Source organism: Myxocyprinus asiaticus, chromosome 45 (assembly GCF_019703515.2).
Source record: "Myxocyprinus asiaticus isolate MX2 ecotype Aquarium Trade chromosome 45, UBuf_Myxa_2, whole genome shotgun sequence".
Taxonomy (NCBI): Eukaryota; Metazoa; Chordata; class Actinopteri; order Cypriniformes; family Catostomidae; genus Myxocyprinus; species Myxocyprinus asiaticus.
The window spans coordinates 1086145-1158233 of record NC_059388.1 but is presented as its reverse complement, the minus strand read 5'-3'; the positions used below and the strand labels follow the sequence as shown (position 1 = coordinate 1158233).

Genomic DNA, 72089 nt, shown 5'->3' with positions numbered 1-72089 from the left:
GTGTATGAAGGGTAGTCTTACTCTAACATTCTCAGAGATCAATCACAAATAGGTCACTGGTCTTGAGACCCCTGTTATCCTGAATTTAAGTAACAAAGTGCTTTATAAAAGCAATTATGTGACCTCACACAATAAGGTCTTATTATCAGTGGCGACAAAAATAGAACAAATGTAAACAGTTTCTGTAGCTAAATAAACAATTGATGGTAAATAGCCTACAGCAAACAGACTTTACATATCCATACTGTTTTAATTTGAGCTGAAACTCAGAACCCTTGTCAAATAGAGCAGTGGTTTAAGTTTTAATTTCATAACCGTCTACAATTGCCTTGATTCTCTTTCCTTCTTTTCTTGCTTTTTCAATCACAGGCCATAAGAGATTCCATGTAGCTCTATCTTTCGTCGTGAGATCTTCTTTGAAGTACATCTTGTTTTTCTCGAGGACGTCGTTTCCCTTGGCTCCTTTCCATGTGAGGTCCCGCGCTGTTCTGGAGGCGAATCTTATTATCACTGGCCTTGGTTTCTTTCCCTTGCTGTTGTCTGTGCTGGGTCTTCCAATGCGATGTGCAATATCCACATTACTTGCTACGAAGTTACGTTCTTCCTCGGCAACCACCGCTTTGCAGATCTCCATCACCCGAGTCTTAACGTTGTCCTCAGTGAACTCGTTCAGCCCCTCCAAACGAAGATTCCATCTGCGACAGTACCGATCTTGATCGTTTATTCTGTCCTCCAATTCAGAAACCCACCTCAAAGTCATTTCATTTTTGTTTTTAGAACCTCGTTCTCCTTCCGAATGTTGAATATTTCAGAATGCACCACTTCCATTGCTTCTTTCAACAGTTGACGTTATGTCATCCGTTTCATCACCTCGTGCGTGTTTTCTTCGGAGGGGGTGCTTTGGATGGTGAGATCTGATTTTTGTTTATTTGAAAAGCTACTACACACAAAAAGACATTGATCAATAAATAAGTTAGAGTTGTCAAAACTGGAAGGGGAACACAAAGGGCATTTGACACCCCTGTCATCTAAAAGTTGACTTAAATAATATATTCTTATCAAACCAGATGCGAATAAAAAGAGATTTGTTTTTATATCTTATATTCTTATTATTCCAGAAGAAATAACTATGTGGAGAAAAGTTATGGTTATATTTAAGGGACCAACATAATAATGCTTGTTAATGAAAACTGCCTAAAGCTAAGGGCTTTCACAACAGTAAAAGATATTTGGTCAGAAAATAAATAAATAAATAATTAGATAACAGATGAAAACTGCTTAATATTTATTGTGGATAGTAAAAAATATGTCAAAAATATATATTTTCCTAATATTTATTTAAACTTTTTTTTTTTTGGTGATCTTGGCAAAGGAGCAAGCTAACTTAAATATATAAAATTTTATGCTATTAGTTCTGTCTCAGAGCTGTAAGCATTTTATATTTTTTGTTTTCTTATTCCCTCATTTTTTTTTTCATTTATGTATTCAAGCATTTATTTATTTATTCAATTATTTATTTAAGCATGAATTTGTTTATCTAACTTTTTAATTATTAAATATTTGTACATTATTATTTAATGTATGAGAAATTAAGATGCCCATTTTGTATCCGTTATATTAAATGTGATAATATATATATAAATTTGCATATTTACAAACAAATAAATTGTGTTATTAATAGCCTATGCACCATATCAGTAAAGACGAACTGCCTCTTATGGCCATTGTTCAGAAATGAAAAGCAGTCATAACACTTTCAAGCCGAAATATTGCAGAACCTTGATGGATTCGACTGCAGATACCCTCCGACTAGTCACATACTGTAGAATAGATATGATCTATTTGGGTGACGCATTTAGGCAAGATTCTTTTTGCTGCATGCCAAATGTCAGACATCTGATTGCCATGGCAACAGCAGAGAGCTGCATGGTTGCCACAAGACGACACAGCAGACTGACTTAGCAGATTTGAATAAAACAACATTCATATCTCCTCTTTATACTGCTTTATATCTACCTTCCTTTTACATTCTGTGTGTCTTAAAATTAGACATCTAATTTGATTCAGCAAACATCATTCACCCTTCACCATGGTCAGGTCTGAGTGTTTTTTTTTTTTAGGCAAATTGCCCCTTCAATTTGCCTCAAGCTCCCCCAGAAACTTCTGATGCCCCCATCCTGACTGATGAATGACTGATCGATTCAGGACTGACAGTGAATTGATCAATGTCACCCCCCTAAACATATAAGTGCCCACCAAAGATCACATCCAAGTACTGGCCCTGCCCTCCAATATGAATACATTCATCTTCTGTGAACAAACAAAATGTAACTTATAAAAATAAAAAATACTACATATATTATAAATAAACATTGTAATAATTATGTCACATTTAGGGGGTATGGGGGGTCTAGACAAACTGTCATTGTTGGCTTGACGAAGTCTTGCCGGATAGTTTACAACAGTTTAAAGGTTATAGAGGCCTCTTATAGTTTGAATACTTGGGAAGTTTAAAGGGAGATTTTAAGTTTTAAGAGCATTTAATGTAACTTGCCACAGTGTTCTAAGTGTTTACTAGCAGTTGCAAAGATGATGTGGCTGATTGCTAGGGCATTTCTAAGTTGTTATGGTGTTTTGTTTGGTTGCTAGGACAGTATTAAGGCCCCGATATACTTCTGGAGAAGTCCTTCTTTGTTATTCGTTCAGGGATAAAAAGAAATTCTGAATAGCCGTGCAACAGTATACTGTTTACGAACATTCAGACACCCACCACACTGCTGTGGGTGGTGTTTAGAGGAGCATTTAAATATGAGGATGTTTCATGTAAAACCTAAACTAAAGTGGCATTAAAATGTGGTATCAATGACTTTTTGTTTCATTTTATGAGTAGAATTCACACTAGATCAGTAAAAGAAACTATTTTAACCACTTGATGATGATTTAAAGTAATATATGCAGTAGAAAATGTTTAATTTGTCTTGTTTACATTCTGAATTCATGATGCTAATGTTCTAACACGCTATATATGGCCATAATATGCGCAGATTACAATCTGTTACTGTCATTTATGATGACACTGATACTACTGCAAAGATGGGTGTATAAAAGAGTAATAATGGGCAAAATACAGACAAAAGAATGATGATAAGAGAGGCATATCTTACTTTGGGCAGGTGTGTGAATGGCATTCGCTGCAGATGGCGCATGAGTGAATGGGCACTTGAGAGTATTTGAGTAGATTTAATTCCTTTTGTAGACTAATTAAACAAAACAAAAAAATTGCATGAAATGGTCTTTGCATGCTGGTGTGTTCATGCTGAATACTGACTAAAAAAATTTACACAAAGTAGTTGGTGGAGCTTCAGGTCACAACTACCGATGACATTGACCAATGGCAGCAAGGTGTTTAGCAGCCGGTTAGAAGTTTTCCTAAAAGTTTGACCAGGCGAGCTGTTCCGAACCACCAAAATGAATGCAAAAACACCATCTTTTTGGCCAGATTTCATTCTAAATGACGTCATACCTGTTCGCTGTTCAATTTTGTATGAAGTATATCTGGGCCTCTAGGTTGTTACTATGGTGTTCTGGATGGCTAGAACTTTGCTAGGCAGTTGTTATTGGACGTTTTCAAACAATATTTTTGCACCCTTCAAGGGCACTTCGGGAAGGGGACACCACTCAAAGGGTCGTTCCAAACAAAAGACATGAGAAGGGCATAGGGATGATCACTTTCAACTGGAATTCAGCCATTGTGTCCAGGGGTGCATTTCCCAAAACTGTCGTTAGCCAACTATGGTCGCAAGTTCCATTGTTACCAACATAGTTCAACGATTTGGTATTTCCCGAAACCATAGTTCCAACGAACATTCGCAAACTGCGTCGCAAAGTTGTGTAGTTGTAACTACAGCTCTCCATCTGTGGTTAGAAGCATAGTTCCCCTTCTGTCACTGTGTTGTGTCGATGTAGTGACACTAGGGGTCGATCTTGAGAGCCCGAGACACCTTCAGATCTTTGAGAAAAGGCCAATGAGAATTGCAGAGTAGAATTTGCATGCCACTCCCCCCGACATACGGGTATAAAAGGGAGGCTGGAATGCGGATACATTCAGATTTTTTCTTCGGAGCCGAGCGGTTGTATTTCAGTGAGCTGAATACTACTACTGATCCATTCACCTCTTCAGAAGCGTGTGCTGTTGGATATACGCCGCATTCCAGCGGCTTTCTCTCCACTCTGCACTCCACTGCAGACTACGCCCCTGGGCGCTTCGACAGCATTTTAAAAGAGTTTATTTCCTCTAAAGAGTATATTTCCTCTATTAGAGCAGGCACAGTGACGTTGAACATCTTTTTAAAGACGCGTCTTTTTAAAGATGCCCTTCCGTCTCTGTGCAGTTCCTGGATGCGGTCGTTACCTCTCCGCCTCTGACGGTCAAGATCACTGCCTCACGTGCCTGGGCCAAAATCACATTGAGGAAGCGTTTGTGGATGGTTCATGTTCTCATTGCGAGAACATGACCATGGCAATGTTGCTGTCGCGGCTTTCCTTCTTTCGAGGGAAAGCCACTTCAGCTGTCCCCCCCGCTGGTCCTTCTACCTACGGGTATGAGGCCACCCTGGTTGACGCTGACGGCGATTCGGGGGCTTCAATGGGTACGGTTCCACCGGGAAATCACCCACGGACTGCCCACTCCCCGGTATGCTCGTTTGCACCCGTCCAGTTCTGGGATGAGTCAGGCAGCTAGCCTCAGTGCCAGCCTAATGTCTCTTTCGGAGCTCGTGAGCCAGATGAGATGGCGATCGCTGCATCGGAGAGCGCCTTGGTGATGTTGGACGCCGAGGACTCGACCGGGCTGCCGCCTTCGGGTGTGGCAGCCCAGTCTGAGGCCGATGCGGAGCTGACCGCCATGCTTTCCCGGGCTGCCGCGAGTGTTGGGCTTGAGTGGAACCCTCCACCCGCCCCTGAGCACTCGTGGCTTGACGACTAGTTTCTGGGTTCTGCACACCGCTCGCGGCCACGCCCCCCCCTCCAGCCCCCTTCTTCCCGGAAGTGCACAACGAGCTGATGTGATTGTGGAGGGCACCTTTCTCTGCCCGAACCCAATCCTTCAGTTCATCCGCTCTCACTACCCTTGACGGTGGGGTGGCCAAGGGTTATGCCGCGATACCCCAGGTTGATAAGGCGATTGCGGCACACCTGTGCCCGCTGAGCGCCACCACCTGGCGGTGTCGCCCGGCACTCCCTTCCCGAGCCTGTAGGATGATGTCGTCTCTGGTGACTAAAGACTAAAGCGCTGCCGGTCAGGCTGCCTCTGCCCTGCACACCATGGCCCTCTTACAGGTCCATCAGGCCAAGGCTTTGAAAGAGCTACATGAGGGTAGTTCTGATCCCGTTGTGCTACAAGAGCTGCGCTCGGCGACCGATCTCGCCCTCCGTGTGACTAAGGTCACAGCGTGCACACTCGGGCAGACAATGGCCACACTTGTGGTCCAGGTGTGCCACCTGTGGCCGAACCTGGTCGAGATGAGGGACGCGGACAAGGCGCGGTTCCTTAACGCACCCATCTCCCAGGTCGGCCTCTTCGGCATCACCGTTGAGGACTTCGCCCAGCAGTTCTCAGCGGTGAAGCAACAGACAGAGGCCATTCAGCACATCTTGCCCCGACGCGGCTCAAGAGTGCGCACCCCGTTTGTTTGCTGAGGGCGTCCCCCTGCGGCGACACAATCTCAACCGGCTCCGCCTCAGCCCGAGCCCAGCCCTCGGCCCCGGCGTAGAGTCCCCCACAGGAGAGGGATACCCCCTGCTTCTTGGCTGGCCACGAAGACCCCAGGAGGGCTGCCAAGCGCCCCTGAGATGGGACACCCGAGGATTGAGACGTCTGCGGGAACTCCAGAGCTGGTAGCCAGACCACTCCATCCCCCGGTGGAGGGCCGGGAGGAAAATCTTTTGTTCCCTTTTTCTGTTCGCCACACCCCATACGGGCTGCGGTACCCACAATGTCAAAAAAAGAGCAGTTTCCTCACTCCTTGGGACATACTGCCAGTGCTCACGGACCCATCCCCATGGCTACCGGACACCGAGCGCCTGTAGCCTGGGCCTCACGAACGTGGCTCCCCGCCTTCGTGTGCCCCGCTGCATCACACAAACTCAGTCGCCGGCCCGCCTTACCTTGCTCCGCGCGCCCGGCGTAAGTGCTTCGAGGGTCCCCTCAGCACGGCTGCCTCGGGTCGGAGCACCACTCCCAGGAACATCAGATGCGATCCTTCCGTTAGTGCCCCTTGCCCAGAGTTTGGATGCTTGGCTATCGCTTTCCAACCCATCGTGCTGGCTGGCCAGAACCATCCGACTCGGTTATGTGATTCAATTCGCCAGGCGCCCGCCTCGGTTCCACGGCGTTCTCTTCACATCAGTGAAGGACGAGAGTGCTGCCATCCTGCGGGCGGAGATCGCGGTCCTCCTACAGAAGGGTGCGATAGAGCCTGTCCCTCCAGCCGAGGTGAGACAGGGGTTTTACAGCCCTTACTTCATCGTTCCCAAGAAGGGCGGTGGGTTGCGGCCAATCTTGGACCTGTGAGTTCTGAACCGGGCCTTGCACAGACTCCCGTTCAAGATGCTGATGAAAAAGCACATTTTAAGGTGCGTCCGGCATCAAGATTGGTTCTTTCATGTCTCGATTTTACCTCAACACAGACCCTTCCTACGGTTCGCGTTCGACGGTCAGGTATATCAGTACATGGTCCTCCCCTTCGGCTTGTCCCTGTCCCCTCGCATCTTCACGAAGGTCGCAGAGGCAGCCCCATTAAGGGAAGTGGGCATTCGCATACTCAATTACCTCGATGACTGGCTGATTATAGCGCACTCTCGAGAGTTACTGTGTGCACACAGGGACCTGGTGCTAACTCACCTCAGCTGTTTAGGGCTTCTGGTCAACTGCCTCACATGCGAGCATGCGCAGTTGGTGCTGAACTGCCTGAACTTATCCAGGCGGGAAATATCAGTCCCACTGAAGTACTTTCAGAGGCTCCAGGGGCATATGGCATCCTCAGCGGTGGTCACGCCACTCGGGTTGATGCATATGAGACTGCTACAGCACTGGCTCCAGACCCGAGTGCCAAGGTACGCATGGCGCCGCGGCACACATCGCGTGGCTCTCACGCCTGCCTGCCGCCGCCTTTTCAGCACTTGGACAGACCTTGCGTTCCTGCAGGCCGGAGTCCCCAAACAGCAAGTGTCCAGGCGCATCGTGGTTACGACGGATGCCTCCAAGACAGGCTGGGGTGCCATGTGCAATGGGCACGCAGCCGCTGGCTCCTGGACAGGACCTCGCCTGCTTTGGCACATCAACTGCCTCGAGTTGCTGGCAGTACAGCTCACCCTGCGGAGGCTATTGCTGTTGATCCAGGGCAAGCACATGTTGGTCCGGACGGACAACACGATGACAGTGGCTTATATAAGCCACCAAGGTGGTTTACACTCTCGTTGCATATCGCAACTCGCCCGTCACCTGCTCCTCTGGAGTCAGCGGCGACTCAGGTCGCTGCGGGCCACTCATATCCCTGGCAACCTCAATGCCACAGCAGATGCTCTGTCGTGGCAGATGATGCTCAGGGGAGAGTGGAGACTCCACCCCCAGGTGGTCCAGCTGATTTGGAGTCGATTCAGCAAGGCACAGGTAGACCTGTTCGCCTCCCGGGAATCCTCCCACTGCCCGCTCTGGTATGCCCTGACGGGAGCTCCCCTCAGTGAGCCTGAGGTCTCACGAGGAGCAGGTCATTCTCGTGGCTCCGTATTGGCCCACCCAGACCTGGTTCTCGGACCTCACGCCCCTCGCAACAGCACCTCCCTGGCAAATTCGCCTGAGGAAGGACCTTCTTTCTCAGGGACAGGGTACCCTCTGGCACCCACGCCCAGACTTCTGGAATCTCCATGTCTGGTCCCTGGACGGGACGTGGAAGACCTAACTGGTCTACCACCCGCAGTGGTTAACACGATCACTCAGGCCAGAGCTCCTTCTACAAGGCAGCTGTATTCCCTGAAGTGGCGTATCTTCGCTAAGTGGTGTTCTTCCCGTAGCGAAGACCCCCAGAGGTGCGCAGTCAGGTCAGTGGTTTCCTTCCTGCAAGAGAAGTTGGACGGGCAGCTGTCCCCCTCCACTCTCAAGGTCTATGTAGCTGCTATAGCAGCACACCACGACGCTGTTGAGGGTAAGTCTCTCGATAAGCATGACCTGATCATCAGGTTTCTGAGAGGCGCCAGGAGGTTTAACCCTCCTAGGCTGCGCCTCTTTCCCTCATGGGACCTCTCCGTGGTCCTTTTAGGCCTTTCGAGCCCCTAGAGTCAGTCGAGTTAAAGGCCGTCTCATTGAAGACCGCCCTCCTGACTGCACTTACTTCCATCAAGAGGGTCGGGGACCTGCAAGTGTTCTCTGTCAGCGAAGAGTGCCTAGAGTTCGGTCTGGAAGACTCTCACGTGATCCTGAGACCCCGACCGGGCTATGTGCCCAAGGTTCCCGTGACCCCTTTTAGGGATCAGGTGGTGAGCCTGCAAGCACTGCCCCCGGAGGAGGCAGACCCAGCCTTATCGATGCTGTGTCCAGTGCGTGCTTTGCACATCTACTTGGATCGCACACAGAGCTTTAGACACTCTGAGCAGCTCTTTGTCTGCTTCAGTGGACAGCGGAAAGGGAACGCTGTCTCCGAACAGAGGCTTGCCCATTGGATCGTGGACGCCATCGCTTTGGCCTACCAGACCCAGTCCGTGCCCGCCCCCTTGTGGGTTCGAGCACACTCCACAAGGAGTGTGGCATCCTTGTGGGCACTGGCCAATGGCACCTCTCTAGCAGACATCTGTAGAGCAGTGGGCTGGGCAACACCCAATGCCTTCGCGAGATTTTAAAATCTCCGGGTTGAGCGGTTTCGTCCCGTGTTCTTTCAGGTACGAACAGGTAAGTTTCTTTATGCGGGGCAGCTGGCCAGGTGTACCGCTTGTGTATAGCGCCTTTTCCCTCCACGAGGTGAAGCCGTGCGTATCTTCCGCGGTACGGTCTCCCTTTTTCGGTAGACCTGCGTCTCCCTTGGCAGAGCACTCTCTGCCCCGGTCGCTGCGTTTGTAGAGCTCCTCCCCAATGAAGGGCAGGACCTACCGCCGCACCTCTTCCATGTGCGGCCTTAGGCCCATATGACGTATTCGCGACTTTTTTACCCTCCCCTTCAGGGCAGGGTGTGGCCTCTGCGGGGTCTTTTCCCCCTGAAAGAATAGGAACGGAAAAGAACACCTTCCCCGGCGCATTTTATAAGCATTTAAAGGCCCCGGCCAAATCTAATTTTCTGTGGAGAGAAAAACGTAGAGAGAAAAGGCCGCGGCTGCTCCCATACTAGATGCGTCTCCTTTCCCCCTTCAGGGTTGTTGGGAATTACATGACGTTTTGGGGCGTCTGGGGAGGCTACGTGCAGTCCGAGTGCATCTGTTCCTATGCTCACATGAGCTTGCCTACACCTGCATCGGCAGTTCACGTATCACAGTTCAGCCATTGTGGCATTTCGTATAGGGACCCCTAGTGTCACTACATAGACACAACGTCGAGTGAGTGACAGAAGGGGAACATCTCGGTTACTGTCGTAACTTCCGTTCCCTGATGGAGGGAAACGAAATGTTGTGTCCCTCTTGCCACAGGCTGAACTACACTGCTGTAATGGTCGGGACCTTGTCTCGGATCCTCAGTAAACCTGAATGAATCCGCATTCCAGCCTCCCTTTTATACCCATATGTCGGGGGAGTGGCTTGCAAATTCTACTCGGCAATTCTTATTGGCCTTTTCTCAAAGATCTGAAAGTGTCTCGGGCTCTCAAGATCGACCTCTAGTGTCACTACATCAACACAACGTCTCGTTCCTTCCATCAGGTAACGGAGGTTACGACAGTAACCGAGACGTTCCTTGTTAGTTTGCGATGTTGCGATGTTGACATCATTGATTTTGCTGCGGCTGGGGTGTGTTCTGTTCAGACTTATCACCCATATGCCCTATTCCTTTCGAAGACGTCACCATCCACTCTGAGAGCTTTGAAAGGCTTGAAGTTGTGGTGCTCAAATATCAAGTAATTTTGTAAGTTATTTTTATTGGAAATTCTGTTTGAAACGCTCTTCCAGCATGACTGTCACAATTGTTTTCCCTTTGAAGTGCCCTCCGAAGGCATTAATTATGCCGTTTGGAATGCAGGATTGGCTTTGTTTCCACGCGAGTCATTTTATTATTCACAAGTGAATATCTTTGTTACAACATTTTCCAAAGAGAAATTTCACATATGGCAATATATGTAAAACACAGTATGCATGTTAGTGATTTTCACTGTAAAAAGTTATCTGTACTGTACATATATTCAACATATCTGAGTGTAGTGTCAGAAAAGTGCTATGTAAGTGTAAAATTCATTCATTCACATTTTAAAATATTACACTTTCATATATGTAAAACATTGTTTCCCAAATCACAGTATAATTTATATAGCCAATATGCCCAAATAAATGAACAATAATTGCAGAAATATATATGTATGGCCATATATCTGATTTCTGTATGGGATTACATGTCTGTGTAAGTGGTTTTTGGTTTATTGTGTCATGTTCACAGAAGTAGAATATAATAGAATATGGAATATTCTCAATAAGCTTTGTTATAGAAAACAAATACTTCTTGTTTGCAGCAGTCTTTCAAATAATGTTTGCAGGGGAACAAAACATAGACCAAGGTAGGCAGTTACACAAATATTTATTAACATAAGTTATGTCAGTCAGATGAAATAATAGAAAATACAGTAACCAAACTGTATTTAAAAAAAAAAATCATCATCGGCAACATCATCTTTGTCATCATCAGCACCAGCACAAACCCCCTCTTCCTCCTCAGGAAGTTGAACATTTTCCATGACTGCAATGTTGTTGAGAATTGCAGTAACCACTACAACAGCACAGGTTTTGGAGCAGTTCAACTTCAGGCCGCCACTAGACTTGCTGATGCAGCAAAAACGTTGTTTCCACACTCCTATAGCCCTATATATCTCTACTACAGAGCGTGTCCTTTCATGGGCCTGACTGAACCTTTCCTCTGCAATGGTGGCTGGATGCTGCACAGGTGTCAAGAGGTATGGGTGAAGAGGATGTCCACTGTCTCCAAGCATCCAGCTGTCACCAGATTGCTGAATTGGCCCATTTAAAAAAGTCATGTATGCTTCCAGGCCATTTTGCCACAATGTCAGTGAAGACCCCCAGGTGTTCGCACAATACTTGAACATTAATGGCTGGATATCCCTTCCTGCAAATGCACAAGGCCTCATTCACCACAGGACTTGCCACTGGGATAAGGGTGCCATCGATGATGGCAATCACTCTGGGGATGTTGGCAACATTATGGAACTGTTGATTGGCCAGCTGGATTTCTTTTTTTTTTTCTTTTTTTTTTCTCCCAATACCCAATGTGCTTTTAAGTCCTCGTGGTTGAGTAGTGATTCGCTTCAGTCCGGGTGGTGGAGGACGAATCCCAGTTGCCTCCGTGTCTGAGATCGTCAACCCGCGCATCTTATCAGGTGGCTTGTTGTGCGCGTTGCCACGGAGACATAGTGCGTGTGGAGGTTTCACGCCATCCACCGTGGCAACCACGCTCAACTCACCATGCACCCCACCGAGAACGAACCACATTATAGCGATCATGAGGAGGTTACCCCATGTGACTCTACCCTCCCTAGCAACCGGGCCAATTTTGTTGCTTAGGAGACCTGGCTGGAGTCACTCAGCATGCCCTGGGAATCGAACTAGTGAACTAGCAAACTCCAGGGGTGGTAGCCAGCATCTTTTACCACTGAGCTACCCAGGCCCCCGGCCAGTTGGATTTCTTGAGGAGGAAGTCAGCATGGTGTTCATAAGCTGTAACAGCAAAGGTATTACTACTGTCGCAGCCTTGCTGACCTAAGTCTTGCTGAGCCACAGGCCATCACTAACCACCTCCATAAAACTTCCCACAGCATAATAACACATTGCAGCTAAGAACTGCACTGCTAGACTTAAGGCATAGTTTCTTCTTGTGGCCCTCTTAAGGATCTTGGTCCTTGGAAGCCGGAATATTCTTATGATGTCATCATCAGATAGAGAGACAAGCGGGGTGAACATTGTCCTTTTGTAAGCATTTATTTACACTGCCTGAGTTTGCATCAGAATACTTTGTTAAACCACCATTGTTGAGCATTTGAAACATGCATAAATACTGTTTTTATTAGGAGAGTCATTAGTACCTGAGGGATGGATAGAAACACCTTGGTGGCTAATAATCATTCTAAATTAACTAGCTAAACATGAGTGATTCATCAATGATTTGCGACAGTATTAGGGCACAGTTTAATTTGATTATCACGTTTCTCATACTGTAATTCTATTCATCTGTTAATGGGTTTTTGGTTTTAAAATAGGCTTTTTGCTGTTTTCTATTGGTTTCATGCTGTGGCTTGGGAGAAATGAGAAGTAAGCCTCTCTTGAGAATTGTCTGAGGATTTAAATAAAGGATATATATATATATATATATACACTACCGGTCAAAAGTTTAGGGTCACTTACTCATTCTTTATTATAAATGTTTTTCTTCACATTTAGAATAATAGTAAAGTCATCAAAACTATGGAATAACATAAATGGAACTACTTTTGGATTTTGTGACTAAACAAAATCCAAAATAAATCAAAACTGTGTTATATTTGAGCATCTTCAAAGTAGCCACCCTTTGTCTAGAATTTGCAGACATGTACTCTTGACATTTTCTCAAGCAACTTCTTGAGGTATCACCCTGGGATGCTTTTTAAACAATATTGAAGGAGTTCCCATCTATGTTGGGCACTTATTGGCTGCTTTTCTTTATTATTCGGTCCAAGTCATCAATTTCAAAAGCTTTTCAAACTTTGAAGCATACGCCTTCAGAACAAAAGGTTTTTAAGATCATGAGAAACATTTCAGGCAAGTGTTTCAAAACTTTTGAATGGTAATGTACATATAAAAGTATTATATTGTGTATTGAGAAAATCTTTATTTACTTGACTGTTGTGTATGTGATGGTGGGTCATCACCACTGCAAAACAATAAAGGTTTGTATTTAATTCTATATGATTCATAATCATACTTATTTAATTTATTAATGACATTATTCTGGTAATGAAGGGATGACAGGGATTTATGCTAGACATGATTCACAGAATAATTGCTTACATTTTGATCTGACATGCTACTGTGATGCATCAAGTCACAAGTATCACCTATTATGTGTTCATTTCCACATCTTAAACTACTGGATGAATGCCATGTTGCAAAACACGTTTAAAAATGAAAATGAGTATTTTTGGTCATCAAATGGGATATTATATTTTGTATTTTAATTCAGATTGTGAAGTGTTTTAACTTCTCTGTCACTGAAAAGCAAGTTGAAAATCGTATGTTTCTTGCCATGCAGCACCACACAGCTTCACCAGAGCCCCATTTGCCAGACCCAGCCAGTCTCTTTCACTCCATATATATTTAATTCTATATCTCTCATTGTGTCAAGAATAAAAGTGGCATTCTTATTGGTTTTTTAAAAGTGTGCATGTGTATGTGCTCAAGTGTGGTAAAGTGAGGTAAGAGGGAAACCCCACTATTGCAGCTCAATGCTGCGACATGTCGCAATGAAAACAAAACACACCAGCAACAGAGGAAATATGAAAATAAAGCGAAACAACGGAGAACAGAAAATAACAGAAGTAGCCTTAGATGCCATGTTCGTTATTAACAGCAGTGTCGAGGGGAAATGACATTGCTGTGGAGCTGCTTACTGACCGAACCGCTTGTATACTGTAGTAAAGAGTACTCCACTTACAAAGTGCATATAAACGTAAATGTCTATTTCGTGTCTCAAGCAGTTTTTTCACAATAAACGGCTTTCTGTCCATGTAAATGAGCTGTTATAATTTGATTTCCATTCGATCTCTGCAGAAGTTATTACTCCACCCCCTGAGTAACGTCATTAACGACAGCTCGACATTATTGAACCAATGTGATTCGAACGATGGATGTGCGACATAGTTACTAGGGTTTCGGGAAACAGTCGTAACTATCTAGTTAGTTTCTCTAACGATGCGTTGTACTATGTTGGTTAAGCAGTGAGTTACATCATTGAATGGAAAACGCACCCCAGAATGGTTGCTAGGCCATTACTAGGGAGTTGCTAGGTGGCTGCTACACTGTAAACACTAATGTTGTCTTAATTAAACATTACTTGAAATGTCAGGTTTTCATAAGTCAAATATCTATGTTCTTTCGACAAATTTTTCTGAAAACTCCATAGACTTAAGATTTTAAGTGTTAACGCAAACTATTAAATACAAATTATTTTAATAATTTTATGATGTTAAAATAATACGGGGGCATTTAAATAATTGTTACTGAGAATTCATTGAGGTTTTAGCGCTTTTGTAGTATTATTTTTGTTGTTTTGTTGCAAATAGTTGTTTCAGTGATGTCCCCTTTGGTCAAGTTGGACCCAGTTAACACTATCTCAGTTCTCCATGTGCATGTGCAACTGAAGTACAGGTGTCTATGCATTTCTGTGGTGAAATAAGTTTATTTAATGACTGACCTACAATCAGTTATAATCTTCTTTATTTGAGCTGTGTTATTAATTCCATTTGAGTCCATTCAATCAAAATTCTTAAGTTGAAACAACAACATTTAATTAGCAAATCTGAGTTAAGTCTACTTGCTGCTAGTAACCTTATTTAAATAGCTAAGGTAATTCTATATGAACTTTAGTTGAGTGAACTTAATTGCACAAGTGTTTGAGATGCAATTCAATTGAGTAAAGTCAACTTATTAGGGTTTTCAGTGTAGGGTGTTGCTAGATAGACTCTGAATATTCCACCAATATAAATTTGTATACTTGAAAATTGTTAGTACAATAGACCTTTTTCACACTCCAGGTTTTGGAACACGGAAGTTAATGTTTGCAGGGCAAACTTCGACTGTGGTGAATGGGAGTGCATGGGAGATCACAGCAAATTTTATTTTCACTTACCCATTTGTTCCAAGACCAAAAGAAAAAATCCACTATTACACTTGAATTACTTTCCAGAAGAGGAAAAAAATATATAGCGGTGGATTAAGACAGCATAGCGGAAGAAGATGCCAAATTTACTGTCACTCTCTCAGCAGCTGCAACAGAAACCCCCTCACAGCTGTGGTAATTCATTTTTAAAACTAATTCCAGGGTAATATAACACAAAGAATAACGTTATAAACTTACACTCAATATTTAAAAAATGTATAATATAATTTTTTTTTTTAGATTTACGCTGGTAAACAAGGCAGAAACGCAGCATCACAGTCTGTGAAAAAAGGTCTATTAGTCAGAAAAGAAATATATAATAATGTTTAAAAAAAATTATAACTCAAAATTGTACAGTAAAAGTTCATTTTATAATAACATTCAGACAGTAAGGAGACCTTAATATATATATATATATATATATATATATATATATATATATATATATATTTAAGATCAGTTTGAAAAACAGAAGATTATAAATCAAACAAATCTGTTTGTCTTAGCAAACATATTCAGGATAAAACATTCAAAACATATTCCAGAATTTTCTGATAAGATACACAAACACATGTAATACTGTCACACATATACAAACATCACACACAACTAACTCAACTATAATAATAATTGTTTATCAGCTATTATTATGCAGCAATATTAGTGACAGAAAGCAATCAACTCGAGTATAATAATATTAATAATTGTTATTTTTTATTATTGTTAGGCAATAGTATTAAGATTTAGAAGGAATTATTATGTTAAAATTCAGTGTGTTTTGAACGAATAATGTATTTGTTCGATTGTAAGAATGATCTACAGTATTTTGTATATTGCAGTGTTGCCTAAGCTTTGTATATGCTCATGAAAAAAACGCTTATCAATTTTTCATCTTATGTTTTTCTCCTCCCACTCATTCTTTCTTCTGAGAATTAGTGGTTCGCGAACCAATCGTCCTTTTGAACCGATTCTTCTGATTCATGCGAACCTGTTCGCAGAGCGTTTGTGAATCACTAGACTGTCTTTTATTAAGGACTGTTTGTGAGGTGGTTTAAATCATAGACAACGCAATATTGGTCAAAGTCTGTAGAACTGAATATAATCTTTTTTACTCTTTACTTTTTTTGGAAACATATGGAACAGCACAAAAAATAAGAAGCAAAATGTAACAGCAGACATTTTGTGCTGTTCTTATTTTGCGAGTAGTGTTTGACTAACCCGCTTACCACTTTTACAACATGGGCTACGACTCATTTTCTGGTATGGACCATTGGACCTTCAACACAGCGAAACATCACGTGTGAACCGTGTTTTTTTTTTTTTTTTTTTTTTTTTTTTTGCAATCGGTTCATTGAAATGACTCGTTCAAACGAATCGATTCCCTAAAATTGAATCTCCTCAGCGCTAGTGCGAGACATCAGGGTGTGTGATCCTCCTCAGATGCAGACTTATTGAATTAAAACAGCCGTCATTTCAGTGCCTCGACCACATTAGACCCTTGACATATCTTTATAAAGCTATGTCGTTTTTAATATAACGAGTCGAATCGTTTCATCATGTTTGGGAGAACGGCTTTTGTCTTTATTTCTTCATTGCTTGCATTACACATCACAGGTGAGGCTGACAGACATAATATCGTGGATGTTTGTTTTTCATACCTGCTATATGACCAGTATTGTGAACGTTTCATATATATCCTACATGCACAAACAGCGTATCTCCTTGTTTTGTTCTTGCAATGTGTGCGTTTTTATGGCAAATGCATGTATGTTTAGTAATTACATATGGGCAATCATTTGACATTAAGAGTAAAAATGAAACCCAAATAAATCAAATGAATGAAATTAAACAATGTTGCCTTGATGCTGTCATGGAAAGGAGTGAAACATTCATTCTGTAGCAAAGGGTGATTGAACATGTACTGTAATGACCTGTGTTTACATGTAAATACAGTATTTACATAACAAGCGATGAAAAGCTTGCGCAGTATTCAAAAACAATATATTATAAAAACGGATAATTGCCATACTGGATGCTAATTAGTCAATACACTTCATGAATATGGTTAATAAAGGGTGTATAACTATGTAGTAACTGTTTCAGCGGTTTCATTAGGCAATAAGGCACCAGATTGTACAACATAAGGTTGCACTATGTGATATCAGATCTAACAACACCCTTTTGCCATTTTTTTGTTCGTAAAGAAACCTAAAAGTGTGCTTGATGTGGTTGCGTCTAAATGAACTGGGTTTTATTCAAGTCAAAAATATTATTTGCCATCTCTGAATCAGCCTGAATACATGTTACACCAATTAAACCAAACATTTTGAGGGTGAGATCTGGTAAAATGGCTCCTTAAGGTAACATTTGCAGCTTACCACTTTGTATTGTGTACATGTGCGTTATAAAACAGAACACTGAACTGTGTTTGTCTCTCTTTCAGGCGGTATCTCTGCAGATAATGAAGTTTATCAGATACCGCACAGGCTCATGTCTAATGGACTGACCGCCGCTGGTGTCCGCGTCCAGGACAAGGCTGTAAAATTGAATGGGGAAGTGATTCATGGACAGACCCGGGCACGAATCGCCAAGCTGATGCCTGCAGCTTTTCTAGAGTCCCACTTCCAAAGAGCTCAGTGGAGAAAGTCAGACGTTAACTTCCTGCCCAGAACTGACCATGTGGAGAACAAGCCCAAATCTGCCCATCGCACAGTCACAATGGTGAGTGCCTATTGTACACCTGTCACAATAACAGGGAATTGCTATGAAAGTGCTAGGGTGTTCCAGGTGGTTCAAGGTGTTCTACCCTCAAGTATCTACAGTATATTCTGGTCTTTAGATATGACTCTAGTCCCTCGCTCAATGTAAGTCCATGGGAATTTATAGCGGCCACAAGGCAAATTAACAGCACACCTCTCCTCAACAAGACACATTATTTTAGGTTATCGTTCATGTCTGTAGCATAGACAAGTTGAACATTTGTCAACTGTCTGTACATATCAAATGAGATGAAGTATTTGTGAATGTGTGGAATGAACTCGCGTACACTCACAGTCAGTTACACTAATGCACCTGATGCAGACCGCTGGAGACTTCCTCACACTCACGAGGTGTCCAAAAAAATCAATCACAGCTCTTACATGTCAGCACACTGCCTGTGAGATTTATTTACTTTAATGCCAGTGAAGCTTAATACGGGATGTTTTGTGCACAAAGGTCATTGCAATTAAAGCAGGTTTGACAAGTGCATTAGCATATGTTCAGTTCAGAAGTGTTTTCTGTGACTGACATTACATTTTCACAATAATTAGACATATTTTGATTGTGTTGTTTACATATAATCTATTTACAGTATTTACATATTTACTTCATATTTATATATATATATATATATATATATATATATATATATATATATACTGTATATATATATTTTTTTAATCTAGTTTAACACTACATGGCCAAAAAAGTATCCTTTGGGAGTTTTTAAGCGCACATGGATGTTTTGCACCTTTTTGTGCCTCTCTCAGTTCTCTGTCTGTGAGATTTAGCAAGAATGATTGAATTTATGATGTGAGAGAGGTTTCTCCTCTTTCAGGATGAGGCTGCAGCTCCACCTCCTACCAGTAGAGGGCATCATTTTTTCAGACTGTTGAGTCACTCCTTGTAATTATTATTCGGTCCCACCAGGATTTTTCTGATTATTGTGGGCTTTTCTAAAAAATTCAGAGTGTATTCTGAAATCAGCGCAGTAAGAAAAAAAAAATTATGTTCACAAAATGATCATTTTATTACACTATATTTGGGTGGTTACTAGAGGTGTAATGGTTCACTCATCTCACATTTCGGTTCGTTTCATGATACTGAACTCATGATTCTTTAAACTAAGCCTGAATCAAGAAAAGTTAAGATTGAAAGTCTTTTAATATTATTATTACTTTATAGACATACGTAAAACAGTTTCTTTAAAAATGTAGATAAAAGTACTGTTCTTAAAAGTGCTAAATGATCCATCAGAGATGTACTAGGACTACAAATCAGCACAGAACAGGGCAATGGTGACACCAAATGGAAATATTAGCTAATAATTCTGCTTATTTTATATACATATGCTGCTTTCACACTGTCACTGATTACAAATATTTTAAATATTTTAAATTAAAAAATGTATTTTCTAAAATAGTATTGCCTCTGATTACATCTACATATCCTTTTAAAAAATACATATTTAATGGAAATGCATGCTTATCCAGTTAAAGAAGGATTTACTGATGAAATCAAATCAGACATGACATTTGACATTAGGATTATATTCCCCCATAGCATTATTATACATAATATTCAGCATTATACATAGTAGATTAATATGGCACTCTCATTAAACCTTTGTAAACTTTAATATTCTCTCGCACTGTCAGAGCAGATCAGTCTCACGCTTCAAACAGACATTCTATCCCTCACGGTGAAAAGGTGTGTCTCTCTTCCACTGTTGGTCTCTTACAAACAGACTCACTCTCAAAGGTTATGCACAGCAAAATCATAACAATAACATGTTTATCATTTGTTAACCTACTTCCTCATGTTAACAAAAGATATAAAACATAGTTTACTCAAAAAAGTTGGTTTTAATACAAGAAGACAAGGACCTAAATGATTCTATCAGTCATCGAACTTCTTTTTCTGGACAACACCATCTTGTAGATGCTATTGCTTCTTTCTTCATCAGCAGAGTTTGAGACCTATGTATCGCTTGGCCAAGTGGCTCAAAACAGGAAGCCCCTCCTGGATGCCATCCCAAAATACATCTAAATCAACTACTCCACTCTCTGAAACTCTGAGAGCTGCTGGAACAATGGAGGTGAAGTAAGCATCGAGCTCATCTATGGGAACAGCACTGATGCCTAGGATATCTTTGTACTGTAATTGGAAACACTTTTATCCATCAGGGCGATGTGATGAAGATCAAGCAACCTGACCTCTTACAAGAAATTTAAAGCAGGCTGGCCATCTGACATGTACAGTTTGTCCTCTGTGTTGCTATATGCCTCTTCAACTGTGTGGAGTATTTGTGTTTTGATTGCAAAGGTCAGGTCAAACTTTTCAAAGTAATTGGAACAAGCATCATTTATTTGGAGATCCTCCAGGTAGTTGAAAACATTTGTGGACACTGGGTGCCTATTTTGGAAGATGTCTAGAAGCTGGAGAATTACCTTGCACTTGTCTGCCACAATGTTTATTTAGATTTGCAAGGACTGAGCAGCCTCTGCATTCTGAAGCATTTCATGGAGTCTCTCCACAGACTGTGGTGCAGTTCTGCAACATATTTGTGAAAAACGTAGACAGAATATGTGGTTATACAGTATCTTGAACATAAACATTAAACCACAATGGGGTTTTAAAATGTATTGAATCTATTATGATCTAATGAGGTGTGTCTCTGTGTTTAAGGACAGTGTGCATTTAGTCTCATACTGTAAAGTGTGTGCAGTGATGTGGTTTCAAGAAGCAATATTATAGTTGCAAAATGTCTGCAACTCTTGTATTTGTAATCAAATCAAATCAAATCCCTTTATTGTCACTCAACCATAAACACAAGTGCAACTGTGGGTGAAAGTCTTGGGTGCGGTTCCAAGCAACATAGCAGTATGACAATTACAATAAACATCTGATTTACACATAACACAGTTTACACATCTTGTTACATAACACAATATACAATATACACCTGATAATATACAATATACAGTATACACAAAATAAGAAGACTGTATACAATAAAAATACACTGTAACCACCCCCCCCCCCCATGTAATCAGTGGAAATAAATATGAAGTGTTGTGTTGACATTCAGCTGTCAGTTGATAGTCAGTTGCCAGTGTGTTATTAAGTGAAGTATGAAAAGTATAAAAAGAGTCCAGTCTGAGGCTAATAAAATACAGTGCTGATTTATGTATTGTGAGTGATCAAGAGTTCAAAAGTCTGATTGCTTGGGGGAAGAAGCTGTCATGAAGTCAGCTGGTGCGGGTCCTGATGAATCAGCTAGTGATACTGCATTTCCATTTCAAGAAATTCTTTGTGCAATCCAAAGTGTTCTGAGACTTATCCTTCTCCAACGGTGGCAAAAGGATTTTCAGCACACATCTGCCCCTCTATATTTGGAGTCTCATCAAAAATTACAGCAACACGCTTTCCTGCAAGACGTGTCTTTAGTGATTCCTTTTACCTAGCATAGACAGTTCCCAAGTACTTCTCCTGGAGCTGGTGAGCACCAGGTATGACACCTCCATTGATAACCCTTTCTTTCGAAAACATCCTCAAGACAGAATGATCACTTTTCAAGAGTGGGATATTGACAGCTTTGCAGATGGAGACCCATTTTTCACAAATCTATTGGACAAAATAAATGGTAAATTCAGGTAAGGCTATCAAATTAAAATTCAAAATTTGAATATTCGTCGAATTTAAGACAGAAATGCACATTCGAATGCTAAAACTGTGCATTCTAATTTTGGATGTGTGCCAAGCACTGATGATGACTTCAGATTGATCACATTCTTGAACTAAAAAAGGCTAGACACAGCACAACAAATACAGTTTAACAGAAAACACAAAGGTGTCTGAAGATGCTTTTTAAAGTTCTTTTTAATTAAGCAAAGCATCTAAAATACAGCTCTCCTGCACGAGACGCTGAATAAAAAAAAAATGAAGCAAAACAAAGATGTTCGTCTAGCTTGCGTTTACATAGAAAAACAAATGAATGGTTGCAAAAGCGTTCAGTATGAAGAGCCCCTTACAGTTGGTGGAGGTCTTTGGCCGTTGCGTCTTGCTCTCTTATAAGTGTTTCTCAGATTAAACAATGAGTTTTGTAAACGCTTTGTCAGGAAAGATGTTCAGCTTGGAAATGTGTGTATCGAGATCCTCGCGTTTGGTTCCATTCTGTTATGTTTTGTCTGATTGAACAGCCCCTGGTCTGGGCTCATAGTCTGAGCCGCTTCACCACTGAGTTCAGCTGAATACCACTGCTATCTGGGAATATTGCTACTCTACATACAACTGTACTGAATAAAAAAAACAATGTGGTATTTCGCTATTATTATGAAGCTTGAGTCTGGGATAGTATACTGTACTGAGGGGTTATAGTGGGGGTTAAATGTTGATTCAGTGTTTACATGTTTTTGTTTTTCTTTGTTAAATGTATGAATCAATAAAATATGTTAATCGGAAAAAGAAAGCAAGATTACAGTTAATAGTGGAAGGCAAATTGTAGCTTCCATGGCTCTGTTTTTTTAAGCATCCATGTGCTAAAGCTTAAAAGTGTGAGGGCTATGCTGTGTTTGAACAGGCGAGCAGACAGCCTTCAGAAGGAAAGACCCAAACACATTTGAAAATTAATGTGTGAGTGTGTTGAGTGCATGCTTTCTGCAATGCAGTCCCCATTCGTGGCCAATTCTGGGTTGCTGCGTTTTCAGTGTCCACTGGGGGTGATAGTGAGGACCTTCTAATTAATAAATCAGATAAAGAAATCTGGCTGATCTAACCATTCACAGATTTGACGAATGCTAGAAACTGTGATTAACCTATTAGGAGAGGAGTTTGGACAAGGCATTGAGTGTTTTTTGCCTTGGCTACAATGCAAAAAAGTATCTGGAGTAGAGATTCTTTGCTTATGCTAAAAGAATAAACAATAAAATCTTGGAAAGACACCTATAGAGAAGCAGTAAAGAAATCTGTATACAATCCTGGGTAAAGAATGGAAGTAACTCTTATAGACACCTGCTGAAGGTAATATTGTTGATACCCCTGTGGGAGAAGCAGAAAGATAACTGCAGACATTTCTTTAAAGAAAGCAAATTAGGCATGTTAAGATGCACCTTAAACCAGTGGAACGTTAATGAAATCGCAAATCAGTCAAATACGTGACAACCATGGGGACTATGAGCCAAGGCATCCTGTGGATCATGGCAGCTGGAAAGGGGGCTGCACTTGCACTGGTAGAAAGACACTTAGTACTGCTTAGGCTCTGACAAAAAGGATGGTGCAGCCACCATAGTGACCACTGGGTCAAAACGAAGAAATGAAATGGAGGCTTAGTTTACAAATATGGAGAAATATAGTCTTCATCTACTTACACAACTACAGGGTTTACTGTGTCACGGTAATTTGATTAAAACTAGTAAAAATAGTCAAATTAAGCTTATGCCAACTCATTTCTTTGATTTGAGATTAGTATGTACAGTAATCCTGGAGAGGGTAAAACCTGGCACCTGCAGACGCCTTTGGGATGGAGCAAAAAACACATGTGAGGGAGAGCTGTGACAAAACCTGTATACAATCCTGTAGATAGAATGGAACAAACTCTTATAGACACCTGCAGAAAGCAAACATACTTGTAGAAACCACTATATAACTGCAAGCATATTAGTCTTAAGATGCTCCTCCGTGTGGCACTGCTGCGGCAGCTGAGTAGTTCAGCATAGTAAAGGAGCTCCTGCATAAGCAGCCTTGCCCCCTCCAGGTACCTGGTCCTTCGACCCAGAAGAGCCAACACAACTCAGGCCTTGAACCTCCCCATAGTTCCTGCTGGCAGAGAGAAGCCAGCTCAGCCCTTCATCCTGCCTCAACCCCTGCTGGCACAGGGAAGCCAGCTCAGACCTTGGACCTTGCCTTAGCCCCTGCTGGATAGGGCTGAAACGATTTGTCGACGTTATTGACAACATCGACAAAAAAAAAATTGTCGACAAAAATTGTAGTTGTCGAATAGTCGTTTGGCCTCATTTAACGTAATATGAGATCACATTAAACTCTAATGATGATGCGTGAGAGCCGCACTGCAGCTCGCGCCTGACTGAGGAGAGGAAGAATTACACAGCTCACAGTCCAGATGCACTCCAAACTTTCACTTCTTCAGGTGATGTTGATCGCAAAGTATGAGGGAATTATAATGCAAAAATACAAAATAGGTAAATACAGAAACACTCTCCTTGAATAATAAGTTGAGCTGTAGCTGCCGCTCCACTGAAGCAAAACTTGTGTGTCGAGCGTCTTTAAAAGAAACACCCGGCATTACATCTTAATCCTCTGGGGTCTGAGGGTGTTTTAGGCCCTGGAGAAATTTTGACATGCCTTGACTTTTGTGCTTTTTTCAGTTGCTTAAAAACATTAATGGCTAAAGACTGATAACAATGTATTCAGCACAAACTAGGCTATAATAATATGTGAGCAACATGTATGTACATGTTTGTATTTTTGAGAAAATAACATTTATGTGTGGTTTTTGAAAAAAAACAAACATTTAAGTCACTGAAATAAGGCCATATATCACATACTAAACATTTGTTCACAAGACTTTTGAGAACTGGATCTTGTAGCCTAGAGTTTTTGCTACAAAATGATGTGAAAACCATCCTGAGCACTCATTCATACAAAACAATATAGTCATTTAAGTTTTGTAAGACACTTTTAGTGTTAGAAAGGCCATATGCGAGGAGGTGTGGATGATCATGAATACTGATGTGATTCACACCTGAGGAGACAGAGACCCCTCCCCTACCTTTTCTGTTTGAATATATTGTAAAATGCAATTTATTCCTGCGATCAAAGCTGAATTTTCAGCTTCATTACTGCAGCCTTCAGTGTCACATGATCCTTCAGAAATAATTCTAATATGCTGATTTGCTGCTCAAGAAACATTTATTATTATTATCAATGTTGAAAACAGTTGTGTTAAATTGTTTTCAGGATTCTTTGAAGAATGGACAGTTCAAAAGAACAGCATTTATCTGAAATAGAAAGCTTTTGTAACATTATAAATGTCTTAACTGTCACTTTTGTGTCAATATAATGCATCCTTGCTGAATAAAAGTATTAATTTATTTCCAAAAACAAAAAACAAAACAAAACAAAATTACTTACTGACCCAAACTTTTGAACGATAGTGTATAATGTTACAAAAGCTTTCTATTTCAGATAAATGCTGTTATTTTGAACTTTCTATTTATCAAAGAATCCTGAAAACATTTGTACACAACTGTTTTCAACATTGATAATAATAATAAATGTTTCTTGAGCAGCAAATCAGCATATTAGAATGATTTCTGAAGGATCGTGTGACACTGAAGACTACAGTAATGATGCTGAAAATTCAGCTTTACATCACAGAAATAAATTGCATTTTAAAATATATTCATTTGAGAGCACAAGCTTCATTGATGATAATGAGGCAGCATAAACCCTAGTTAAAATATAATCTAAACATTCATATTATTTTTATATCATATTACATATCATATTTATATCATACAGCATACAATTTAAATACCTGCTTTAGCCGAAACAACATTTAAATGTAACTAAAACTTGCCTATTAGGACATATTTCAAATATCAATACTCTGAATCCTGGCTGGCAAGTCTGGAAATAGTCCAACTAGTAAAATATGTCCATGTTTATATAAAATAGCATGTCAACTGATATGTAAGTAAAACTAAATGACTTACTCATCCGGAATTGTATCCTCGGCTGGATCAAATCGCTCTTCAAAATGTAAACGTTCATCATCGGAGTCCCGCTCTACTTCTGAGGAAAATGTGAACTCTTCATCACTATCCAGGAGCTTCCTCACCTGTATAGCGTGCCATCTTCCAAATGTGCAGGAAAGTGAATGAATCTGATGATGAACTTGATGTTTTTTTAAGGCACTGTTGGGGGCGTTTACCATTTGTATTGATCGCCTCAGCACATTACCGTATGAATAGCGCACTCTGCTGGTGGGTGGGATCACATTAGCGATAATGAGCTGAGCCAGAAGAAACTGTACATCGCTTTGTTTCATACAGATTACATTGCAGGAGAATATTTGTTTTAAATTTGAATTGTTTTATTTAAAAGTACACATTTTAAACTTTCTTTAGACATACGTTTCATGTTTGTGTGATAAGTATTCACGGAGTTTCAGTTCATTTTTGTGACGTGTTTCAGAAAGATGCTGCAGAGACAGAGACGGCTGAAAGCGCACCCTGTTTATTTTCTTTATTTTACAAAAGCACAAGGTTTTGTTGTTATTGTGAGTGTACACAAATAAACGTAGACCCTTTATAGTTTCTAATGATGTCTTACACTTATCTGTATGCCCAAATATGATGGAGTATTTTAAGTTGTTTCTGCTGTCATGAGGAAAAACTCAAGCAGGACGCACCGGCGCGTCCGTCGACCCCAGAAGTTTAAAATGCAATTATATTTAATGCATTATGGTTTTATTAAAGTTCAAATAATACGGAAGCAGATCATGTAAATAAACATAAACTCCGAAAACGGTCATTTCTCTGTGCATTCAGCGCCTCTTCTATGAGTTGTGTGAATGTCCCGATGTAAGGGGGAGAGATTGAAACCGCACCGGCTGATGCACACTCTGTCACGGGACGCTCATCCCTCGAGCGCACACGCTTAATGCAGCTAGATTATAACATGAAGACTCGTGACTTATTGCATCATAATATATGTGTCACTGTGCATTTCTTTTTGTGAAGAAAATTGGCAATTCGTAGCTTTATTAATAAGAGAGAGTTTGTTTTTTGTGAGTTAAAAATGGATTGAAATGAAAAAAAAAAGAAAGAGGATAGTCTTCGCCCCATTATACACGGCAACAAAATGAATTTTTGATTTGTTTTTGTTTTGGCTTGTTTTCCAAAATAAATATCTAAAACAACATACATTTACTTTAGCAGCTATACTGCAGAATAAATAAATATTATCTGAAAATGTTGAATATAAATGTGAAAGTCTCTTCAAGTAATGTTATCTAAAGACTATAGGAATGTCAAAAGTGCCAGTACTTCGATACCAAGTTAACACTAAATATTTAATAAAGATGTAACAATACCAGTTTTTCTGCAGTAAAGATAGTACAGAGTACCTACTGACTCTATTTGGTACCCGCTAGCTGTTTAACAAAGTTGTTTGATGCTTATTTTAGCATGTGCTCTGTTTTATTTCTTTTATACCAAAATGCTCCTTCTTTCATGTCCAAGCCGGTGCTCAACTAGAAGAACTGAGAAACGATCAGATGAAGAGCGCCCGCGCCTCAGACATATCTCACAGTGAATTCGGAAATAGTAGGTTGATTTTTCTTTAGCTAAAATCAGTCTGTTCTTACCAAATTCAAAACACTGCCCCCAGTGGCCAAAGCTTTAAGTTTTGTTGGGCAATGGGCATGTGTGAGCTCAGTTTGACACCTACCTAAACCTCACCATCAGTGGAGTAAAAATGTAATTTTAGAAGGAAAAATGCAATCTCCGAATTGCGTTCATCACGGATTATGCGAACACGAATACTTCCTGGTTTTTAAAGCAAGATCTGAACCCGTGTCTTCGACGCTGCTGATGCAACGCACGTCAGGTCGTACCACAGGAGTAGGTAAACACAGTGTAGCCGATGCAAAAATAGGAGATTGTGCTTGTTAGTGAGTTTGCATAATGTGGCTTATCCTAGGGTACCGGAACTCTCGGTAACTATATGCAGACTTCCCATATTGCGCGCCTCACTTGAATGCGGTCACATGGCTGCGCAAATGAACTGTCAAATTTGCTTCATAGTCAAAATGGCCATCAGATGCAAACACAGTTGAGTGATTGCAAACAGTTGGAACAAAAACAACCAGATGTGTGTCAAAATATAAGATCTGAGCATGTGACCTTGCACTGGCTGTCTATTATGTTGTTACTATTAATCAAACAACAAAATTGAAAAGTAAACCACTCAATGTTCTTAATTTATTTATTTGTTTTTTTTTCATTACTGTTCTTAGTTTACTTAACACTTAGTACTTTATTTTTTATAACTAATAATTGCTTAAGAAAACCTAAAGCAATGTTTATTTAATTGAGAAACACTTGAAAGAAACATGCTATTCAGTTTATTATTTTCATTGATATTTAACATTTGAAATAGTCTTAAGGAGTGTGTTCAATAGCATATTATCTTTGGTACCTTGAGGTACCTCACTACCTAAGTTCAATTTATTAATTCATTCTATATTCATTTTTGCCATATATTATGGTCTTTTCTCCTTTAGATTTGCATCAGTGTGGTGTTGATTTTGCACTAAGCTATTTGTATGAAAATGTTGTAATGTGTTTGTTTTGTTTATCTTTGTGATTCAGGAATAAAGGTGAATTTTGAATGTGTAATTCTGACTGCCATTTTAACAGTTTCTGAAGCACCAACCCATTTTTAAACCAAAGTGTTTAAGAGTAAAGACAAGAACTTTGACTTCTCTCCTGTTAGACAGGATCAATATTTTACAGTTTGATTATTTTTTGTTTTTAAATTTGCCAATTTATGATCACAAAGGCTTAAAAACTCTTAATTCATAATACATCAATATCTTTCACTATTTTTTATGTTTTTAGGAAGAAAAGGATGACATTGAGTTGTATGTGTCTTCTGTGGGGGCATCGGAACCCGTAGCCCATGAGGAAATGATCAGATTGCTCAAGATCAACACCCTGCACCACAGCTCTGGACCGCTCGCCACCACAGAGGCATCCACAGAGGTTTGTGTGTGTGTGTGTGTGTGTGTGTGTGTGTGTGTGTGTTATGGACCAGTGAAAAGTGGATTTGTAAGCTGTTTTAACAGCCCTAAAATGAAGTTACAGCAAAGTTCCTTTTAAAGTTCCACTCAGTGGCCATCATGGGAATGCTCCCGGGCAGCTATTTTCTATGGATACTAGCGGCATGATAGTACAGTTCCTATCTACTTAAATGGGAAAGACCGAAATCTCCAAAGCTGTTGGTCAAGATTATGATCAAAGAACATATTTCAAATCAGCAGTAAAATCTGACAGCAGTGGTATCATAAATTGTGCTTCTTTAGCTCAGATCACAGTTATAAATGCTATTTTTCAGGCTGGTCCAGCTAATGAGCATGCACATTCTTGAGTTGACTGACAGACGATGTCTATAACTAAAAGGTGATTAGCATTTTTACTTGTAAGGCAGGACTTACTTTTCTACATCCGCCATATTGGGTGCTCCAATTTCTCCCATTCATATTAATACCAGTGCTCCTTCTCAGGCTAAATAGTGCCTGGATACAGTCAACTGGTGTGTATGTAACAGACTAGGACTGTATGTAGGAACAAAATGCCTATAAACATTGACAAATGTAATGATAGTCATTCTTCGATTTTTTGAGACCTCATAAACTTATCACTAAATACACAATATTTTGCCTTTACAGGCAACATAATAATGATACGTTTGCATAGTGAACATTCAAAAATGTTCATGGGCATCCCGCATGACATTTTACATGTATAAAATTTTAGTACAAATATAATTGTAGTGAAATGTTGCTGTTTATTACTATGTATTGTTATGCTGGGGTATATAAATGAAAATGATAAAAAATCTTTAAAAAAAATTAAAGATAAAAACTGTGTAAACTGTGTAAAACTAACTTTTTAAGCACTTATAGACCAAATGCATAAATATCGAGACATTTTTCAGTGTTGCACCCTTAGTTAGAGGATAGATCTATATTTTAATTTATGGCAGATTCACATTTTTGATAGGTTTTTTTAGAAAATACTCACAGTATAACATTGAGGCATTGATTGTTTCATTAAAATGCCTTCAAAGTAAGGTTCAAGAGTAGCTCTCTATTTAAAATGTACTTCTATTTTAATTTCCAATGTAATGCTTTACTCGTGTTTTAGAGGTACACTTTCAATACACAGGATGTTCAGTTCTCAGTTGGAGAGACAATCTGATCAATAATCATATAAATGTCTATAATGCACAACATTCATAAAATAATCAAATTAATAATAATTTCAGAAAAAATTGTAACTAATGTTATGCATAAATGTTTGCTCATAATCTTTCATAATTATAATTGTAATCTGTTGTAACACTTAACCTATTCATGATAACACAATGCATTATAACATATTTTAAAACACAAAATTACACATGAAATTGTGTATTGATCATGTGTTGTAATGCATTATACTCTTTAAAAGCGTAATCACAAATAGAGTAAGTATTATAGTCATAGGTGTTAATGTTGCACTTGAACTATTGTGTCCCCACCATTTCATTAGTGTGTGTTATAATGAGTGACGATCATGCGCTGGAAATCATTTTTAATGCTGGAAGTTCATTGTGGTTGTTGTCAGTTGTGGAAAACAATAGTGGCCGTGTTCTCTCCATACTGTAAAAGGTGAAATGGGCAGTTGTTATCTTAAGGAGCTACTGTATTTCCACCTGATCTGAACTTTAAAAATTACTTTCATTGATGTAACTCAAAATGGTCAGTTTGATTTAAGCATATAAAATATTACTATTAGGGCTGTCGATTTAACGTGTTAATTCAGTGCGATTAATTATAAAAAAAAATAATGCATTAAAAAATTTTGCAATTCAAGCTTGAAGTACCACCAGTTTTCTACAGGGGGCAGTAAGCGCAACTTCAGCTGTAGAGGCAACGCGCAGCTTATACAAAGAACCCTTCAGCAGAGAGCACAACACGAGGACACATTCTTGCATTCAAAACACAGCTTGATGGAGCGCAAATCTGAACTTAGGGATCTCAAGATGTGTTTTTATAAGTACTAAACTTCATTTAACTTGACACAGCGACCTAAAAATGTTATGTTTATCATGCGATGCAACCAAAGTGAGACTGATTGGTTATGTTCAATAATACTCAAACCAGCCAATCATGCCATGGTCCAAATCACTGAGATCACATTTATTCCCCATTATGATGGTTGATGTGAACATTAACTAAAGCTCCTGACCTGTATCTGCATGATTTTATGCACTGCACTGCTGCCACACGATTGGCTGATTAGATAATCACATGGATGATTGTTGGTGCCAGATGGGCTGGTTTAAGTATTTCTGTAACTGCTGATCTCCAGGGATTTTCACACACAACAGTCTCTAGAATTGACTCAGAATGGTGTCAAAAACAAAAAACATCCAGTGAGCGGCAGTTCTGTGGATAGAAACGCCTTGTTGATGAGAGAGGTCAACAGAGAATGGCCAGACTGGTTCAAACTGCCAAAGTCTACGGTAACTCAGATAACCACTCTGTACAATTGTGGTGAGAAGAATATCATCTCTGAATGCTGTTCTGAGATGTGGGTTAGCGCTGTTTTGGTGGCACGAGGGGTCCTATACAATATTAGGCAGGTGGTTTTAATGTTGTGGCTGATTGGTGTATATAATTTTATTTAAATTGAACTATTTATAATTATTTCCTCATTGTATATTGAATTATTGTTATTTGAGAGGCTTTCTCAGCAAATATTTATATATGTGATTAATTGCGATTCATTTGATTAATTAATCGGCACACTATGTGGTTCATTCGATAACATATTTAATCGATTGACAGCCCTAATTACTATATAAATCACTGTGTAATGAGAACTTAGTTTTATGTATATCATGTTAAGTGACACCCATGATTATAATGTATTATGTATTATGAAACTGTTGTTTCAAATATTTACAGGAACACATAATGATTATAAATTAATTTTTAATCCATAATAATTCATAATGCCTTATAAAACACTTTATGATAATTGTAAGAACTGGGTTCATAGACAGTGTTACCATGTTTTTAGAAGTCCTTGTACTTTAACTTTACTTGTTACCGTAAAAATGCAATAGCACAATTTATGCATGCCGCAGTGCAAATTGGGAACCCATACGCCAACCTAGTACTGTTAACATCATACTTTTAACAGTTAGTATAAATATAAAGATGTTAAGGTAACAAATTATAGGTATATGATTGTTAAGGGGTCATAAAGTGGTTCATTAATGACTAACCAGTCATTTACAAATCCATTAGAAATCACTGATATGCAGTTATACCAACCTGCATAAAAAGGGTAACTTTCATGCAACACATGCCATATAGGCATCATTTTTACTCACATGTTATAAATGCTTAATAAATACACTTATTCAAACTTATATGAATCAAAAACATAAATGCCTTATTTTTCATGATTTATATCACAATGTAGTTAAAATAGATTAATTTAGTGAGAGTTCACTTTGTGTTTATATTAATTACTGTAATGTCTTCTCTGACTTGTGTTGTCACTTTCCTTGTCACATTGATATCCAAAGATTGGTTATACTCTGAGTGCTGTCCCTATTTACCTACTACTAGATAGCTCCTCTGCAAAAACACTTTTTGACTCTTCATATTCATTCACAGCATATATAATATAATAAAGCCTTATGACCAATTAAACCAGACTGAACTTTATGTAAAGTTTTCTAATGTTGGCTTCTTGTTAATAAATGTATCACATATGTCTGCTTTAAATTAAGATACAGGATAAGATAGAGGTTAAGATATAGGCTACTAATGTTGAATAAGTGTTATTAAGCATTTATAACATGTGAGGTTAAATATCTCACTATTTGCCATCTCTTTAGAGACGCTTCAGCTGTCACAGAAAACAAAGGGAAAAGCATATGAATATAATTCATGTTTTAAATGTATTTTACATAAATAATATTATTTTAGAAATGTGTAACCCAATGAATTTAAAAGTAATTAACTTCATTGAAAGTCAGTAACTTTAATCTGATTACACAAATTTAAAATGTAATGTTACACTACTTTTCCCCCACTAAAAGTAATTAGATTACAGTAACTAACTGCTTTGTAATCAGATTACATCCAACACTTTATAATGTATTTGTAAATGAATTATGTGTCCATTATGATATAAATTAGCCCCTTTATGTTCCCTTAACAACATCAATGTAAAGTTATACCAAGGTTACTGTAATGCAGACACAAATAATCATTGTGATGCTACATCACAGTAATTTCCTGGCCCTGTTCACTGTGGAGTCAGTATTCAGTTGCCATTTTATTGTAATTAAAGATTGTCATTTTATTGTAATCGAAATCGGGGATATGACATAGTGCGATTATCAAACCGCAAGGGCTGCGATTTAATTAAATAAATAAAAAGTCTGCACGTGCTGCTCATTGTATGCGTGCAGCTCTTATATCTGTACCTTATTTACACATACTCAAAGCACGCGTGAGGCTAATGAGCTGAGCATGTAAAATTGTCAGCACTCAAGATTCACTAATTGCACATTTACGTAATTCATAGAGCTGTTAGAATTAACGCAATAACGCATGCGATTATTTAAAAAAGTTCAATGCGTTAATTTTTCTTTATCACACATTTTAATTACTACACAAGCCATTTTGTCCTCATGTGGAATTGAAAGCGCTGTTGACACCCTGACGCGAATCATGAATGCAGCTTTGCGATTGCTGTAAGAGGGAGACAGCCACAGTCTACCGGCAGATTAATATTGTGGAGGATGAGAGTTTAAGAGATAAAGCCCTTTGCAATGAATATGCAACCTATGGGGAGACTAGTTATTTCAATCAGTCAAACTCCCACTTAGGCTTTGGGAAAAGTTTAACTTTACTTGAATTGGTGATATATTAGTGCTATCTTTATACTGTGGACGGCTTTGTTTGGAAACATTATATTGTTACATTTTGTTTTCTTTCCTAAGATGAAAAAAATGCATTTTGACAGGAAAAGAAATATATATAGTATCAAATTTCAGCACTTTCAAAATCTGCAATTAATACAATCAACTACAAAAAATTATGCAATTAATTGCGATTAAACATCTTAATCGACTGACAGCATATAAAGGGTTAAGGCTTAAGGTTATCCAAAACACATAACAATGCCTTTCTTGAACAATATTTCTATTGGCAGTAGAGCATCTTTGCCCATGAAGTAATTTTGGACAGAAGAAACACTTACTAGGTATTTTAAAAGATGAATAATCAAATCACCTTTCAAATCGCAATCGTAATATACTTCAAAATAATTGCAATAGGTTTTTTTGTCCAAATCGTTCAGCCCTAGTAGCCAGCATTATACTGTAAATTCACAATATCACAGTGTTCACAGTGTGTGTGTGTGTGCAATTTTAGAGGTGGAGTCAGGTCTATTAGGCTCAATGTCAGTGTGTTCCTTAAGGTCGCACTTGTTGATCCTTGCATCACTTATACTGAACCACAGCGGAAGCTGATTTTGTGTGTTAATGCACGACAGGGCTCTCACGAGCACAACGGGTCGGACGAGGCTTGACATAGTTGAATCTTTACAGTCTTTAAAATGATATTCTGCTCCATCTGTCTTTCTGCAGAAGAGTATTCTTAAAAACCACCATGAGAAGAACAACATCTGGGGCAAAGATGGATTCTATGTGCTGGTTATCTGCCTCATAATATTCCTCACCATTTTCACCTGTTTAATGGTACGTATTTCTTACAGTATTCCACATACTGTTTCATTTCCATGAGATATGACGTTTTATAGGCAGATACGACCGGCTAAAAGTGTACATGTATACGCAGATGGTTGAGTTTGTGTCAATGATATGTTGTTGGACTTCCCAGGGAAAGTCCTCTTAGTTTCTCGTTTAAGTAGAAACACTATTTTAGATGTTTTAATTTGAGAAATATTTGACTTTGGTATCTTGACAAATCTGAAAACTGATTTTTGAGATCTTCTCTGATACTCTAGATGAGACATATGAAATTATTGGGGTCTTTTTCCCAGGAGAAACATCTGAGAAGCAGGATACATCAGTAAAGAGAATTTAGAATTTGATCTCCATTTGATCTCATTACTGCTATTTAAGAGATCTCATTTGTGATTGATTCTTCGGACAGGTTTGGATAATTGCTTAGAACATTGACTATTCACTCATAGGAGTTCAAACACTTCCTGTTTTATACAAACACTTGCTTGTTGCAGCAGAATCACTTCTGGAGTATATATCAGCAGCAATTAACACTTAATAAAAAATGTTTTTAATTAAAGTCTTTACACGCTGAAAACAAGAACAAATCTGACTGTATTTAATTTTACGATGAGTAAATGTGAGAAAGTCATGAAGAGATGCAGTCGTACAGGATATGATACAGAAAGAGACATTGCAGAACGGATGTAATGTGGCAGAGGAAGTCGCATGGCTTCCTCTGGTGGTTGAGCACTTTAAAGGAATCAACACTGATATCTTGGTCACACCTGACTTTGCCCTCTGATTGGTCGATCTTTGCTCTTAACGTTTTAAATCTGTCTTAAGTCCAGTGATGACATCATAGCGTGTCCTCAGAGCACTGCCGCTCTCTTTTCTTGACGGACTAAATAGAGATTAAGGAACCATTGCCCAGTTAAGCTGTGAGCCGCTCACAATGACAGGCAGTCTTACAAGTGTTGTTCAGGAGAACCAAGATTACAAAATGAGTTATATAGCAAAGGATTTTACAAAATTTAACAGAATGTAATTTAATAAAATACTCTATTCAAAATTTTACCATGAAATCAATGCAGGCATCCTGATCTCATTATAATTTGAGGTATTCATACATAACATTTACACGTACATTTGTGTACATTTGGATAGACTCTAAAACGTGCAATTTGGACGTATTGACAGCATCTATCAAACGTGTTTACGTATTTACAGCTTTAGAAGCTTAAAAATATCTACAAGTCCTTTATATTATAAATATATTTGTTTAGTTACATTTTTACTATAGATATTTTAGATCTCCTAACCCAACCCTAACCCCAAACCTAACCACTGCGCAACGGTATAAAAAAGTAACAGGCAAATTAATGTAGTGTGACCATAATTTTAGTCACAATATACTATTTTTATTATATAAATATTTTTGAGCCACTAATCTCACCATACCCATAAAACTAACCCTACAAATAAAATGGATTCCTTTTATGATTTATGATTTTATGGTCTTTTTTCAGTAATTTTGTGTAACATGGTTTTGTTAATCATTTTCTGTCCCACGGTAAATACAATAAAAATTCATTGATTAAGTAATGATGAAATTATTGAAAATGAATTTGTATTCATTTTATATTTTAAAGTTTAGTCTTGGTTAAATTGATGGAATCCTTCGAAACGTCACCACAAATCACAGAATGAAACTGTTATAATATGTCAACTGCATTAATAAATGTGATGGCATTGAACATTTAATTCATATTGTGGAATATAAATCACATCAACTGATTAATTTCATGAATATAAGGATTCGTAAAAAGTCTCTGAAGTTATTCATATACAGTATACAATTATGTACGTTTTAGAGGCTGTCAATTAGGGATTGCATAGACTAGTCGACTATAACTAATGTAGTCCACACTGTCAGCCTGAAGTCGACTAGTTGCTTTTCACATGATTTACAAAACGCGTCTGTAGGAAATACAGCAGGTGGAAAATTTCCGAAAAGCAGGATGCTGTAGATGACTCCATGACTAGTTGATGTCAGAGAATCGGAGTTATGACCCAAACGCAGAGGCAAGTGAAGGGCTTTATTACAAATAAATAAAAAAAAACAAACCAAAACTCCCACGAGAGGGAAAAGCAGAGAACATAAACTACCCCGTAGGGGAAAAGTATAATCCAGGCTGGGGCAGACGTAAACGGAGAACCAGGACCGACCGGACTGAAGAGGAAACAGGGAGTAACCAGACTGACATGAACACGAAACAAGACTGACTGGAACACAACCAACAAACAAGATGAACTGGCACTGGATAGGACACACGAGGAGACTAAAACAGGGAGAGAAATCAAACAGGTTAACAGACAGGGCAAGTGTGACTAATAAACTAATAATAGGCAAACAAGGAGGCAGGGTATGATGCAAGACTGAGAGATATGCTATACAGAAATAAAACAAAGCCACATGCTCTCACAAGACAACAAAACACCCGAATGGCATGAGCGCACATCGGCAAGACAATAAGGCAATATACGCCCATGCCAACCGACAGGCAAGACGAGAGAATGTGTAGCAACTACGGGTGTGACGAGATCTCGCGATATTAAAATGTGACGATATTTCTCGTTGAGGTGAAAAGCTGTCTCATGATATCAGCATGACAGAGTGTGAGGGTGAAATTAGCATAGAAGATGCCACTGCCACTTTTAAATCGTTTGTGTGGCAGCATTTTAGGTACCTGGTGGAAACAATAAACGTTGACAGAGTGACAGACAAGACACGAACAAAGGCTGTGTCTCGTTTGGAAGGCTGCGTCCTCCGGAGGTCGCTTTTATCGGCCGCATACGTCATCGAGGCTGTCTTGTTTAATTTTTCTTATTTTTTATCTATTGTCAATGCCTTTTATGTGTATGCACTTACATTTATACAATTGTTAACCTTTTTTGCATTCCCAATAAAAAAAAAATGAAATGAGACAGCCTCGATGATGTATGCGGCCGACAAATGCGACCTCCGGAGGACGCAGCCTTCCAAACGAGACACAGCCAATATGTAAGCATTGTAAGAAAATAGTGCCGTACACCGCGGCTAACACAAGCACTATGCAAAGACACCTACAGAAACACCGCAGCTCTCAACTAAAATCAACCAGGTCTGAAGAGACTCATGTGAAATCATACAGGAGAGAAGCCAGTCAGTTGAGTTTGTGGCAAAACCTTTTACAGTGCTCGCATATTGTTCTGTGTTTTACTGCATATGATAATTCATACTCAGAAAGTAGAACTGAAGTGACATTCATTTCAAGATGATTAGTTAAAACATTTCAAAATGCACCTGCATTGTTTTGCATTTTCTGACTTCCAGTCGAATAAAAGACTATTTTTCCAATCATATACACTACCGGTCAAAAGTTTTGAAACACTTGACTGAAATGTCTCTCATGATCTTAAAAATCTTTTGATCTGAAGGCGTATGCTTAAATGTTGGAAATTAGTTTTGTAGACAAAAATATAATTGTGCCACCATATTAATTTATTTCATTATAAAACTAAAATTTAATAAAAACTCAAATAGTTTTTGAAATTGATGACTTGGACCAAATAATAAAGAAAAGCAGCCAATAAGTGCCCAACATAGATGGGAACTCCTTCAATACTGTCTAAAAAGCATCTCAGGGTGATACCTCAAGAAGTTGCTTGAGAAAATGTCAAGAGTACATGTCTGCAAATTCTAGACAAAGGGTGACTACTTTGAAGATACTAAAATATAACACAGTTTTGATTTATTTTGGATTTTGTTTAGTCACAAAATCCAAAAGTAGTTCCATTTATGTTATTCCATAGTTTTGACATTGATACATCGCGAGGCAAACACCATTCAATGCACGCAACAGGCGACAAAACAAGACAGGACACCTGTGCAAGAGTTTGGCCACACACAAACCCGACACCTTAGACCGAAGTGACCGAGCCTCAGAACAACGTGAAGACAGCTCGCGACCCGGCATGCAGCGCAAAGCGGGCACACCGCGCGTCCGCGAGAGACAGACACAGATTATTGACATGAGGGCATCCCGCCAAGGTGACATAAGCGCAGTGCACTCATGGCAATACAAGACAGAACATGGATCATGAGTGTCCAGATCCAGACACCAAAACCGAAACCGAACCAGACAGAGAAGTCGGTATCCAGACACCATGCTCCGGACATGAAACAAGACAGATCGAAGAGCACACGGCAGGGAAATCAAAACCGAAACCGTGCGCTCACACAAAGACAGACAACGAAACACAAGACAGACATGGGACGATGATGTCACGGTCCTGTCACACAAAAACCCAGACTGACAGTGACAGGACCGTGACAGTTGAATTTGACTCGAATAATTGGCTGGACTAGTCTACTATTAATATCAGTAGTCCTGCAACCCCTACTGTTAATACATCAATAATGTATGTTTCAGTGTCTATAGCCCTATTTGGACGAGACTAGTTTTCACTGAGGAGGTTAGGGAAATTCATGTTTCACAGACGTACTTTGTGATTTTAATCCCGCCTGATTATGACAAGTCTGTGTTTTTCCTCACACAACCTCTGTAAAAATTCCAGAGCAAATTACCTACTGTTTTTCGGCTAACTCTAGGGTCCTCTGAGAAATCGAATCCTGTCCGAATGCAAATGTCCGTGATCGTTGATATTGTCAGTCATCTGCCTGCTGCGTGCCTTTTAATTTGGATTGGATTTTTTGCCATCCGATGAAAATATAAGAAAATAAAATCAACAAAGAGAGCCAAATCGTGGAAAATGCTAAGACCACTGCAATATCTGCATCAGGTAAGATTGGCTACTCACCTTAATTTAACCTTAACTCAATTACATAATGATATAATTCTAAAATTCACAGATAGGTTTATTTGAGTGAGTTTATCATTAGCAGCCACTTCTATAAACTCATGTGGAGTTTATTTGAATAGGCTTTTTAAAATAAGTAATTTATAATGTATAATTACTTAATTATTAATAAGTTAAATACTTCATTATTTAAAATGTATGTTTAAAATGATAAGTCATTTTAAATTACTTTACAAAGATATGATAATTTTATCACCTAACCTTCTGTAACACCCACATCTAGAAAACAGACACTCCCACCTCTAATAAACACAGAGATCTGTAGTCCCGTCCAAATCAGTACAGGAAATCACAGATGTGGGGTGATAATAATTGTAACTCAATCGTTGTTTAGAAAACTAATCCTGTCCGAATAGGGCTTATGCAAATGTAAGCCAATGTACGTCTGCTAAAACCACAATTTTCATAAAAATATCCACGAATACTCATAAGATCATGTTGATGCAGGATAGGTCATTGTAAGATAACAGTGTAAAGTTTTGTTTGAAGTCATCATTAAGGTGATTAGTGTTCACTTTTAATGCATTTATGTTATATAACACATTTGGTTACAGTGTGTTACACGGATAAATTAAGATAAGTGATTAATTCTTAAGACTGATCAGAACTTGCAAACTGCACAATATGTGGTTATATTGTATCACATGTAGTACAGAAATTACAAAATGTTTAATAAAGTTGGAGGATGTTTTCAGTGCTATCTTGGTAAGCTAAATTGTTGTTATCAGTAATACGATACCTGGCACGCACAGACTCAGCGATATAAAATTCAAGAATCTACAAAACAAATTTTTGAAAAAAGTAATTGAAGTGACAATAAAAAAGAACAACACCAAAATAAACCAAGGAATAGTAAAAGAAACAAACAAAAAATGCAACTGCTTAATTGATTCATTTCGCAGTGCATGCTGGGACTAGCAGTCAGCTAGTAGACAACAAGTAGCCAGAAATATATTGTAAATTTATTGTTACAGTGTTTTGATTCGGATTACATTATAATCATTTGGTCCAAAAATTGCAAACATTACTATACAGCTCTGGAATATTTGATTCCGATGGGAAATTCACCAAACATTATTCTAGTTTAAGAGGTTTTGAACTAGTTGTTTGAAACCAACATACAAATCCACAGCTTCAAAAAAGCACACATTTGTGTAATTGGATTTTTGACTCAAAACCTTATAGTTACCGAAATGCTGTATAGCCCTTGTGACAAGTTCCCCATGTGACAAACAGCTCGGTAAGAATTATATAACATAAATGTTATAAAATGATTTACATATAATTATTATACAGTGCTTCTGATTATTATGACACAAATTGGTATATTGAAAAGTGTAAATCATCTTTGATGAGGAAGAGAAGCTGTAAATCATGGTTCAACTGAAACCTCTTACGCAATAAGATACTGTAATGCAACAGAAAACAGAACTTGATTTGGTTGAAGTAAGAATGAAAGAATGCTCTGTAACCATAGGAACACAACTCTTTCTTATGAGATGGTGACCTCTGTTGGGAAACTAAAATTAATCATCAATCAAAAGTAAACACTTAAAAAATATCACTACCTCTTCCAATGAATAAATGATCTAGTTCCATTGAAATTATATTAAAGTACTGATTCGATTAAAATCATAATTAAAGCATGACAAAGAAGGGTGATTTTGAGTTCTGTAGAGCAGAAAAGCAATGCTGTATTAGCTGTAAACATGCACTTATGTTATGAGATCAGGGTGAGATTTACTGAACACTGTAAGGGCTATATCACTCATTTCTTAACGTGACTAATAAAATTCAAACATGATTCAATAAATAAAAAAATAAAAAATATGATATGGACTCATATCAGAAATCACTTGTTCCATTAAAAATCTGTTTGTATTTTGTTGGATGTTTGTAGCTGAAGCCACCAATTTTGAAATCCCTTGAAAGGTCATATTTCACCCCATAATAAATACATAAATAATTAAATAAGAAATTATAATTTATAATTAAGCAATACCCCCCTCCTCTGTAAATTGTCTTTACTGTAATGCAAAATGTTTTCATAACTGTTTAATAAAAAATAAAAAAATTATGTAAATTGTAAAGTATTTATACTACATCATGGTAGTATTTGCTGCGCTGCCTTTGTGGTAATTAAAAAAAGGTAACACTTTACAATAAGGTTCCATTGGTTAACATTAGTTAATGCATTAGTTGTCATGAACTAACAATGAACAATATATTTGTTTATAGCTTTTATTAATCTTTTTTAATGCTAGTTAATAAGAATACTATTGTTTATTGTTAGTTCATATTAGTTCATAGTGCATTTTAAACATGTATTACTATAACTTAGATAGTATAACTAAGATTAATTAGTAATACTAAGTATTGTCCATTGTTAATGTTACTAATGTAATTAACTAATATTAACAATTGGATCCTTATTGTAATGTTAAAAAAAATAAATAAATAAATTTAAAAAAAATCATTGTTTTCAGTTTTTTACAGTAATGAGAATCAAATAGAATCACCATTGAGCATAATGGGAATTGCAAAAAAAAAAAAAAAAAGGAAAAAAAAAATTATATATATATATATAAATAAATAGAAAATGTCTGGACACATCAGTATTGAGAATTTGAGGCAACTCACGATTGTCAATTTCCCAATGCCAGGCTAACTGTTTCTAGGTAGCTGGCCAAGTTTGCTTATATTTGCGTGACGTTAATTAAAATGTATGTATGTTTAGTGTATCGAATGTACTAGTATAGTACATTATTTTTCGACACACTTTTTTCATCAGGGAGGTAGATTACGCTAGGTAGCTCATTAAAACTAATTTAATATATCAATATATTACTCACATAATATTATGTCATTTAGCTAGTCTGGGAACTTTTAACTTTCTTTGTGTTCGTGACCGGTGGCATACACAACCCCTTAGCAAATGGGGGTAAACCTTTCGCCTTTTTCTCTTCGCTTTCCTTTTTTCCTTGTGCTTTAGCAAATTAAAAACCAGGGGAAAAACAATCCTAAAAATTGGAATAGGTCAACATCCTCCATTGCACACTTCAATGTTTTCCTCTCACGTCGTTGCCAACTAATGTATCTGTAACGTATATTTTAATCCTGATTTTGTAGCACTACAGTGGAAAAATAAATTGTAACCACGCCAACTAGCCTGTATCGGCACATTATGGCACAGTTTCAATATCCGGAGCCTGATGGTGGAAAAGTGGCTTTAAAAGTGGCTTCCTTTTCTTTGTTTCTTTTTTTTAAATTTAAAATGTTTTTTTTTATTGTTTTTTTTTTAGGTGAAATGTGACCTGAACATATATTTTACCCTTTTACCCAATAATTAGCTGAAAATAAATGATTTTTATAAAGTAATTCATCCTTTCCTCAGGTGCTTTACCGACAAAAGGAGAAGGAATTGTTGGATCAGCAGTTAAAAGATCCATCTCAACCCATCCGGGACGTGCAGCTGGCGCCGATCCCTGTTCATGGTGCTCAGCACCCCCCAACTCTCAAGAACAGCATGGTACAGGCCAACCAGACCTCCAAAACCTCCTGTGCCACCAGTTCTGCCAAAACCATCAGCAGAAGCACCCTGTCCTGTAACATCAACATCCTCCATACTGATTCCAGCGAGAGCTCAGAGCTTCATTGCCCCACCGGACACTCTGTGCCAGAACTCAAACCCACCGTCTCCTCCACACATTCACCATTTAGGATGAAACCTGTAGCAGGACTGCAGGAGAGGTAAGAGGTTATTTGTTCATGAGAGTCTTGAAAGAAGCTTGTGATTCAAAGGAATATTTAATTTTTCTGTGGAAAATGAAAGGAGAATTTATGAAGAATCAGAAGAACAGTTCATAGTGACCATGACTGTCTCTAAATACTGACTTTTTATACACAATTTACAGTCATATTTAATCAAACTACACAATGATGACTCTAAGACTTTATAGATATTCCAGTTTCATTTTCTGTTAATGCATAATTTTCTGTAAAGCTGCTTTGAAATGATGTGTGTTGTGAAAGACGCTATACAAATAAAAATGACTTGACTGTCAAGCTCCAAAAAGAGCTAAAAAGCAACATTAAAGTATCATAAAAGGAGTCCATATGACACTTGTGATCTGAAGTCATATAATTGCTTTGTGTAAGGAACTGGCCCAAATTAAAGTCCCTAGAAATACAATGACATGAGCAAGTGCTCAGCTTCAAATCAAAATCAAATCAAATCACTTTTATTGTCACACAGCCATATACACAAGTGCAATGGTGTGTGAAATTCTTGGGTGCAGTTCCGATCAACATAGCAGTCGTGACAGTGATGAGACATATACCAATCTACAATAACATCAAATTAACAGCACAATTTAAAATCTAATATACACAGAATTACACACAACACAATATACAAATAATAACATACACTGTACAGTATACAATACACACAATATAGATACACATTATTCAATAAAAAAAGTATATATAGTATATATAAAATGTACAGTAGGTTGTATTGTACTGTATTGACATTCAGGCTGTCGGTTGATAGTAAGTTGCCGGTGTGTTGTTAAGAGAGAATATAATATAATAATAATATAATTTAGCTTTGTTAGAGCATCACCTACATTTCAGATCTGTATCCTGTGAACTAACACTTTTAGCAGGGGCATAGAGCAAACAGAGCCTGACTTTCAAAGACAGGATAAAAAATAAATAATTAATGTTCATCATGAGATTGTAAACATATTCAATATAATTTATGACATTTTGGAGTCTTTTTTAATTTGGGGGGTTTTCTGTAAAATGAGACCAAAAGGAGAGCTATGGCGGAGGTTAAGATTTTCACTGTTTGTGTGCTTGTCAATGCGTGTAAAACTTGCGTCAAGCTCAACAATTAATGGATCAGTAGTTCACTCCAATATACAGTGCTGTGAAAAAGTTATTGTTTCAAAAATTCAAACAAAATCTAACATAAAACAAAGGCAATCTGAGTAAACACAAAATACCTTTTTTAAATAATAATGTTATTTATTAAAGCAAAAATGTTATCCAACACCTATATCACCCATGTGAAAAACTACCTTCCCCTTAAACTTAATAGCTGGTTGTGCCACCTTTAGCAGCAACACCTGCAACCAAACACTTCCGATAACTGGAGATCAGTCTTTCACAATGCTGTGATGGAATTTTGGCCCACTCTTCTTTGCAGAACTGCTTTAGTTCAGCCACATTGGAGGGTTTTCGAGCATGACCTGCCCGTTTAAGGTCCTGCCACAGCATCTCAATCAGGTTCAAGTCAGGACTTTAACTAGGCCACTCCAAAACTTTAATTTTGCTTCTTTTGAGCCATTCAGAGGTGGATTTACTCCTATGCTTTGGTTCACTGTCTTGCTGCATAATCCAGTTGCGCTAGAGATTCAACTCACGGTCTGATGACCGGACATTCTCCTTTAGGATTTTCTGGTAGAGAGCAGAATTCATGTTTCCCTCAATTATTGCAAGTCGCTCTGGCCCTGAAGCAGCAAAGCATCCCCACACCATCACACTACCACCACCATGCTTGACCGTAGGTATGAAGTTCTTTTTGTGGAATTCTGTGTTTGATTTACGCCACATGTAACGGGACCCCTGTCTTTCAAACAGTTCCACTTTTGACTCATCAGTCTACAGAACATTCTCCCAAAAGTTTTGATCAGGGCTGGCAGTAATCAGGCCTGGGTGTGTCTAGTCCAGCTGAACCCCATTATGAATGCAGTTTCATAGTTTTGGGGATTTAGTAACTAAGGGGATAAATACTTTTTCACACAGGCCCAGTTGGCATTGGGTAACTTTTTTGCTTTAATAAATAACATTATCATTTAAAAAAGGTATTTTGTGTTTACCCAGATTGCTTTTATGTTACATTTAGTGTATGAGATACACACAAAAACAGAAGAAATCAGGATAGGGGCAAATACTTTTTCACACACTGTATTTGTATTGCGCCATAAGAGCCTATATTGCAAAGGTTTGTGTTGATAAATAGGTTTATAGGGCATTTTCAACATGTTTTCAGTTGTGCTCAGAATGTGGCTCGCAGCAAAAAAGGGTGCCGAATGAGTATGCATTGCTTTTCACAGTTCCTCTCACATATCCCTGTTATGTCTCTGCAGACGGGGTTCTAATGTCTCACTGGTTCTGGATATGAGTGTTTTGGGTTCTGTGGAGCCTGTAAGTTGTGGGGTCATAACCCCTCGTGAACGTGCCACTCAAGAATACCTGCAGTCGGCCAGTCGGGAGCTTTTACGGCAGCAGCTTCGTGATGTCACACGCAACACCCAGATGCTGCATGCAGAGTTTGTAGTAAGTGACACTACTGCACAACTAACAAATAGGTGGTTGATGAAATGAAATACTTTGAAGTTGACATGTCCTGTGGCTTGACATGCTAAACTCAATCTATTACTATTTAAACAGCATTTTGCTAGTTTTATAAATGTATAATTATAATACAAGCATCATATTGCAACTCATATTAATTAAGCATATATATGGAATATTTATACTGTTAATAAATTAATTTCTCACACCACAGGACCATTTAAATTGAAATAGTAAAGGCAAAAAAAGTGATTTAAAGAGAAATGGTGATCAGTTGCCCTAAAATACACTTTCTTTTATATCTACAATCTTGATGTTCATGGACATCTAAGTTTCTGTTATCAACAAGACAGTCGGTTTGTTTTTTATAGCTGTTTTCAAACTATTAGATGCAAGGATCCCCAAATATGATGAACTCCTTGTAAAGGACTCCCTTCCTAAAATACAGGCAGCTATATATTTTCATGTTTAAACACCCATTTATACTGTGTAAGTCAAACAAGCGGGAAATTTAAAAAAGTTGTTTGTAAAATTGAATAATTGGCTTTCATAATGTCACTGTACTAAGGCCAAAAGAAATAATTAAAATATCTGAACAAGCGTATCTTTTTTCTAGTCAATATTAGAGTAATGTTAGAGAGTGGTCAACCGATATGGGTTTTTTAATGGCCGATGCCAGTATCCAGAGGACAGGGTGGCCGATAGGCCGATGCAATGCCGATATATCACACGATTTACTATAGTAAATAACATAAACACAAAATTTATGCTAAAAGAAAATTAATAAACTCAAAACTAAAAAAATAACATTGTATTTTAAATGGTAGATAGCAGTTTCTTCTGATTTCTGTTCAGTCATCAAATTTTAGTAAATTGTTAATATATAAGAAAGAAGGAAATATCAGTACACACAATAGTCCAGCAACCATGGATGGCATATCCATGTTAGCAATCACATTTTCTCAGATAATACAGAATCAAACCAATTGTAAATACAGTGCATAGTGAACATGACATTTACTTATAGCACACGTGAAGCACTTTTACTTTGGGCTGCATCCGAAAACGTAGGCAGCTGACTTGCTACCTTGCTGCCTAATCAGTTAATGGCTTAAGTGACTGCTGTTTTGAATGAATGGAACTCTTAAGGAAACTGATCTTCGAACAGTTTGAAAAGCACCTTATTTTCATCCTGCCTCCGTACACAGCCTCCGGAGGCAGCATTTTCCTGGTTTCGGTCACAGCCTTGAAGTTGCACTCAAGCACTAGTGCGGATCCAGCGCGAGCAACAATCTCCTGACAGTTTAAATGGCCTGGATCGCCTGCTTGGATTGTTACATAGTGACCGTCATGATTTGTGAATCAGAAGAACTTTTGATCCTGATCCTGAAGTTTTGATTCTGGCTGATAGAATACGCGTTTCAGAGGAAGATATTAGATGTGCGCTTGACGGGAAGAAAATGCTGGATTTTCATTAGGTTCATGAATTACATTTGTTTAAACAAGATATGCGCATATTGCAGATAGTATATGATATTAGTTTTATTGATATTTGTCTTTTTATCATTAGACAGTTAAAATTTATAGGGAAATGTTGAGGAGAACATAATGAGCTCAAACACATCTGCCGACGCTCTGATATGCGCGACCGTTTAAATGAGACTGTGTTGCACACTGGTCTATTATTGTAGTAACACGATGGCATGTAACAACAAAATGAACCATGACTGGTCGTTTACATGTCTCAGTCAATTCACAAGCAAGCAGGTGATTCTCAGCACCCTCAAGAACAAAATCGGCCAAACTGGAAAATGTATATATTATTCGGCCTCGGCGATATATCGGTTGACCACTAATGTAAGATGCATAAACCTGAGATTTTTAGAAAGCAGAAAGAAACCGTAATTAGGTCCATTTCAGTAAATGTTAACTTTTAAACTTTATAAAGCTTTTTGTTTCTCCAAAATTTTCCAAGGACCCTCTAGCACACTTTTGCGGCCCCCTGAGGGTCCCCTGAACCCAGTTTTCAAACCCTTGGTCTAATATATGGGTGGTTCTTCAGCTTTGCGCACTTTCTTTTTAGCACTGTGGACTTCTAGACTGAGAAGTCTTGTTAAAACATGTAATAATTTTAGTTTAATTAATATATACAGTTGTGCTCAAAAGTTTGCATACCCTGGCAGAAATTGTAAAATTTTGGCATTGATTTTGAAAATATGACTGATCAAAAAAACTGTCTTTTATTTAAGGATAGTGATCATATGAAGCCATTTATTATCACATAGTTGTTTGGCTCCTTTTTAAATCATAATGATAACAGAAATCACCCAAATGGCCCTGATCAAAAGTTTACATACTCTTGAATGTCTGGCCTTGTTACAGACACACAAGGTGACACACACAGGTTTAAATGGCAATTAAAGGTTAATTTCCCACACCTGTGGCTTTTTAAATTGCAATTAGTGTCTGTGTATAAATAGTCAATTCACAGCTTCTGGCACACTGTAATTTGGAGTGATGAGACCAAAATAGAGCTTTATGGTCACAACCATAAGCGCTTTGTTTGGAGAGGGGTCAACAAGGCCTATAGTGAAAAGAATACCATCCCCACTGTGAAGCATGGGGAATCTTGTGAAAATTGATGGCAAAATGAATGCAGCATGTTATCAGAAAATATTGGCAGACAATTTACGTTCTTCTGCATGAAAGCTGCGCATGGGACGCACTTGGACTTTCCAGCATGACAATGGCCCTAAGCACAAGGCCAAGTTGACCCTCCAGTGGTTACAGCAGAAAAAGGTGAAGGTTCTGGAGTGGCCATCACAGTCTTCTGACATTAATATCATCGAGCCACTCTGGGGAGATCTCAAACGTGCAGTTCATGCAAGATGACCAAAGACTTTGCATGACCTGGAGGCATTTTGCCAAGATGAATGGGCAGCTATACCACCTGCAAGAATTTGGGGCCTCATAGACAACTATTACAAAAGACTGCACGCTGTCATTGATGCTAAAGGGGGCAATACACATTATTAAGAACTAAGGGTGTGCAGACTTTTGAACAGGGGTCATTTAATTTTTTTCTTTGTTTCCATGTTTTGTTTTATGATTGTGCCATTCTGTTATATCCAACAGTTGAATATGAATCCCATAAGAAATAAAAGAAATGTGTTTTGCCTGCTCACTCATGTTTTCTTTAAAAATGGTACATATATTACCAATTCTCCAAGGGTATGCAAACTTTTGAGCACAACTGTATAAATAATTTGTCTACAAACAATTTCAAACATAAATGTTCATGCATCACAGGAGATTAATGTAATTTTTTTCCGAAAGCCATGAAAATTCCCACCACAGTGTCATTTTCAGCAGAAAATCTGTACTGTGTTTAATAGAATTCTGTGGTCTAAATGGCACTGATTGAAATGACATTTTTAAAGTTTTTCAAATAAAAAGTCAGACTCCTTTGTCTTGCTAAGGCTAATTTCATAGCTAACATTTTATGTATCCTAAATACACTAAATTAAATAATATTTCCACACTTTTTGCAGCATGATTGGAAATGATGCCCTTTAAAAATATTCTTCTCTAAAAGTGATATTTACCGGTTCCTTGATTTTTCTTTGTTTTGTCTCATATTTCATCTCAAGCAGGCTCTTAACTGACACTTTTCTCCACTTGGAAAACAAGTTCAATAGCTTTTGAAAAAACTTTATTAGGGGAAAATTGTTTGGTGTGGTGGAAATGACACCACAACTGTGGGACAGTCGTAATTTTTGAAAAATGTAGAAAAATCTTTTTCACACAATAAATGTTGAAAAGTTTTATTTTTATTTCACTCTTCGTTTAGATGATCTTAGTTTTAAACGTTTAATAATCTCTATTTTTATAATGGATTTTCATAGTTTAATATTGAAAGTCTGGGCCTGGGACAAGAATAAACAGTCAAATAAAACAGGCTTTTGAAAAGTACCAAAAATTAATGATGACGTCCTGGTAAACAGTTTTTTATGTTTTATTTGACCTTCATATTACATAAAGAAAAAAGGTGAAATCTGTTCATTTGAATGAAAAGCAATATACGTATGACAATATATTTAAAGGAACATTTAACAGAAGTTTTGTGGGATATCCGAGTCCAATACACTGATATCTAAGTTCAAGACTTTGGACATTTAAAGGTTTTGACCATTTTCCAAAGTTGAGCTTGTGTTTCACAATACTTTTTTCCACAGGAAATTCCAATGAACTTTGTGGATCAAAAAGAACTGGATATCCCAAATCATGGATCAAAAAACAGATACAGGACCATTTTGCCAAGTAAGTATCAGATATCCTTTTCATTGTATGTCTTTATTGTCTTGGTAGGAAGGACTCGCAATTAATGTGAAGTGGCACAGTTGACATTTTAGATTTAGTTTAGTTTAGAATGTTCACATTATTTATTACCATGGCAATGCCACTGAGAGAAAGCATGTGCAATCTTTTCGGCATCACAGAGCCACTGTTATGAAATAGAGACCTCATTATGACATCATAGACAGCCCATTATCACATCGAGACCTCATTATGACATCATAGTGCCCCCATTATGACATAATCTGGGTTCAGGTACTGGACTCAAGATGGTGCCGAGTATGGCTGCTGCACTGCGAGCTCCGACACAACATTGTAGTGTTTTGTTTGTTTTGTTTACAATTCTTATGTTTTTTGTCTTGGATATTGTCTGCCTTATTGTCTACGACAGACAAACACTTTTGGACATTGGTTCTGCAATTGCACACCGTAAACCGGACTTCAAATTCCTCAATGCCGACCTGTTGTATACAAACACGCCAGCGGAGCCCTTTGTCTGGGCAGCCCGGCCGCGAAAATGCAAAAGGAAAAGGGGAAACAGAGCCGGCGTTCTCATCAGAGTAAGACGTCGTGCAAATCGACCCCCGCTACCCAGTATTCTACTGGCAAATGTTCAGTCTCTGGACAATAAGCTCTGCGAGCTGAGAGCGCGGATCTCTTTCCAACGAGAGACGAGGGACTGCTGCATTATCTGCCTTACAGAAACTTAGATGTCTGCGGAGATTCCAGATTCAGCCATTGAACCCGCGGGGTTCTCCGTGCACCGAGCAGACAGAGTGAAAGACCTCTCAGGTAAAAGCAGAGGTGGTGGTGTATGTTTTATGATCAACAAATCATGGTGTGATCAGAGGAACGTACATTCTATCAAGTCTTTCTGCTCTCCTGATCTGGAATTTCTCATGCTTCTGTGTTGACCATTCTGGCTACCGAGGGAATTCACAGCGGTCATTATCACTGCTGTGTACATCCCACCACAAGCCGACACAGACCGAGCACTCAAGGAACTGTACGGGATTATAAGCAAGCAGGAAACTGCGCACCCTGAGGCCACGTTCATTGTGACCGGGGACTTTAATAAAGCCAGTTTCAAATCAGTCGCACCAAAATACCACCAACACATCAGTCTCAACACACGAGGGGACCGGGTTTTGGACCATTGCTACTCTCCCTTCTGGGACGGCTACAAATCCCTCCCCCACCCACCATTTGGCAAATCGGACCACTCTTCCATTCTGCTTCTGCCTGCTTACAGGCAGAAACTGAAACAGGAAGCACCCACCCTCAGAACGATCCAGTGCTGGTCGGACCAATCAGAATCTATGCTACCAGACTGTTTTGATCACGTGGACTGGGAGGTGTTCCGGTCCGCCTCTGATGACGACATCGAGCTTTACGCTGATAGAGTAACGTGTTTCATCAGAAAGTGCGTAGAGGACGTTGTGCTGACCAGAACAATACGGATCTACCCGAACCAGAAACCTTGGATTAATAGCGATGTTCACATGGCACTTGATGCGCGGACCTCCGCTTTTAATTCCGGGAATGCGAAGGAGCATAAACAAGCCAGAACAGCAAAACATCAGTACAGGAACAAGATTGAAGGACAGTTCAACACCACCAACTCTAGAAGCATGTGGCAGAGAATTAACATCATCACGGACTTTAAAGGGAATAAAAACTCCGCCGTGAACACCACTGCCTCTCTCCCGGATGAGCTAAATAATTTTTATGCTCGTTTCGAGGGAAATAACACCGCCCTCGCAGAGAGAGCTCTCGCGGCCGAAGCTACAGAGGTTAGTTCACTCTCCGTTTCTGTAGCGGATGTAACCCGATCCTTCCGATGGGTGAATATTCTCAAAGCCGCGGGTCCAGACGGCATTCCGGGCCGCATCATCAGAGCGTGCGCTAACCAACTGGCTGGTATTTTTACGGAAATTTTCAACCTTTCCCTCTCTTTGTCTGTAGTCCCCACATGCTTTAAAACGTCCACCATTGTGCCTGTTCCAAAGCAATCCAAAATCACTTGCTTAAATGACTGGTGTCCTGTTGCTCTGACCCCATCATCAGCAAATGCTTTGAGAGACTAATCAGAGATTACATCTGCTCTGTGCTGCCTCCATCACTAGACCCATTGCAGTTTGCTTACCACAACAACCGCTCCACTGATGATGCCATTGCATCTACAATACACACTGCTCTCTCCCACCTGGAAAAAAAGAACACTTATGTGAGAATGTTGTTTGTAGACTACAGCTCATCATTCAACACCATAGTGCCCTCCAAGCTAGATGAGAAACTCCGGGCTCTGGGCTTAAACAGCTCGCTGTGCAGCTGGATCCTGGACTTCCTGTCAAGCAGACGCCAGGTGGTTAGAATATCAAATCAAAATCAAATCAAATCACTTTATTGTCACACAGCCATATACACAAGTGCAATGGTGTGTGAAATTCTTGGGTGCAGTTCCGATCAACATAGCAGTCGTGACAGTGATGATACATATACCAATTTACAATAACATCAAATTAACACAACGCAATTTAAACATCTGTTATACATAATTAAACTCGACTTAAAACATCAAATTAACACAACACAATTTAAACATCTGTTATACACAATTACACTCAACAATATACAATAATAACATACATTGTACAGTACACAATATGCTGTTTTTTTTTTTTTTGTTTTTTTTTTTTGTTTTTTACTATATAGATACTATATAGATACACATTATTCAATAAAAATTAAAATATATATGAAAAAAGTATATATATAGAATGTACAGTATTGTACTGTATTGACATTCAGGCTGTCGGTTGATAGTCAGTTGTTAAGAGAGACATAATATAATGACAGTAATATAATTTATGACAGTCCGGTGTGAGATAAAAGAGTAATAAAGTGCAGGGCTGATGTATTTTGATCGTGGGAGATCAAGAGTTCAGAAGTCTGATTGCTTGGGGGAAGAAGCTATCATGGAGTCGGCTGGTGCGGGTCCTGATGCTGCGATACCGCCTACCTGATGGTAGCAGTGAGAACAGCCCATGGCTCGGGTGGCTGGAGTCTCTGATGATCCTCCGAGCTTTTTTCACACACCGCCTTGTATATATTTAATGGAGGGAGGGAAGCTCACCTCCGATGATGTGTTTGGCAGTTCGCACCACCCTTTGCAGTGCTTTGCGGTTGTGGGCAGTGCTATTGCCGTACCAGGCGGAGATACAGCCAGTCAGGATGCTCTCCACAGTGCAGGTGTAGAACCGTGTGAGGATGTGGCGGTTCATTCCAAACTTCCTCAGCCGTCTCAGGAAGAAAAGGCGCTGATGAGCCTTCTTCACAACGACTTCAGTGTGGACGGACCATGTGAGTTCCTCAGTGATGTGGACACCCAGGAACTTGAAGCTGCTGACTCTCTCCACTGGTGCTCCATTGATGGTGATTGGACTGTGTTCTCTGTCTTTTCTCCTGAAGTCCACCACAAGCTCCTTTGTCTTACTGACGTTGAGGGAGAGGTTGTGCTCCTGACACCAGTGTGTCAGAGTGTGCACCTCCTCTCTGTAGGCTGTTTCATCATTGTCAGTGATCAGACCTACCACCGTCGTGTCATCAGCAAACTTAATAATGGCATTGGAGTTATGTGTTGCCACACAGTCATGTGTGTACAGGGAATACAGTAGTGGGCTCAGAACACAGCCCTGCGGGGCTCCAGTGTTGAGGGTCAGTGATGAGGAGATGTTGCTGCCTATTCTAACCACCTGGCGTCTGCTTGACAGGAAGTCCAGGATCCAGCTGCACAGCGAGCTGTTTAAGCCCAGAGCCCGGAGTTTCTCATCTAGCTTGGAGGGCACTATGGTGTTGAATGCTGAGCTGTAGTCTACAAACAGCATTCTCACATAAGTGTTCTTTTTTTCCAGGTGGGAGAGAGCAGTGTGTATTGTAGATGCAATGGCATCATCAGTGGAGCGGTTGTTGCGGTAAGCAAACTGCAGCGGGTCAAGATTGAGTGGTAATACAGAGCAGATGTAATCTCTGATTAGTCTCTCAAAACATTTGCTGATGATGGGGGTCAGAGCAACAGGACGCCAGTCATTTAAACAAGTTATTTTCGATTGTTTTGGAACAGGCACAATGGTGGATGTTTTAAAGCATGTGGGGACTACAGACAAAGAGAGGGAAAGGTTGAAAATGTCCGTAAAAACACCAGCCAGCTGGTTCGCGCACGCTCTGATGACGCGGCCCGGAATGCCGTCTGGACCCGCGGCTTTGCGGATATTCACCCGTCGGAAGGATCGGGTTACATCCGCTACAGAGACGGAGAGTGAACTAACCTCTGTAGCTTCAGCCACGAGAGCTCTCTCCGCAAGGGCAGTGTTATTTCCCTCGAAACGAGCATAAAAAGTATTTAGCTCATCTGGTAGAGAGGCAGCAGTGTTCATGGCGGAGTTTTTATTCCCTTTAAAGTCCGTGATGATGTTAATTCCCTGCCACATGCTTCTAGAGTTGGTGGTGTTAAACTGTCCTTCAATCTTACTCCTGTACTGGCGTTTTGCTGTTTTGATAGTTTTTCGGAGGGCATAACTGGCTTGTTTATGCTCCTCCGCGTTCCCGGAATTAAAAGCGGAGGTCCGCACATTAAGTGCCGCGCGAACATCACTGTTGATCCACGGCTTCTGATTCGGAAAGATTCGCACAGTTCTGGTCGGAATCACTTCCTCTACACACGTTCTGATGAAGCACATTACGCTATCAGCGTAAAGCTCGATGTCGTCATCAGAGGCGGACCGGAACATCTCCCAGTCCGTGCGATCAAAACAGTCTTGTAGCGTAGAGTCTGATTGGTCCGACCAGCACTGGATCGTTCTGAGGGTGGGTGCTTCCTGTTTCAGTTTCTGCCTGTAAGCGGGCAGAAGCAGAATGGAAGAGTGGTCCGATTTGCCAAATGGTGGGCGGGGGAGGGATTTGTAGCCATCCCGGAACGGAGAGTAGCAATGGTCCAAAACCCGGTCCCCTCGTGTGTTGAAACTAATGTGCTGGTGATATTTTGGTGCGACTGATTTTAAACTGGCTTTATTAAAGTCCCCGGTCACAATGAACGCGGCCTCAGGGTGCGCGGTTTCCTGCTCACTTATACTCCCATACAGTTCCTTGAGTGCCCGGTCTGTGTTGGCTTGTGGGGGAATGTACACAGCAGTGATAATGACCGCTGTGAATTCCCTCGGTAGCCAGAATGGTCGACACAGAAGCATAAGAAATTCCAGATCAGGAGAACAGAAAGACTTGATGGAATGTACGTTCCTCTGATCACACCAGGATTTGTTGATCATAAAACATACACCACCTCCTCTAGTTTTACCTGAGAGGTCTTTCGCTCTGTCCGCTCGGAGCATGGAGAACCCCGCGGGTTCAATGGCTGAGTCTGGAATCTCCGCAGACATCCAAGTTTCCGTAAGGCAGATAACGCAGCAGTCCCTCGTCTCTCGTTGGAAAGAGATCCGCGCTTTCAGCTCGCAGAGCTTGTTATCCAGAGACTGAACATTTGCCAGTAGAATAGTGGGTAGCGGGGGTCGATTTGCGTGGCGTCTTACTCTGATGAGAACGCCGGCTCTGTTTCCCCTTTTCCTCCTGCGTTTCCGTGGCCGTGCTGCCCAGACAAAGGGCTCCGCTTGCGTGTTTGTAAACAGCGGGTCGGCATTGAGGAATGTGAAGTCCGGTTTACGGTGTGAGATCGCTGAGCCAATGTCCAAAAGTGTTTGTCTGTCGTAGACAATAAGGCAGACAACATCCAAGACAAAAAACATAAGAATTGTAAACAAAACAAACAAACCATTGCTATGTTGTGTCGGAGCTCGCAACGCAGCAGCCATACTCGGCGCCATCTTGAGTCCAAAAAAAAAAAAAAATAGGCAGCAACATCTCCTCATCACTGACCCTCAACACTGGAGCCCCGCAGGGCTGTGTTCTCAGCCCACTCCTGTAATTCCCTGTTCACACATGACTGTGTGGCAACACACAGCTCCAATGCCATCATTAAGTTTGCTGATGATATGATGGTGGTAGGTCTGATCACTGACAATGATGAAACAGCCTACAGAGAGGAGGTGCACACTCTGACACACTGGTGTCAGGAGCACAACCTCTCCCTCAACGTCAGTAAGACAAAGGAGCTTGTGGTGGACTTCAGGAGAAGAGATGGAGAACACAGTCCCATCACCATCAATGGAGCACCAGTGGAGAGAGTCAGCAGCTTCAAGTTCCTGGGTGTCCACATCACTGAGGAACTCACATGGTCCATCCACACTGAAGTCGTTGTGAAGAAGGCTCATCAGCGCCTCTTCCTCCTGAGACGGCTGAGGAAGTTTGGAATGAACCACCACATCCTCACACGGTTCTACACCTGCACTGTGGAGAGCATCCTGACTGGCTGTATCTCCGCCTGGTACGGCAATAGCACAGCCCACAACCGCAAAGCACTGCAAAGGGTGGTGCGAACTGCCAGACACATCATCGGAGGTGAGCTTCCCTCCCTCAAGGACATATATACCAGGCGGTGTGTGAAAAAAGCTCGGAGGATCATCAGAGACTCCAGCCACCCGAGCCATGGGCTGTTCTCACTGCTACCATCAGGCAGGCGGTATCACAGCATCAGGACCCGCACCAGCCGACTTCATGACAGCTTCTTCCCCCAAGCAATCAGACTTTTGAACTCTTGATCTCCCATGATCAAAATACATCAGCACGGCACTTTTATTACTCTTACTCTTATATCTCACACCGGACTGTCATAAATTACATTATTATTATATTATATTCTCTCTTTACAACTTACTATCAACCGACAGCCTGAATGTCAATACAGTACAATACAACCTACTGTACATTTTATATATACTATATATACTTTTTTATTGTATAATGTGTATCAATATTGTGTGTATTGTATACTGTACATTGTATGTTATTATTTGTATATTGTTGTGTGTAATTACAGGTGCATCTCAATAAATTAGAATGTCGTGGAAAAGTTCATTTATTTCAGTATTTCAACTCAAATTGTGAAACTCGTGTATTAAATAAATTCAATGCACACAGACTGAAGTAGTTTAAGTCTTTGGTTCTTTTAATTGTGATGATTTTGGCTCACATTTAACAAAAACCCACCAATTCACTATCTCAAAAAATTAGAATATGGTGACATGCCAATCAGCTAATCAACTCAAAACACCTGCAAAGGTGTCCTGAGCCTTCAAAATGGTCTCTCAGTTTGGTTCACTAGGCTACACAATCATGGGGAAGACTGCTGATCTGACAGTTGTCCAGAAGACAATCATTGACACCCTTCACAAGGAGGGTAAGCCACAAACATTCATTGCCAAAGAAGCTGGCTGTTCACAGCGTGCTGTATCCAAGTATGTTAACAGAAAGTTGAGTGGAAGGAAAAAGTGTGGAAGAAAAAGATGCACAACCAACTGAGAGAACCGCAGCCTTATGATTGTCAAGCAAAATCGATTCAAGAATTTGGGTGAACTTCACAAGGAATGGACTGAGGCTGGGGTCAAGGCATCAAGAGCCACCACACACAGACATGTCAAGGAATTTGGCTACAGTTGTTGTATTCCTCTTGTTAAACCACAGACAACGTCAGAGGCGTCTTACCTGGGCTAAGGAGAAGAAGAACTGGACTGTTGCCCAGTGTTCCAAAGTCCTCTTTTCAGATGAGAGCAAGTTTTGTATTTCATTTGGAAACCAAGGTCCTAGAGTCTGGAGGAAGGGTGGAGAAGCTCATAGCCCAAGTTGCTTGAAGTCCAGTGTTAAGTTTCCACAGTCTGTGATGATTTGGGGTGCAATGTCATCTGCTGGTGTTGGTCCATTGTGTTTTTTGAAAACCAAAGTCACTGCACCCGTTTACCAAGAAATTTTGGAGCACTTCATGCTTCCTTCTGCTGACCAGCTTTTTAAAGATGCTGATTTCATTTTCCAGCAGGATTTGGCACCTGCCCACACTGCCAAAAGCACCAAAAGTTGGTTAAATGACCATGGTGTTGGTGTGCTTGACTGGCCAGCAAACTCACCAGACCTGAACCCCATAGAGAATCTATGGGGTATTGTCAAAGGAAATGAGAAACAAGAGACCAAAAATGCAGATGAGCTGAAGGCCACTGTCAAAGAAACCTGGCTTCCATACCACCTCAGCAGTGCCACAAACTGATCACCTGAATTGAGGCAGTAATTAAAGCAAAAGGAGCCCCTACCAAGTATTGAGTACATATACAGTAAATGAACATACTTTCCAGAAGGCCAACAATTCACTAAAAATGTTTTTTTTATTGGTCTTATGATGTATTCTAATTTTTTGAGATAGCGAATTGGTGGGTTTTTGTTAAATGTGAGCCAAAATCATCACAATTAAAAGAACCAAAGACTTAAACTACTTCAGTCTGTGTGCATTGAATTTATTTAATACACGAGTTTCACAATTTGAGTTGAATTACTGAAATAAATGAACTTTTCCACGACATTCTAATTTATTGAGATGCACCTGTAATTTAGATTTTAAATTGTGTTGTAAATCTGATGTCTATTGTAAATTGTCTCATCACTGTCATGACTGCTATGTTGCTCGGAACTGCACCCAAGAATTTCACACACTATTGCACTTGTGTATAAGGTTTTGTGACAATAAAAGTGATTTGATTTTAGCTTATTCTTATAAAAAAAAACAAATAAAAAAAAACGGAAAACATGCTTGTGGATCAGTGATTGTCTTAACTTTTTCGACCCTCATATGTTTGCATTCCTGTGAGTTTTAAACTTTAGATAATGATGACAGTCGGGCCACTGATTAAAAAAAAAAAAAAAAATTCACACTGGGTAAGTAGCGTGGTGATTCGCGATGACTTATTACCTCAGGATGTAAATTCATTTTCAATAATTTAACGATTGGAGTCAGCTTATACCGCGGTTACCACATGTAGTATGCGGAAAACACGGAATCTAGTCATAAAAATGGTATTAGCAATAAAACACACAATGTCATGGAATATGATATATTTGGACGAAAATGAATATTTGAATGTACAATTAATCAAATTAAAATTGTGATATGTCTTAGTGTGGTAATGAACCTTTTCATGAGTAGGGTCTTAATTCCTCTGCAATGCCCCCTAGAGTGAGTTATTTTTGCACATGACACTGCACAGCCAGTAGAGGAGGCAGAATGTAGACGAGTATTTTTTGTATTATTTTAATTTGTGAGTTCTTGCCATAAAAACAGTACTGTATATAATATAGTAAACGTGAACAAATGGGTTATGTCTGCTATACTGTGTGTGTGACAAGCGCTATTGTAAACAGACTTGGCTGCATGCATGGATAATCATGCTCAATCAGCATCTGTGAGTATACTGTACGAGTTTTAAACTGTTATAATGGTGATTTTGTGATTTTTTGTGTCTCTTTCAGAAAACAAACGTATTATATGCCTGAAAAGACTGTCTGAGTTGCTGTTTGTGTGAATGAACCTCATCTGCACCTAATAAGTAGACGTGGCGTTTGCATGGGAAGATAGTGTTTAGATATGATGACATATACAAGCTGTGAACTGTTATCGTGGTACTTTGGTGACAATTTGGCTGTTTATTACATAAAATAAACATATTATGTGCTTGAAAAGACTCTTTGAGTAGCTGTTTGTTTGACTAATGGCAACCGCTGCTAATGTAAACAAATGGCAGCACGCATCGGAGGAAGATCACGTTTGATGTATTGACTGTGCGTATAAGAGCTGTAAACTTTATCGTGGTACTTTGGTGACGAGTTGGTGTATATATATAAAATAAACTTATTCTGTGGTTTAAAACACTGAATGAGTAGCTGTTTGAGTGAATATAAATCACAGACACTTGAACGTGCTTATGTTGGCACGAAAACCGATTTAAATCTGGCAGCTTGTAACGTAACTGGCTGTTGCACAAACATATATGCATGACACTACTCTGCGGGGCCCTGTTTTTAACCAAGTGACGGTTCGTATGAAAGGGTTAAACTAAAAAAGTCTCTGATTTAATTAAATAAATAAATAATCTACAAGTGATGCACGCTTCAAAATGATTGTGTAAAGACAGCCGCTCATACACTGAAAACACCTCATCATGATCATCATGTGCACTCTTGTGTATGTGAGACAATTGAGACAGAGAACACTCTGAAGTGCACAGCACATACAGACTATGTATTTATTCAATTGGATCTTTACGGGGATTAATAATCACACTGAGCCATGGAGCAAACTGCTTATCTGGAGATGAGAAAGTACCGTAAAAAAAACAACACAGAAACGGCAAAATAAAAGCTAAATTTAAATGGCCGCATGTGTTTTTGCTTAAATATTACACTTGTTGGTCGCATAAAGTGTCCTGGAAATGTTCATGAAAATTGAACCTTGAAAAGAATGGGAACCCTGATAATTGAGGCCTCATTATGACATCATAGAATGCCAATTATGACATAATTGAGGCCTCATTATTACATCATAGAGCCCCCATTATGACATAATTGAGGCCTCATTACGACATTATAGAGGCCCCTTTGTGACATCAATGAGGCCTCATTACGGAATCATAAAGCCCCCATTATGACATCATAAAGAGACCCATTGTGACATCATAGATAACCCATTGTGACAACACAGAGGCCCCATCATGACATCACAGAAGGCATATTATGACATCAATGAATGCCAATGATGACATAATTGAGGTGTTATTATGACGTCATAAAGAGACCCATTGTGACATCATAGAGACCCCATAATGAAATCACAGAGGGCCCATTATGACATCATAGAGACCCAATTAGGACATCATAGAGGTCTCATTATAAACTAATTAGAGACCACATTACGAGATCATTGAGGCCTCATTATGGCATCATGAAGCCCCTATTATGACATCACAAAGAGGCCCATTATGACATCATAGAGGCCTCATAATGATATCGAGACCTCATTGTGACATCATATAGACCCTATTATGACATAATAGACACATAAAAATGTACAAACATGTTTTGTACACTTTGAAATTCTTGTAAGTTATGTGTCAAAAAAAAAAAAAGAAAAAAAAAAGAAGAAAATAATTCACATACAATACAGTAAATGTGACAGGGATTGAAAATATATAAAATAAAGGGTTCAGAAGGAAAAGTAAACAGAAAGGGGCTTGGTATTAATGTATGTAGTGTGTGTTGGTGGACTACTTCTGTTCAATGTGATGTGTGTGGTATTAACACACTTAACATTTGACTGGTTCAGTACCTTCTAAAGAAACTGTTCGCACTTGTTCACACATAGGGAGTTTGAATTGTACTTTGTAAAATGTTTTGACCAGGCTTACACTGGCGTTTGCTGTTTAGGTGTTCTCTCTTAACTAAATTCATGTTTTTAATTTAGATCCACATTCCAGGGTTCTTCTTAAGACTAAGAACACCAACGACCTGCTCAGCAGTTACATTAATGCCAACTACATACGAGTAAGTTCAAAGACTCTTCATGTCCTTCGTTATCATTAATATTCTACTATAACAAAGCAATCTACTGTATAAGCCTAATTTACACAGAATGAAGTATGACAATGACTTCCCAAACAGGAAAATTCTGTCATGACTTACTGTCAACCCATAAGACATACAAAAGTACCATTCATACAGTGTGTTTCTTATCCAGGGTTATCTTGGAGACGAGAGGGTGTTCATTGCCACTCAGGGTCCAATGATCAACACGGTGAATGACTTCTGGCAGATGGCCTGGCAAGAGGACTGTCCTGTCATTGTCATGATAACCAAACTCAAAGAGAAAAATGAAGTAATTCTCAGTAAACATATCTAAAAATGATAATATGTCTGTGCATGTGCAAAGTAATGACACTGTTGTACTGTTTCAGAAATGTGTTCTGTACTGGCCTGAGAAAAGAGGGATCTATGGGAAGGTGGAGGTCTTCGTTAACAATGTGAAGGAGTGTGACCACTACATCATTCGCAGCCTTATACTGAAGGTACTTGCATTGCATACTACTGTGTAAGCTAAAGTTTATTTGGAAGAGTGACTAAACAATAATGATACTGTGATCTGTTTTTGTGGCAAGTTCAGCTCAAGGATACGGCACTAGACTGGAGCTGTCAAACTTCAAAATGATGAAAACTCATAAAATCTCAAAAAAGTTAAAAGGAATATTTTAAGTTTGGTATTGATGTGTGGTGTATGTAAGACAAAAAAACAAAAAAACAAAAAACAAAACGGTAACAGAGCGCAGCAGTCTGTTTCCAGAAGTAAAAATCTCAGTAAAAAGATCCAGGGTCATTAATCAATGGTATGCTTCTGTTGAAGTCATCCATCCACATTATTTAAGTTAAATTTTTTTAGAAATCATGTTTAATAGCACAATTCCTGGTGAAAAACGACACTACCCATGATCCTGAAGAGAAAGATCCACCAATCAGAGAATCACGGTAAACAAACCGCCCCAAACAAGTGCTGCAGCTGACTGCAATACAGTATATATATTTCTACACTTATAAAACTATTTATTTAAAGTTGTTGATTATATTTTTCCATAATTTTTAATTTGATTAAGTCATTCGCAATGCTTCATAGGATTGTTGTTATAGGATGAAGAGGCAGGACCCAAAATCAGTGTTAAAAAGGAAGTCAGGATCCAGACACCGCGCTCCTGACATGAACAAGACAGACCAAAGAGCGCATGGCAGGGAATACAACTGAAGCCTCCCGGCGTCCCAAAACGGGAACATCATTCAATACACAAGACAGACAAAACAAGCACTAACAGAAAACAGAAAACACAACAGAAAGGGAGAGAAACCAGGGAGGGAACTTAATGAAAGGGGTGGGGTCCGGCGGCCTGGGAGGAGGCCTCAGGGCAGAGGCAGGGTCTAGCGGCCTGGGAGGAGGCCTCAGGGCGGAAGCAGGGTCTGGCGGCCTGGGAGGAGGCCTCAGGGCAGAGGGGGCAGAGTACTGGGTGGCGGCCACTGGACAGGGATCAGAGGACTGGGCGGCGGTTACTGGACAGGGGTCAGAGGACTGGCAGTGGCAGGGGAACAGCCTTCATGTCTGTGAGCACAGGAGTGACAGGGGAATGGCCTCTGTGGCCGGGGGCACTGGCAGTTACAGGGGAACAGCCTTCGTGGCTGTGAGCACAGGCAGTCGACCTCCATGGTCGTGAGCACTGGCAGAGACAGGGGAACGACCTCCGGCTCATGGGCACTGGCAATGACAGGGAAACAGCCTCCGTGGCTGTGAGCGCAGGCAGCAACTGGGAATGGCCTCCATGGCCAGGAGCGCTGGCAGCAACTGGGGAACGGCCCCTGTGGCCGGGTGCGCTGGCAGCAACTGGGGAACGGCCCCTGTGGCCAGGAGCGCTGGCAGCGACTGAGGAACAGCCTCCATTGCTGGGAGCATTGGCAGTGACTGGGGAACAAGAGCCCTTCTCCTCCTCCTCCTCTTTCGAGCGGCCGGGAGCACTGCTGTGGGAGAGGCCGTCATGACCAAGGATGCTGGCACTGGGACGGCCGAGGCTTCTGGCACCGATTCTGGGGCGGTCGAGGATTCCGGCTCTGGCTCTGGGATGGACGAGGCTTCAGGCACTGGCTCTGGGACGGATGAGGCTTCAGGTGCTGGCACTGGGACGGATGAGGCTTCGGGTGCTGGCTCTGGGATGGACAAGGCTTCAGGTGCTGGTTCTTGGATGGACAAAGCTTCAGGAACTTGCTCATTGACCGTGGCAGACGTGGGTGCTGGCTCGTTGACCGTGGCAGGCGTGGGTGCTGGCTCATTGACTGTGGCAGACGTGGACTCTGGCAGCAGCAGGGGAATAGCCTCTATGACCGTGGGTGCTGACAGCGGCAGGGGAAAAGCCTCCGTGGCCGTGAATGCAGGACCCAAAAGCAGAGTTTAAAATAAGGGGATTTATTTAAACAAAAACAAAGGTTAAATCCAACATAAACTCCCACAAGGTGGAAAAAACAAACATAAACTACCCTGTAGGGGAAACAGACAACCCAGGCTGGGGCAGAGGAGAATGGGGCACAGGACCGACCGGACCGAGATGGGACAAAACAGGACCGACAAACTGGACCGACATAGGGGAGCAAACAAGGCAAACTGGCACTGGACAGCACACACAAGGAGGCTAAAATAGGGAGAGAAATCAAATGGGTTAACGGGACAGTTGAGGCAAATTAACGAATAATAAGCAAACAAGAAGGTGGGGTATGACGCAAGACAGAGAGACACGTGGCGATACAGAAACCAAACCAAGCCACGTGCTCTCACAAGACAACAAAACACCCGAATGGCATGAGCGCACATCGCCAAGACAATGAGGCAATATATGCCCATACCAACCGACAAACAAGATGAAAGAATGCATAGCAATGCCAAACAATTCAGTGCCACGCATTCTCACACTAAACGAAACCTGAGCGTACATCACCAGGTAAATGCCATGCGATGCACGCAACAGGCGACAAAAACAAGACAGGACACCTGTGCGAGAATTCAGCCACACACACACCCGACATCTTAGACCGAAGTGACCGAACATCATGAATTGCGCGCCCGAGGCGGGCCCGTGTTCGCGAAAGACAGACAAACTGTCGATGCGAGTGCATGCTGCGAACATGACATAAGCGCGATGCACCCATGTCAATAACAGACAGACATGGAGCGCGAGTGTCCGGATCCAGACACAGACCGAAACCGAACCAGACAGGAAGTCAGGATCCAGACACCATGCTCCCGACATGAAACAAGACAGACCGAAGAGCGCACAGCAGGGAATACAACCGAAACTGCTCACTCACACAAAGACAGACAACAAAACACAAGACAGACATGGGACGATAATGCCAATTATGTGACAAATGTAGTTAATTCCCTCATTAAAGATGTTAAGTACACAGTCTTAAAGTCTTGTATCTTTGTCTTTTCATCAGATTTTCAAATACATTTGTCAAATCATTTTGCATATGATTCTGTTGTTTTTATTACCTTAGCATGGAGGCCAGAGTCGTAAAGTCCAGCACTACTGGTACACCTCATGGCCGGATCATAAGACACCAGAGAGTGCCGGACCCCTGCTGCAGTTAGTGAATGATGTTGAGGAGGACAGGAGAACTTCAACATCCTCTGGACCAGTTATTGTTCACTGCAGGTACAAGAACTTACCAAAATAAATGGACATTCAGACAGACATTATCCCAGAGGGGAAATTAAGTGGCACAGTGACAAACAAACAATACACCCATAACAAAGAATAAACTCAAATGAGATCTCATTAATTTCTCATTTGTTTCTTCTAAACAGCAATGAGATTAAATGGAGAGCAAACAGAGACTTTTGCTGAAGTCTCCTGCATCTCAGATGCTTCTCCTGAGAAAAAGTAGTATCACATGTCTCTTCTAGAGTTTCAGAAGAGATCTCAACAATGTCTCACACTACTGTATGCTTAGATTTGCCAGGATATCAAAGCCTGTAATGAAAAGTCAGAGAGCTCAAATGTTTGGACACAAACATTTCTCATAAAAATTTCATTCAGGACAAAATGATCTGAGCTATGCAGTCCATTCATTGTATAGCTCTATATTCTTACTGGATGACAATTAACTTATTTGTGTCTGTTTTTATTCCTCCAAAGAAAATGTAGGAGAAACATTGCCGATCGGATATTGTGAACAACCTCTTAATTCAGTCACAACACTTAAAAAAGTGATTGAAGCACTGTCAAACTTCACACTGAACTTGTGTTTTTAGTGCTGGAATTGGTCGGACAGGGTGTTTCATTGCCACAACGATTGGCTGTCGTCAGCTGCAACTGGAGGGAGTTGTGGATGTGCTGGGAATTGTGTGCCAACTGAGAACAGACAGGTAAAATAAGTAAAGTTTTACAATTAGTTTTACATACAGGGTACTGCAGGGGATGTGTGGCATGAATGTAAGGTCCTGATGATTCATTTTATTCCAACGTGATTTAAGAAAGTTCCAAAGAGCATCTTGTGTGCTTCAATTGAAACACAAAAATTTGACCATCTGCACAAAGGAGTTAACATAATCAATGTCACAAATGTACTTACAATATATACTGTATAATCCTTAAAGCTACACTATGTAACTTTTGGCACTCTAGCGGTTAAAGCCTAAAACTGCAAGTTACATGCAGAGGAACATTGTTTTGGTAATTATGTGCTTCGACTCTGCTCTTCTGCATGGATGAATCTGATGGTTTGAGGAGTACCAGTGTAGCCGTGACATTAGACATGACGATTGCTAGTCATATCAGATAAAATCAAACGGTGGAAACTAGTATAACTTAGCTAGCAGACAAAGAGAGCAAGATAAAAACTAGTTTAGAGATTGGCATTGTTACCAACATAAAAGTAAAAAAAAATCCTTTGTGCTTCTTTCCTCGAAAATGAATTTGAAACCACTGCAGTACCACAATCCATAATAAAATGCCCCATTAGAGTGGCTAATGCTATCTAACGATCTACCACGCTAAGAGAGCTACCTGTCTAACTATCGGTCCAATAAAATATCTTACCTGTCCACCAAGAAAAACATCTCTGGGTCGGTTTTAAATTCTTTAAGGTCTCGGAGTTGATGCCACCTCTGAAAAGTCAATCCAATGTTGTTTCGTGTTTTATTATTCCACCTTTAGTTTGTGTTACATTTCTGTTGGTGTTTACTTTGTGAAAATGACCATATCACTGCTCATTATCCAGCTTATTACAAGACTGCTTGCCAAATAAATAAGCAAACTGACATAAAATATTGATGGAAACATATTTCGTGGAAATTAGTTTATTATGTGAGAAGAAAGAAATCAGCAAACAGCTGAATTTCACCTCCTATGGTATTGAAATATGGCACCTTCCTTTGGCATCCACTGTAATTTTTGACCGGAAGGGTCAGATGTGTAACCTTTTATTTATTTTTTTGATGATGATGATGATGGTGATAATGATACCATTTCTTCTTCCCTGAAGTAAGAACAATAAAATTATGCATTTCTTTTGGGGTTTTATGCTATTTTGATACATGTAAATTTAAAGGGGTCATGATGTGCAATTTTTTGAAATTTATTATCTTCCCTGAGGTCTAATGATAATGTTATAAAACAGTCATAATTTAGTTATATATGATCATTTTCCACCCTGTTTTTGGCCCAAGCGCCTCCTTAAAACATCAATGTAAATGCCAACTGTTATGATTGGCTAACATCATGCAGCCCCTCAAATTCAGCAAACTCAATCAGATGAGAATGAACCTCGACATTATAAAAAAAATTGCAGGGTTTACACATCATACACATCCAACACATTGCATTTGAATATATCAAACTGTTCATCTCAAGTACAACTGTTAACACTCAGCACCATAAACAATCAAACAGTCATGACATTTGAAATATTGAGTGTTTTTAACTGACACATTCTTCAATAACAGTTCCTTTGCAAAGCTTGAATCTTATTTTGTCTGTTCACAAGCAATCCATGCTGACATGAGCCGAAAAAACCGCACATGCATAGTCCAAAGAACGGTGAAATTACACACATAATGTAGGCGCACTGAGACGGAAACACACCAAACACACTGAAATGGTTGAAGACGTCCATCGTCAAAGACATCCTATGTTTAAATACACCAACAATTAAAAATAGGTCAGATGGGCGAAAGAACGCGTCCATGGTGCGTTTGTGTTCAAATAAACAAAAGGCAGCAGCTGAATGAGAGAACTGCTTCTCCCTTTCAGAGTTGTAACTTGACATTGCGTCTTTTAAAAGCGTATATATGGTAGTGGTCAAAGAGTCTGTTTAGTTCATGTTCATATACAAAAATAATTCTAAATAGTCCAGATGGGTCCCCTTAGGTGTTATGTTAGGAATAGTTAGCTACACATGGCCTGCTCTCTTTCTCTGCCTGAACTGCACCCCCAGTGGGCGGGGCCAAGGGTGCAATGACGCATGTTGTGGAATGTGTAAATATGAATGAGCAATGGCTCGTGACGTCACGAACACAGATTTCAAAACAAGACATTTCAGCAGGATGGCAACTATAAATGCTCTTTTTAGACTGGGGAGGAAGTTTGAGTTCTGAAATTTACAGTATGTTTTATAATACAGTTACCTCTTATATGTCTAAATATCAAGGAAAATTGGATTCACCATTTCATGACTCCTTTAAACATTTAACCATATATACAAATGAAAAAAAAAACAATAAATAAAAATAAATTCAGGACTTACGCTTCTATAAGTTCAAATATTAAGAAAATATGAGAATGTGTCATAAATTAGAGACAGATTGCTGCCATCTGGTGGACAAAATATAAATAACATGATTTGAAGCAGGGATGGACTGGCCATAGGGAGAACCGGGACTTTTCCTGTCATCAGCTAGAAAACAACAGATGACTTGTAATGGCAACAATAACCAAAAGATGGCTGTAGCGCTCCACTTATTGATGCCCTGGTTCTCTCTCTCTCTCTCTTTGTGTGTGTTCTGCATTGTGAGTGTGTTATCGTCCCTTGTAATTGCTCTGTTTTTTGGTCTTTTCTATTAATTTTCAATGGTCGGTCAATTTTGACCGCAAATACCAAAGGTGTAATTTTTTTTTTTTTTTACAATCACTTAGACTTATCGAATCAAGCCTATGTTCAGATGGAAAATTGAGGAAAAGTCATCAAGTCTTGTACTGCTCAGATAAAGGAAACCATTTCTATTAAATTAGGAAAATTTATTTCAGTCAAAAATGACCGAATACCATAAGAGGGTTTGCGTTGGAGTTCTGTTTATTTTGTAAATAATAACCATCTGACCAGTCATTATCCCTATTATTCCAAGACCACTTGCCAAATAAATAAATTAATGGATATGAAAAAATTATATTATTATATCTAAATGGTGTGTGTGTGTGTTTTTCACAGGGGTGGCATGATCCAGACTGAGGAACAGTATGAATTTGTGCACCATGCACTTAGTCTGTTTGAGAGTCACCTTCCTGCAGATCGAGCACAATGAACTTTAAGCCAAGAGGAGCTTCAGTTCTTACAGCAGTTTAACCTAGAGCACGTATCTCTCTAGAGATCTGTTATTGCCATGGGATTTCTGAATCAAGAGATGAAGGCAAATAATGTTTCTGAAGATGGATCTTCGTGGATTTGTGTTATTTGCATATGAAGGCAACGGCTGCAACATTGACGCCTTCAGTGTTGTCGGAAAGCCGGTGTTGGCAGCAAATGTAACTGTAATCAAACGTAATTCCTATCAAACATTTTCAAAAGCCTTTGTCACGTTTGTGAGTTTCATGCTTTTCAAATGGTTTTGTCATTAGAGTTAAAGACTATCAAAGTGTCATTGTGCAAGAATCAGTTTCACTAAATAACAGTTTCGTAATACAGCATACTTTAATAATACTTTTGGATATAATAGTTTTTCTGATTAGCTGGGCATATATTGAGTTGTTTTAATACTGAAGTATAAATCAGGTATACATATTCTGTGTGTGGTAGTTATGGTATTTTTGGACAATTTAATCAGAAATTTTTAATAGTATTCACCTGTAGGATAATAACGCAGGGCATCAGTTTTTTTTTTTTTTTTTTAAATACTGAAACTGATTTTAATGCTGTTTGGTTAGGGTAATGGTTCTTAAACATCTGCATTCTGCCATAAATGAGGATGAAACACTGTACTTAAATACTCAGATTTCTTGAAGCAAAAGAAATTATGTCTTTGCAGAGTTGTGAGTTCACAGCCTTAATCAAATGTGATGACAAAGAGAGACTTTGTGCCACAAAATTATACAAAGACCATTTATTAACTTAAAGTACAAATTGAATCATTAAGGAACTATTGGGAATCATTCAATGGAATCGTCTTGGGAGCCAGAATTGTTCAATTCCATACGATTCCCATCTCTAACAATAGTGTTTGTTGAAAGCAGCATGAACGAATTGAGTAAATATTCAGTCACAACACCAAAACAACACATTTGGGAGAAATTATATAATGAAGTCATAAATGTTGGAGTCTTTTCTTTTTTTTTTTTATGTCTAAAAGTGTAATTGCAAATGTCCTAGACAATTAATAATTTTAATATTTCAGTATTTTCCCTGAATACATATACTAGTTGTAGTGTGGAGGTTCATATTGCACCACAAGGGTCTTTTTAGGGATTCAGATATAATGTATAAGAGGGAATATCTCTAATTTTTGTTCTGTTGTATTTATTATTATGATTTTTAAAATGATTATTATTACTTGATACTTTCATAAATGGTGGTTATTGTCAGTGTGCACTGTTATGCTATATATCTTCCACTATGTGGGCTTAATGTTAGGCAGTCTGTGACATGTTTTCATATTTATGCTTAATGATTATTAATGTGAATATTGTAAATAAACTGTCCACAATAATAATATTATAATCTGCATTCTATATACTCATATAGATGCCTCAGTCAGGAAGGGTAGCAGTATACTGTAAGCAACCTAAACTGATGGTCCGGATTTTTTTTTTTTTTTTTTATAAAAATGTGATTACACTACAGTTGTTAACCTCGTGTAATGAGATGTATATGCGATTTCTACTGTAGATGCGTAACTCTGTCCCCACAAACCTTTATACTTTGTTAGTGCTACACAGACAGTGCTTTCCAGTTGCATTGTATAATCTTACTTCTGTCCTATAACCAATGTAAAACTGTAACCTAAAGCCATATTCTCTCATGTTTACACGTTTCATCAAATCTGCTTATTCTGTTTCTGAAACCTGTCATGTGAAGAAGTGTTTTTGCAAATAAATAAAGGAAATGTTGCTCAATCAGCAAAGTACAGAAACTATCATTTTGACTAATGGTCATTACTGCCAATAAATAAAGATGTACAAAATAATTTTTGCATTGTCATATAATTAATACCATGTTCATTATACAAATTCTGTTTCATTCAATGCTTACAATATTTTCTCCAGCTGAAAACTGACAGAGTATAAAGCTGCTACCACCACCATGCTTGAGAGATGGTGTTACCTGGGTGTTGGGCAACATTTGGTTTGCACCAACCATATTTATTGTGCAGTCAAGCTATTATATATAGGAGGATTCTAAATATCAGTTGTCTCATGCAACATATTCCAAGTCTTTTGAACATTCACAGTGGCTTGCATGTTTACGCTTTCATTTGCGAGATTCTCTCATAGTGCTCATGAACATGCAACAGAGTCAAGATTTTCATTTAAAAATGACTTTTGGTTGTTTCTCACCAAAACCTGCATATAGTAATAGGTTTTTAAAAGGTATCATATTAGGTAATGATTCTGTTAAAGAAGAAAAAATTTACATTTTAATATTGCATTTTCAATACAAGTACTGTAGAATACTGAAATCATGTTCAATACAAGTTAATTAGGGCCCAAGCACTGAAAGTGCATAGACCCCATTGTTCTTCTAAGGATTATTATTATTATTATTAGGGCCCAAGCACTGAAAGTGCAGAGACCCTGTTGTTCTTCTAAGGATTATTAGGGCCCAAGCACTGAAAGTGTGTAGGCACTATTGTTCTTCTAAGGATTATTATAAGGGCCCAAGTACTAAAAGTGCGGTGGCCCTATTGTTCTAATAAGGATTATTAGGGCCCAAGCACTGAAAGTGCGGAAGCCCTATTGTTCTTCTAAGGATTATTATTATTAGGGCCCAAGCACTGAAAGTGTGGAAACCCTATTGTTCTTCTAAGGATTATTAGGGCCCAAGCACTGAAAGTGCGGAGGATCTATTGTTCTTCTAAGGATTATTAGGACCCAAGCACTAAAAGTGCTGAGGCCCTATTGTTCTTATAAGGATTATTATTATTATTAGGACCCAAGCACTGAAAGTACGGAAACCCTGTTGTTCTTCTAAGTATTATTAGAAGGGTCCAAGCACTAAAAGTGCGGAGGCCCTATTG

The 72089-nt window shown here is 39.5% G+C and overlaps 1 protein-coding gene across 5 annotated transcripts; it reads left to right on the top strand.

The window, feature by feature from the left end:
* Positions 1–16534: 16534 nt before the first annotated feature.
* Positions 16535–70991, top strand: LOC127435319 (receptor-type tyrosine-protein phosphatase R-like). Of its 5 annotated transcripts, none has more exons than XR_007896181.1 (13): positions 16536–16720; positions 17550–17827; positions 28513–28656; positions 34334–34444; positions 42750–43105; positions 45514–45703; positions 49957–50041; positions 61524–61603; positions 61797–61934; positions 62014–62124; positions 65141–65298; positions 65451–66011; positions 69071–69105. XR_007896181.1 is itself a non-coding variant. In XM_051688712.1 (13 exons), the coding sequence occupies exons 1-13, from the start codon at positions 16663–16665 to the stop codon at positions 69162–69164; spliced, it is 1917 nt and encodes a 638-aa protein (XP_051544672.1). In that variant the 5' UTR covers positions 16540–16662; the 3' UTR covers positions 69165–70991. The 5 variants fall into 5 exon arrangements, 3 of the variants coding, with proteins under 3 accessions (XP_051544673.1, XP_051544674.1, XP_051544672.1); XM_051688712.1 differs by having other exon boundaries at positions 16540–16720; positions 65898–66011; positions 69071–70991; XR_007896182.1 differs by lacking the exons at positions 65141–65298; positions 65451–66011; positions 69071–69105 and adding exons at positions 62220–62578; positions 62738–64980 and having other exon boundaries at positions 16535–16720.
* The last annotated feature ends 1098 nt before the right edge of the window (positions 70992–72089 follow it).

Coding starts and splice junctions, on each gene's coding strand:
- LOC127435319 (XM_051688712.1), top strand. CDS start 16,663: ATGTTTGGGAGAACGGCTTTTGTCTTTATTTCTTCATTGCTTGCATTA. Junction 43,106..45,513: donor GTAGCAGGACTGCAGGAGAG/GTAAGAGGTTAT, acceptor ATGTCTCTGCAG/ACGGGGTTCTAATGTCTCAC. Junction 45,704..49,956: donor TGCTGCATGCAGAGTTTGTA/GTAAGTGACACT, acceptor TTTTTTCCACAG/GAAATTCCAATGAACTTTGT.